Source organism: Bidens hawaiensis, unplaced genomic scaffold (genome assembly GCF_021521415.1).
Source record: "Bidens hawaiensis isolate Kalapana, Puna unplaced genomic scaffold, B.hawaiensis_p1.1 tig00005061_1, whole genome shotgun sequence".
In the NCBI taxonomy this organism is placed as follows: domain Eukaryota; kingdom Viridiplantae; phylum Streptophyta; class Magnoliopsida; order Asterales; family Asteraceae; genus Bidens; species Bidens hawaiensis.
Genome location: NW_027491322.1, coordinates 1,539,901 through 1,595,234, shown reverse-complemented (window position 1 = coordinate 1,595,234; position 55,334 = coordinate 1,539,901). Strand labels below are relative to the sequence as shown.

At 33.7% G+C, this 55,334-nt stretch overlaps 4 protein-coding genes and 1 non-coding gene across 6 annotated transcripts; 3 read left to right on the top strand and 2 right to left on the bottom strand.

The window, feature by feature from the left end:
• Positions 1-12,827: 12,827 nt before the first annotated feature.
• On the top strand, positions 12,828-14,748 carry LOC143628782 (serine/threonine receptor-like kinase NFP). Its single transcript, XM_077098270.1, has one exon. It carries the CDS (start codon positions 12,863-12,865, stop codon positions 14,705-14,707), a length of 1,845 nt encoding a protein of 614 aa, XP_076954385.1. The 5' UTR covers positions 12,828-12,862; the 3' UTR covers positions 14,708-14,748.
• A 9,605-nt stretch (positions 14,749-24,353) lies between these two features.
• LOC143628781 (serine/threonine receptor-like kinase NFP) lies at positions 24,354-26,274 on the top strand. The gene has a single exon (XM_077098269.1). The coding sequence runs from the start codon at positions 24,389-24,391 to the stop codon at positions 26,231-26,233; it is 1,845 nt and encodes a 614-aa protein (XP_076954384.1). The 5' UTR covers positions 24,354-24,388; the 3' UTR covers positions 26,234-26,274.
• Positions 26,275-26,487: 213 nt separating this feature from the next.
• Positions 26,488-28,747, bottom strand: LOC143628780 (calcium uniporter protein 3, mitochondrial-like). 2 transcript variants are annotated; one of them, XM_077098268.1, is made up of 2 exons: positions 28,244-28,747; positions 26,488-27,065 (listed from the first exon to the last, which is right to left on the bottom strand). In XM_077098268.1, exons 1-2 carry the CDS (start codon positions 28,745-28,747, stop codon positions 26,604-26,606), a joined length of 966 nt encoding a protein of 321 aa, XP_076954383.1. In that variant the 3' UTR covers positions 26,488-26,603. The 2 variants fall into 2 exon arrangements, 1 of the variants encoding a protein (XP_076954383.1); XR_013152819.1 differs by lacking the exon at positions 26,488-27,065 and adding an exon at positions 27,950-28,034 and having other exon boundaries at positions 28,244-28,385.
• A 15,759-nt stretch (positions 28,748-44,506) lies between these two features.
• TRNAD-GUC (transfer RNA aspartic acid (anticodon GUC)) lies at positions 44,507-44,578 on the top strand. Its single transcript has one exon. It is a non-coding gene; the product is annotated as a tRNA-Asp (tRNA).
• Positions 44,579-45,148: 570 nt separating this feature from the next.
• On the bottom strand, positions 45,149-54,558 carry LOC143628779 (uncharacterized). Its single transcript, XM_077098267.1, has 8 exons — positions 54,460-54,558; positions 46,964-47,154; positions 46,785-46,865; positions 46,592-46,712; positions 46,218-46,496; positions 46,068-46,133; positions 45,404-45,516; positions 45,149-45,321 (listed from the first exon to the last, which is right to left on the bottom strand). Exons 2-7 carry the CDS (start codon positions 47,152-47,154, stop codon positions 45,424-45,426), a joined length of 831 nt encoding a protein of 276 aa, XP_076954382.1. The 5' UTR covers positions 54,460-54,558; the 3' UTR covers positions 45,149-45,321; positions 45,404-45,423.
• Positions 54,559-55,334: the final 776 nt, after the last annotated feature.

The window sequence follows — 55,334 nt, the reverse complement described above, 5'->3', positions numbered from 1 at the left end:
GCGGTCATTTACTAAATACTAAGATGGTCGTTTTTTTTATTAATAAAGAATATAAAACTTTGAAAATCCTGTTTGCCAAACACCTAAATGGCCGTGACTATAGACAATATATTAAACTTTAAAAAATGTTGGTTGAAATAGTTGTCCGACCTCAATCATGATAGCTGTCAATTGTTATATATACAATATGTTAGGTTTTTAATCATACTTAAGAAATCAGTCATATCTATGCATTTTTATGTTTATGTTTTTGTGTTTGAGAAGCAAAGTGAAATGAGAAAAATGAGTGTTGAATTCAATGAACTAGCACTCATTATAATATATTAGCTTTTTGGATTATATCAAAACATTATCATAACTCTTACTTTTACAACGATAAATTACTAATATTTACATGACCTGATTTAAATGTCGAGTTAGGAGACATCCAAACATAAAAAAACCTGACCTCTAAGTCATAAACACTATATTTTGATAGTTTGAATCGCATATATTATTTCTTAAGTATAAAATAACAATTCATACGACTTGATTTAGTCTTCAGTAAACCCCGTAAACAATAGGAAACTTCAAACATTGACGTTCGTTATTATGACACTCACCCACAAACAGTCATGTGAATTGAATCTTGGTTCATTTTCCATATCCTATAAGAACAAAGACCAAGACCAAAGACAAAGACCATGTTTTAATGTCATTTTCGCTTATATATATTTTAGTACAATGAGGGTGCATGCTCATAAATAAGGGTCAAAACACTATTGATGTTTTTTCCTTTCATTACAATGGAAAAAACAAAAGGAATCTATGAATGTAGTCAATAGTATTAGAGTTGAAATAAAGGATGATGACTTGGAAAAGGATGGTGGGAGGAAAGGGGAAATATATATGTAAAGAAAGTATATGTATAACTTTAAAGAAAGTATATGTATAACTTTATGTTATCCCTTAAAAAACTAATTTATATTAAAATATTTAATTAACAAAATATTGAGTAATTAATAAGATAATTAAACTATATATACAATAGTTCCAATACTAATAGCATACCCATGTCATAATTACAAAGTTTTTTTTCTCCTAAAAAGAAAATAATCACATAGTTATCCGGTTTGAGTTTGCTTGTCATCCCTACTTGTAGACCAAGGAATATGGACGTTCCACAACTTCGTTGAAGGTCTTTGAGGGGATTCACTACGCAAACATGAGGCCTCAAAGGGGGAGTTGTCGATGCCATCCATTAATCCTTTGAAACATGCGTCGAGCTAGACAAATAGAATTGTAGTGATACTATTAATTTGGGATATGATGCCACTCTTGCATAATGTCTTGAATAATTATTTAAAACAGGTAATGAAAATGTTTGATTAGAACTATTATGTTTGAAAGCAATGAAAAATATAAAATACCTTGAACAAGTTCTTAACAAAATATTTTGTTTTATTTGGGTAAAATTTCAATCTAAATTTACCTGAATTTCCAATAAAATAACTAACATATACATGCACAATTATTCTCTCTTTATGAAAAACAAAGCTCCCGGTTTTTATACACCCTAAAAGGAAATAACAAAAAAAAAATAACAATAATAACATGGTAAACTATAAATATTGTATATATTTGAATATCACTAAACACACGCAAAATATCTTTTTAAACGGAATGTAATATCATCCTTTTAGTTAGAAAAATCTAGTACATGAACAATATTTCACCTTTTTCCATATGTAATGAAATAGTTGGCATAATATTGAGGGGTCGTTGTTTGTATTTGTGTAACACGCATGGGTTAAATGAAACGTCCCAATCCAATACATCCGGTGGTCCATATGGTCTAGCTAGTGGATGCATGTCCATGTCTTTTAGGTGTATTTTCATGGTCAAGGGTTGGCTTCCTATGTGATATATGTTGTACAATTAGACCATCTAGCCTGTTCAGATCAACCTGTACATGTAACATTACAGTTGGTTGCCTGGTAGTTAACTCTTAGGATCAGTGTAGCATAAGTTGCTAGGCGCTTCCTAATTGGCCGTTTGAGAAGTTGTAACTATATAAAAAAATTAATTATTGAAAATTATATATATATGTTGGAAAATTTTTTGTGTAAATAAAATATTTTTAATTTTGAATTCTTTTATGTTATAGATTAGTTGAAACACCTTTGATTTAGTCAAAATCATTCAACATGCTATTAAGTTTTGGTCAAAACTTAAATGCATTGGTTAATGTTTATTGGAGTGTTTCAATTTTTTCATTAATGATGGTTGAATGGTTTCAGCTTTCTACTAGTATAAATACCAAAGGAGCTCCTTGGTTGTTGACACACAAACACAAACACACAAAATAACACATTCTCTTTTGTGTTTTCTCCAACTTTCTTCCTAAATAATTCCAACATTTTTGATCATCTTCATCATTTTCTTTAAGGTGCTATTCGGGTGCTAGAGCCCTCCCCGGCAATACATACTGCTTAGGCCGTTGTACCCTGGGAAACAAAACGGGGAGAGACCCGGAATTTGTTTTAAGGGCCCTTTGTAAAACACGATCCTTGGCCACAAATACCACGACATCATTCTTCTTCTACACCTTTCTTGCATTATTTTATTTCAATTGTATTGTAATTTTTATTTTTTCCGGTGTAATTCATATTGTAATTTACTTGTTTTCCTAGATAGGTTTGATTCCTTGTATTGTAATCATTTTATTAAAAGTGTTTTATTTTTACACGCAAACGGTTTCCTACAATCTTAAAACAAATTTTTTTAAAAATCACCGTTCGTGTATTCAAAACATTCTCGTGTGACTCAAACTAGTTTTGTTTCACGCGGTTATGTTTTTAAAAAAATATTTTTTTTCCTTTCTATTCAAAAGAGCGACTTTGTAGAAACGAAAATCGGTTACAATTCGGATTTTTTAACGCTAAACTCTTGGAAAAACCCATTGTTTAGTCCCTTCAAAGATGGACTTAGAACACCTTCGGTGGGTTAATTCAAGTGTTCGGATTAAAAAGTTTTGCGTAACTTTAATTTAGTGGGAGCGACCACTATTAATATTTCCGAAAAACTAACTTAGCATAGTTTATTTTTCAAGAAAATGACATCATCGTAATCGAGTAACATTATTTTAAGAATCTGAGGATCTTAAATTCTTAGAACAATCAATTATTTTCAAATAATAACAATATGAGGATCTTGGATTATCGTAATGGTTAAAAATATATGTCTATTTGAAAAACTTTCGTTAAAATTTTTCAAAGAAATTATGTATGCATAAAAATGAGTCGGATTAACTATTGGAGAACAATATAGAATCTGAAAATGAATGTTTTGATTAAACACATTCGAATTATTGGTTTTGGTTATGTTTCGTTAAGTCGAATCATATATAAATGTTTCAAAATGCATTTTTAATCACTTATTTTTTTTAATGAGTATGTTAGAAAAAGGTATTTTTTGAAAACCCCATATAATAAAACATTTGTCAACGTTTTATCTTTCTAACGAGCGTGCTAGAAATTATTATTTGCTAAATAATATTGGTTTCAAATGTTTTGGAACATGTATTTTCTAATGTGCATCTTAGAAAATATACTTTCTAAACCATAAAACGTTTGCGTACGTTTAGTTTTAACAAACATTTAGAAAATATCATTATTGTAAAATAATAAAAGCTTGTACACTTTTACTCTCTAATGAGCGTGTTAAAAATTGTGTATTTTCTTAACCCACATTGGTTAAAATGCTTTTTAAACGTTTGACAATGTTATAAAATAAATGAACGTTTTGTGTAAACGTCAACGGTTTTAACATGAGTGTTAAATACGTATTATTTTATAAATCGAAGCCTTAAAATATTTGTTTAAATATTTAACTTTTCTAACGAGCGTGTTAGAAACGGTTTATTATAAACTAAAGTTTTAAAACGTTGATATCTAAACGTTAATTTTCTAATGAGCATATTAGAAATGGTTAATTTATATTAACCAAAGTTTAGAAACGTTTTATCTAAGCGTTTAATTTTTCTAACGAGTGGGTTAGAAGTGGTGTATTTTATAAATCGAACGCCTAGAAATGGTTTTGTCTAAATATATTATATTTTCTAACTAGCGTGTTGGAAAGGATTATATTTGTATAAGACATCTTATTTTCTAACGAGCGTGTTAGAAACAGTTTATTTTATAAACCAAAGGCCTTGAAAATCGTTTTGTCTAAGCATTTAAATTCTCTAACGAGCGTGTTAAAAACAATTATATTTGTATAAGAAATCGGTTAATATTCTAACGAGCATGTTAGAAGGGTTTGATTTTGTAAAACCAAAATTATAAAAACGTTTTGTATAAACGTTTATTTTTATTTTTAATGAGCGTGTTAGAAACGATTTAAAGACTTCAATACGTGTTGTTTAAAGCATTTAATTTTCTAACGAGCGTGTTAGATATGGTTTATTGTATAAACCAAAGGGTCTTAAAAAATGGCTTTGTCAAATCGGTTAATATTTTAACGAGCAGGTTAGAAGTTGCATAAATATTATAACGAGCGCGTTACATAATAATTTTTGTTAACCCAAAGGCGTTAGAACGGTTTTAAACAACTTAATGTTGATGTGAACAAATTAAATTGTTCAAATGTAACTACGTGCGTGTAGTTAATAGTTGTTCAATGTGGGAGTACCACTGAGGGAGAACCTCAAATGAGTGATGTTGTGATTGCATAGAGCTTTTGTGCGGGGGAGCCTAATTGAATCACTTGAAGATATCATGGGAACGATTTCGGAGATGTACGAAATCATGTGGACATTGGGTGTTCGTGGATAGTTCTTATTGTTTGAAGCATATATTCTGTTATGAAAAATGATTCAAAATTAAGAACTATCTTCTTGCTAAAAGAAGCATGATATTGATGGTCGTTGGACATCAATAGGAAAATGTTGAACTGGGTTATCTACATTAAGTATCCTAATTTTGAGAGTTAATTTATATGTTCCCAACCGTCTCAAAAGGGTATAATATTTTCTAGTAAGCTTACTAGAGATGGATACTCGTTGAACTATAGCAGTTTATTGATTTACTTTCAAATATTGTTTGGGTTCAATATCTTCGGATAACCCATACATAGAAATTAATCAAATGTTTATAGTATAATGAATAGTGAAAGAAGATATTTGCACAAAGACAATTTGTGAGTTGTCACCATGATTAAATGTCAAGGATGAGACATCACACACCATGTGATGAGTGTATTAACATGGATACAACATATGTTGAGAGTATCAACATTGTGAAGATTCACATTTGTGAATTATAACATATGAAAGAATATATGTTATTATTGTAAATGACGTTAATAAACCGTGTGTGATTTATTATAGGAAACTTACAATAACGATGGATTTGTAGTTGCGTCTACCACCATCAATGTTGTTTGAACAATGTAGAGGATTTATCTTTCATTTTGGGAGAGTATCCCAATACATGGTTTCAACGAAACAAACAACGGAAATGTATACATCACTTTAGGCACATGCAATTGTCTTGTTTGATTGTCAATATACTTGACTATATTTCAAACTTTAGTGATCTTATACGGGTAACATTCATTATGTTGAATGCGTTCACCAAACTAACTCGTTTTAAGATTCATGTTTGAAGTTCTTATGAGTAAATGGTAAAGCTTTTGGAGAACAAAAGTATATATCTTAATTTAACTAATGAAGTTAAGTATGTGTGCGTAACTTACTTTAACTTTTGAGACTTTCCTAATACCAAGGTGTTGGGATGATGAATAGAGTCTCATTAATTTTTCTAAACCAAGATATGAATGTTGGCAAGAGATAGTGCGGTATCTCTTGAGGCTGTGAATAATCAGAATGATGCATCAGTTGTTCACATGCTAAAGTATTGTAGTATAAAGCATGCTAGACTAGTACTTGTTAATTTATATGCTCCGCGGAGATTAAATTAACTTAGAAAGCATTCATAATATAGATACACACAAGAAGGAATTCTTATATGGGCTAAACCATAAGTATAACTTCATTAAGTCAAAACTAGATCATGAGGAGAACTCATACGCTAGTAAATGTGGGAAGCTCACACTAAGGTGTATTTGCCTAAACTGGATCAAAGTGCAAGCAATGTGGGGGATAAGCCATTTAAGAAACAATCCATTATTGTATGTTAAAATGGTCTTTGAGAATGCTTTCTCAATCCTCGCGTGAAAGGGAGAACCTTTCATTACCCCTCTTAGTGATTGGATAAGTTTATCCAATAAGACTTAAATGTGGGGGTAACTTGCAATTTGATATGAATGTGGAATGTTTGGCAATTAGGATGTTGGTAATTCAATTAAAGATTGCAAACATGTGACCAAGTGGAGTACACAAGGTCATAACAAGTCCATCTAGAATATTAGACTTGGATGCCAATTGGTAACATTCAGAATCTTCGTAGATTTCTGCTATAGTTTACCAAAGGCATGATGGAAACGTGTTGAGCCTTGAAGAGCGTTTCATGTAATTCTAAAGACTAAACGATGTAACTAGATCCACGTAGAGATTATGAGTTACAGTCTTAGGAATGACTTGTGAGTCAATAACACGTTAAAACAACTTGTCTCAATTACAAATTATCGTTGTTGACTTTACAAAGTCAAAGATAATGTCTATGGAACCAACAACCCGAGGGTTGATGAGAGATCAAGTTGTGGAATGAGACTAAAGCCCATGAAAAAATATATATGGAGGTAACCTAACCTAGTTGATTGGAGATCCCAAGATTTAGGTTCAATAGGACAACTAATTTATATATCTCAGGGTGGTCACTATGGGGACAAGCTGATATATATGTTTATATAGAAGCTAGTATATTTTATAACATATACCCCTTAAACTATTAGGGTGTTTAAATATGTCCTAGTCTATTCCTACAATAAGTAGTGACAATTTTTGAGGCTATGCATGACATGGTTAATGATTTGTGGAAATCAAGATAACCTATTGCTTTTAATGATTTGAGCGAGAATCGCCTATGTGAGAGATAACTAGGGTCGGTTCGAATGGATTTTAGGGCAAAAATCCTAGAGCTCTCGCAGAACCAGGCTAGTGTTCCAGAACCATAATAGGACACAACAGGGGTTAGCCAGACCAGGGAGAGTGTTGTGTGAAGTGTATTGTCGTTTACATAAATGAGGGTATGTTCAAAGACATCGTGTCTACACACCGCTAGGAGACTAAGTATGCTTCACAAAGGAAGGTTCAAAGGGTAACACCTACCTGTCCTGCAATGCTCAACCATTGAATTGAATCTAAGAAACTTGCATGTATGGACTGATCTCAATGTGAAAATGAATGGGTTTTGTTTTCACATGTGGGGGATTGCTGGAAATTTGTGTGGAAATGAATGAGTTTTATTTTCACATGTGGGGGATTGTGGAAAATTTTTTGTGTAAATAAAATGTTTTTAATTTTGAATTCTTTTATGTTATATGATTAGTTGAAACACCTTTGATTTAGTCAAGACCATTCAACATGCCATTAAGTTTTGGTCAAAACTTAAATGCATTGGTTAATGTTTATTAGAGTGTTTCAATTTTTTCATTAATGATGGTTGAATGGTTTCAACTTTCTACTAGTATAAATACCAAGGGAGCTCCTTGGTTGTAGACACACAAACACAAACACACAAAATAATACATTCTCTCTTGTGTTTTCTCCAACTTTCTCCCTAAAGAATTCCAACATTTTTTATCATCTTCATCATTTTCTTTAAGGTGCTAGAGCCCTCCCCGGCAATACATACTGCTTAGGCCGTTGTACCCTGGGAAACAAAACGGAGAGAGACCCGGAATTTGTTTTAAGGGCCCTGTGTAAAACAAGATCCTCGGCCACAAATACCACGACATCATTCTTCTTCTACACCTTTATTGCATTATTTTATTTCAATTGTATTGTAATTTTTATTTTTTTTCGGTGTAATTCATATTGTAATTTACTTGCTTTCCTAGATAGGTTTGATTCCTTGTATTGTAATCATTTTATTAAAAGTGTTTTATTTTTATATGCAAACGGTTTCCTACAAAATAAGCATAATTTATGTGAAAATAATTAGTTCAAAAAGATACATGTTTAGAGTTCCAACTTCAAATACTAACGTATTTCACTAGGAGCCAAATACATAATTCGAATACGTACTAGGCCAAAGTATGCCGACCTTTGACCAAGTAGTTCAACTGTTGACCGACGCAGATTATATTTGGCCGACCCGAACCAAGTCTGCTTGATAAGGGTCCGAGGACTGAGTAGTTGCCAAGTACTCAGGCTTGGAATCCGAATTTTACAACGCTGCATAGGATTGTAAATAAATCAAATGGAAAATAAAGCAGGTGATGAGTTCATGCTTTCTTGACTAAGTTGAACATACAAGTAACATATAAGAAAGCACCACTCCAGTTACATATGTCACTTGCGGTACACGGAATGAGTCTTCGAGTGCAAGTGGAGTTAATTAAAGAGTTATAGATAATTATCAAGTTTTGATTAATTATCTTAATTGTTTTTAAATTATTTTCTTAGAGAGATGGTTATAGTCTATACGGGTGCAAGTAGAATTTAAGCACTAGAAAAGCTCTAGAAGATCTCTTTTTTTTTTTTTTTTTTGAGTTAAGTGTCATTTTAGTACCTGTGGTTTGCTCAACTACGCAACTTTAGTACTTATTTTGACTTTTAGTTTCAAAAAACTTGCATTTTTAGTACTTTTTTAACCGCGTTAACTTTTATCCGTTAAGTCCGGGGTATTTGCGTAATTTCATTATTTAAATCAGGAGTATTTGAGTAATTTCATTATTATATTTTTGTTTTCCTTTTCCTTTCTCCTTTTCTCTCTCCCATTAACCTCTTTCCCCCAAATTCATTATCTGAACTTAACCCTAATAATACCTCAAACTAATCAAGACCGTAAATTCAAACTAATATAAAAAAGGAGAGAACTAATCAAATGGGTGATTCACCTGCATATCGTTTCCGTGGGTTGGGTCCTCAAACTAATCAAGCATCTATGAAAATGTGCAGGCAAGTGCGAAGGCGTTAACTCTCTACAACGGCTCGTACTGCGCCTCAATATTCTCGTCCATCAATTTCTCGGCATACGATTGAACAATCTCATGTTTTCTCGAACTCACCGGAATCTCGTTAACTATCGCGAGTATTTGATGAAGAGCACGTGCCACCTTGTAATCTACCGTAACCACCGGAATTGAAATATGAACCGGAATCAAAAGAAGAAGAGATGACGTTTACGAAGCACATGTAGGTTGTGATGATGATGTAATCTAGGATCTTAATTATTATTCTGGTTCAACAATATAAAATGGGAGAGAAAAAAAATAAAAGAATAAAACAAATAATAATGAAATTACGTAAATACCCTGGATTTAACGGATGAAAACTGACGAGGTTAAAAAAAAGTACTAAAAATGCAAGTTTTTTGAAACTGAGGTAGTCATTTGCACAAAATTCAAAATATGTACTAAAGTTGCGTAGTTAGGCAAACCACAGGTACTAAAATGACACTTAATTATTCTTTTTATAAAAAGGCAAAAGCTCTAGAAGAATTAGAAGATTGACGAAAGGCGTAGAATAACTTACGGGTTTCGAGTTTGAACCAAGTCCCTCTCGTCCAAGTGAGAGTCTTTGTGAACTTGACTAAAATGATATTGATATTGTAATTCTAAATATATTATAATCTTTTTTTGTTTTGAATTTCTTTTTTCTTTTTTTTTATCCTTTAACTTTCTTTTGAAAAAGAAAACAATATATTTTCTTTCATTTTAACAAATAACTAATAAAAACAAACTTATATATATTAAACTTTCAACGTAATGCAGCTGGTTAATTGAATCTGATCCATGTATAAAGATGTCCAATAGTCGGTTCTGTTCATAAAATTACTTTACTTTTTTTTATTATTATTATTATTATTATTATTATTATTATTATTATTATTATTATTATTATTATTATTATTATAGCAACCATCATATATATTATGAAAAATTGTATAAGAAAAGGTGTGAGAGAGAGGCTTCTTTTTACTTTGCTTATAAAGTAAAAGATATATAAGAACATTTCTTAAGTTTTAACTTATAAAAGTTTATATTTAAAATAAAGGGTAAAGTGATAAATATCAGCCTTTTAATTAAACAAATGATAAATATTTAAGAGCCTCTAAATCAAAAGTATACTAAAATTACTACATTTATTCTCTCATTTTTAATTAAATAATATTTTTTATATATTTATTATTTTTTTTCTTTTCTCTATTCGCAACTACTTTAAAAAATATTAAAAAACTATAAAAGATAAATAATAGATTTTCAAATATACAGAAAAATTACTAGATTTTCTCTTTCATTTATTCACAACATCTTAAACCACTTCTTACATAGCATATTATAAAAACCTCTCTCCCGTAAAACGAGGGATGAGATGCGAATGTTCTAATAATTCGTTAACCAAAAAAGAAAAAAAGAACAGTCACAAAGTCGCTAGACAATGAAGCTATATGGTAGCAGCTTCCTATGAGTTGCTCCATTGAATGTGCCTTACAAAAAGTGCATGTAAATATATCTTACTTTTCATCATGGTACTTTCAAGTTGAATAAATCATGCATACCATGATACATTATTATTATTATTATTATTATTATTAAAATTTTTCTGTACCTATTTCTATTGAATTCTATATAAAGTTCAGTATATAAAGAAAAAAAAACCTTTAAACCTGTTAACCTACAACTATAGATACATTAATATGTAAATGTGTGAATATAATCAATTGTTAAAATTAATTAAACGTCACATCACATGCATTTTGCATTTATAAGAGATGAGTATGAGAGTTATTTCTATAATATTTGGTCATATCGTATATCATCTTATTTGTAGTTTGATACTTGGCACATCATATACTATCTCTAAAAAAATAATAATAAAAAAAAACACTTTTCTTTTAAGTTCTATTTGTTTAAAACAATATTTATTTTTTCAAATTTAAAGTCCTAAAATACAATAAATAGTTAAAAAGGGAGGAAAGAAGTAGATAAGCAACATCATTGTGTTGTTTGATTTAGACATCGCGTAAGAAGCAAACGAGCAACAAAACAAAACTAAAGACAAAAATTAATAAGATAAAAAAAAGGGGGGGAAAGATTTTACTTATATATGTACTTGTTATATTATTTTCTAACAATTCATACAGAGAAATATTAAAATAATTTAAAAACTTGTTAAAATATCATGTTTAATTCATGTTACTTTTTAGATTTTGTCATCTATCTATATTCTATACGTCATATCATGTCATATAAAATCATATTATCTTATATCATATCGTATCATATATATATTATCATATATTGTACCAGAGTATACCTTGTCTTATCATGTTTAGACCATACCACCCCATGCATGTCCTACATACATGCTATGTTAACTAGAGATGAACTCGGTACTAGCACTAATACCAAAATTACCTATCCCAAAAATCATCAATAGGTACTAGTATAAAAAATATTCAGTACGGTACCATATCGAAAGTACTGATCTTGAAAAACATAAAAAGTTGGTATTTAGTGGGTACCTACAATATATCGCACGATACCGGTTCTGCATAGTTACCCAATAGCATTTGCTCATCACTAATAACAACCATACTCATACGACGTTATTTCATACCGCACCACACCATATCTTAGCATGCCACGCCATACCATGCCACTCCATGTCGTGCCATATCATAATAATATAGTAGTTACTATATAATAATAAGAAAATAACAATTATTAATATTATAATGTAATAATTTCGTAAATTACTTGCATAATTGCCTAATTAAGTAATTATGCCCCTTGTGCAAAATTTATTTTTATAATTAAGAAACATATCACTTTTGAGCCTGGTCAAACCCAACCCTAACATCGGTTTCAAACCCGAGTTTAAACTAGTCAAACCCGATCATTTCAATTTAAAACCGGGCTGGCATCCGAACTGGTTTCACCAAGAACCCGGGTTTGACTTTCTTTGACCCAACCTACTCGGTTTCAACCAAAACTGATTTATGCTAAAACCCGACTCGTGCACCTCTAAAAAAGTGTATTAAGCGGACAAGTGACACTTTTTCATACACTTCAAACGTGTAACAATTTTTATGTGAAAAAAAAACTCCCAACTTTATAGTTTATACAACTCCAAGTTAGTTGATTCTGCCGTTACAAAAAAAAAGTGATTTTGTTTCTAGGTTTCATTTTCTTGTTCTTTTACTCCGATTTTCAATTCAAGATCTTCTCTTAACGTTCTTGATATTGTACGTTTGTATGGTATCAGCCATCAGCAAGCAATGAGTATTCACCTATTTCGAGAATTTGGAAACTCATAAATCTACTATACCATTTTCAATCTCATCTCGAATTTTGAGTTTTTTTTCTCTTTTCCATGTAAAAGCGCGTATATCTTTCATTTGAGTAATTTACGCGTTTATTTCATATATCATTTTCTTAATTATGCACATGAACTTTTCAAATTTATTTTTTTTAATAGGATTTAATGATGATTCACTAATTTGAAAGCTTCTAAGTTCTAACTAGACAACTTTTGGCTAATTTGTTGCAGCTAACATCATATCCTGCCGGCTAAACTTAGATTTATTATTAAATTACATAAATAAATAATACAATTATTGGATGCATCTTACTTAATCAATTAATATGTCAAACTTTATGAACAAATTTTATACGGATTGAAAGCTACATAATACTAGTAATCTTGTCACATAATATTGTAACACTTCACATGTGAAATAACCTCATTCACATGGCACTCTCATTTCTTCTGTTCCTAGTTCTTTCTGTAATATTAATCTTACCAAGTAACGTACATGCAACGCTTGCAGACACGAATTTCACGTGTTCTACTGACTCGCCGCCTTCATGTCAAGCCTACCTCACGTACCGCGCAAGGTCACCTTACATGGACCTTGGAAACATATCTGATCTGTTCGGTATCAACCGGTTAAGTATAGCACAAGCAACCAATCTCACTTCAGAAAACGAAAAAATAGTGCATAATCAGCTTTTGTTGATACCGGTTAAATGCAGCTGCAATAATAATAACCGGTATTTCACTAACGTCACGTATTCTATAAAAAAAGGCGACAGCTTCTATGTGGTCGCGACATCTGTGTTTCAGAATTTAACTAATTATCACGCGGCTGAAGATATGAACCCGTCTCTAAACCCGACGAATTTGACTGTTGGTGAGTCAGTGGTTTTCCCTTTACTATGCAAGTGTCCTAAACAGTTTCAGAATAATATTCACTATCTTATTACATATGTATGGCAGCCACAAGATGATATGTTACATGTAACCTCCATGTTTAACACAAGTTCGGATAATATTAATGACGAAAATAATTCTCGTAACTTCACCGAGGCTGTGTGTCTTCCGGTTATTATTCCTGTATCTAAATTACCCGTGTTCTCGCTTTCTACTTCGAGTAAAAGGTCTAAACATATTCAGATAATGTTTATTGTTTTAGGCACTTTCGGGTCGGTTTTACTAGTTGTGATATTATGGTTTTTGGTGCACAAATACCGGTCGGGCAAAACTAAAATAGTCTTGGCTCGAAAGGAGTCGGCTTTTGAGTTTACCGACTTTCTTTATACGAAAAAAGACACGAAAAATGAACCGACTGTGCCTGCGAAGACAAGTCAAGATAAACTGCTTGCAGGGGTGTCAGGTTACTTATGTAAACCAATTATGTATGACAGACAGGAGATAATGGAAGCAACCATGAATTTTAACGACCGGTACAGAATAGGCGGGTCGGTTTACAAAGCCGTGATCCATGGTCAGACACTGGCTGTGAAAAAAACCCATGATCCAACCGAAGAACTCAAGATTTTGCAAAGAGTAAACCACACAAATTTAGTGAAACTTATGGGGATATCATCTGATTTTGATGGGAGTTGTTTTTTGGTTTACGAGTATGCTGAAAACGGTTCGCTCGACAAATGGCTGTTTCCCAAACCTTTATTATTATCTTCTCCTACTTGTTCAGGTCCATCGGTCCATGTTAACCACCTCTCGTGGTCTCAACGGTTGAGTCTAGCGTTAGATATAGCTAATGGGCTTCAATACATGCATGAACACAGTCAACCAAGTATCGCGCATAGGGACCTTAGAACGAGTAATATACTTCTGGACTCCAAATTCAAGGCCAAAATCGGGAACTTTGCGGCTGCAAGGCCTGCAATAAGCTCCATCATGTTAAAAGTTGACGTTTTTGCGTTCGGGGTGATTTTGTTGGAACTACTTTCGGGTAAGAAAGGGATGGAAACTCGAGATGATGGAGAGGTTTGTATGTCATGGAAGGAAATAAGAAAGATAATAGAAGTTGATGATAAAAGGGAAGAGAGTTTAAGGCTATGGATGGATCCGAATCTCGGTAGCTGTTATAATATTGATGCTGCTATGAGTATGGCTGCATTGGCTAGAGCCTGCACATCAGAGAAGTCTGCAGATAGGCCCGGAATGACAGAAATTGTGTTTAATTTGTCGGTTCTTGTTCAATCGAGTTCTCGAATGTATGAAAGATCTTGGACTTCTGGTTTGGAAACCGAAGATGATCATATGATCACTCCGGTTATAGCCCGTTAGCAGCTGTAAATTTGATTACTTATGTAACTTGTTGTTGATATAGTTTTGGTTTATTTGTGTGTTTGTTGTAAATTTGTAATCCATACATATTTAATAAACGGGCCATGTTCTGGTTGACTTGTTTAATCCATTTAATTAAACGGGTTGTGTTTTCAGGTTTAAATTTTTAACCTGTTTAATTATATTTTTTAAGTTTATTTAAACCCAGTATAATTTTACGAAACCACAAGAAAAAGGGTGAAAAAACATGAACAAAACTCGCCTATCCATGTCAAGTTTACAAAATGCCTCTTTCCGATCTAAAGGGCTCAAGAGATAAATAGATATTTTTTCAGGGGCCTTAGAATAAATTTCTATTTCATCTATATGTTCAAGCGAATCGACTTTTTAGCACCAAAGTTTCACTCGGCCAAGCCTCGTGACGTGGGTAACAAGCTTTCCTCAACTCGTTATATTTCCCAAAATCAAACCCTTCACGTTTCATCAACTTTTTTTGTTTTGCACCAAACCTGCTTTGGAAAAACCCTTTAAAAGACGGCTCTTTTGCGGTCCTCAAGAAAAAAGCGTATCCACCATGAAATAGATTGACGTGACATAAAAGCAAATGGGCTCCATCACGTCCCATGAAAGCTCCCAAAATGTGAGCCTCATGAACCCTGCGGTCTGGACCATTAGGTATGCCAGACCGCCCCACAGCTCTCTCTGGACTATTTTTTTCGCCTTGGTGTCGATGGCGGCCTTCCACCGCTCCATCTCCACCAATTCTTTAACTAGCGAGTTGTGGGTCGCCGGTGAATTTGGGGGCAGCAAGCCATAGAAGTGGTGTATTTTATAAATCGAACGCCTATAAATGGTTTTGTCTAAATATATTATATTTTCTAACGAGCATGTTGGAAAGGATTATATTTGTATAAGACATCTTATTTTCTAACGAGCGTGTTAGAAACAGTTTATTTTATAAACCAAAGGCCTTGAAAATCGTTTTGTCTAAGCATTTAAATTCTCTAACGAGCGTGTTAAAAACAATTATATTTGTATAAGAAATCGGTTAATATTCTAACGAGCATGTTAGAAGGGTTTGATTTTGTAAAACCAAAATTATAAAAACGTTTTGTATAAACGTTTATTTTTATTTTTAATGAGCGTGTTAGAAACGATTTAAAGACTTCAATACGTTTTGTTTAAAGCATTTAATTTTCTAACGAGCGTGTTAGACACGGTTTATTGTATAAACCAAAGGGTCTTAAAAAATGGCTTTGTCAAATCGGTTAATATTCTAACGAGCAGGTTAGAAGTTGCATAAATTTTATAACGAGCGCGTTACATAATAATTTTTATTAACCCAAAGGCGTTAGAACGGTTTTAAACAACTTAATGTTGATGTGAACAAATTAAATTGTTCAAATGTAACTACGTGCGTGTAGTTAATAGTTGTTCAATGTGGGAGTACCACTGAGGGAGAACCTCAAATGAGTGATGTTGTGATTGCATAGAGCATTTGTGCGGGGGAGCCTAATTGAATCACTTGAAGATATCATGGGAACGATTTCGGAGATGTACGAAATCATGTGGACATTGGGTGTTCGTGGATAGTTCTTATTGTTTGAAGCATATATTCTGTTATGAAAAATGATTCAAAATTAAGAACTATCTTCTTGCTAAAAGAAGCATGATATTGATGGTCGTTGGACATCAATAGGAAAATGTTGAACTGGGTTATCTACATTAAGTATCCTAATTTTGAGAGTTAATTTATATGTTCCCAAACGTCTCAAAAGGGTATAATATTTTCTAGTAAGCTTACTAGAGATGGATACTCGTTGAACTATAGCAGTTTATTGATTTACTTTCAAATATTGTTTGGGTTCAATATCTTCGGATAACCCATACATAGAAATTAATCAAATGTTTATAGTATAATGAATAGTGAAAGAAGATATTTGCACAAAGACAATTTGTGAGTTGTCACCATGATTAAATGTCAAGGATGAGACATCACACACCATGTGATGAGTGTATTAACATGGATACAACATATGTTGAGAGTATCAACATTGTGAAGATTCACATTTGTGAATTATAACATATGAAAGAATATATGTTATTATTGTAAATGACGTTAATAAACCGTGTGTGATTTATTATAGGAAACTTACAATAACGATGGATTTGTAGTTGCGTCTACCACCATCAATGTTGTTTGAACAATGTAGAGGATTTATCTTTCATTTTGGGAGAGTATCCCAATACATGGTTTCAACGAAACAAACAACGGAAATGTATACATCACTTTAGGCACATGCAATTGTCTTGTTTGATTGTCAATATACTAGACTATATTTCAAACTTTAGTGATCTTATACGGGTAACATTCATTATGTTGAATGCGTTCACCAAACTAACTCGTTTTAAGATTCATGTTTGAAGTTCTTATGAGTAAATGGTAAAGCTTTTAGAGAACAAAAGTATATATCTTAATTTAACTAATGAAGTTAAGTATGTGTGCGTAACTTACTTTAACTTTTGAGACTTTCCTAATACCAAGGTGTTGGGATGATGAATAGAGTCTCATTAATTTTTCTAAACCAAGATATGAATGTTGGCAAGAGATAGTGCGGTATCTCTTGAGGCTGTGAATAATCAGAATGATGCATCAGTTGTTCACATGCTAAAGTATTGTAGTATAAAGCATGCTAGACTAGTACTTGTTAATTTATATGCTCCGCGGAGATTAAATTAACTTAGAAAGCATTCATAATATAGATACACACAAGAAGGAATTCTTATATGGGCTAAACCATAAGTATAACTTCATTAAGTCAAAACTAGATCATGAGGAGAACTCATACGCTAGTAAATGTGGGAAGCTCACACTAAGGTGTATTTGCCTAAACTGGATCAAAGTGCAAGCAATGTGGGGGATAAGCCATTTAAGAAACAATCCATTATTGTATGTTAAAATGGTCTTTGAGAATGCTTTCTCAATCCTCGCGTGAAAGGGAGAACCTTTCATTACCCCTCTTAGTGATTGGATAAGTTTATCCAATAAGACTTAAATGTGGGGGTAACTTGCAATTTGATATGAATGTGGAATGTTTGGCAATTAGGATGTTGGTAATTCAATTAAAGATTGCAAACATGTGACCAAGTGGAGTACACAAGGTCATAACAAGTCCATCTAGAATATTAGACTTGGATGCCAATTGGTAACATTCAGAATCTTCGTAGATTTCTGCTATAGTTTACCAAAGGCATGATGGAAACGTGTTGAGCCTTGAAGAGCGTTTCATGTAATTCTAAAGACTAAACGATGTAACTAGATCCACGTAGAGATTATGAGTTACAGTCTTAGGAATGACTTGTGAGTCAATAACACGTTAAAACAACTTGTCTCAATTACAAATTATCGTTGTTGACTTTACAAAGTCAAAGATAATGTCTATGGAACCAACAACCCGAGGGTTGATGAGAGATCAAGTTGTGGAATGAGACTAAAGCCCATGAAAAAATATATATGGAGGTAACCTAACCTAGTTGATTGGAGATCCCAAGATTTAGGTTCAATAGGACAACTAATTTATATATCTCAGGGTGGTCACTATGGGGACAAGCTGATATATATGTTTATATAGAAGCTAGTATATTTTATAACATATACCCCTTAAACTATTAGGGTGTTTAAATATGTCCTAGTCTATTCCTACAATAAGTAGTGACAATTTTTGAGGCTATGCATGACATGGTTAATGATTTGTGGAAATCAAGATAACCTATTGCTTTTAATGATTTGAGCGAGAATCGCCTATGTGAGAGATAACTAGGGTCGGTTCGAATGGATTTTAGGGCAAAAATCCTAGAGCTCTCGCAGAACCAGGCTAGTGTTCCAGAACCATAATAGGACACAACAGGGGTTAGCCAGACCAGGGAGAGTGTTGTGTGAAGTGTATTGTCGTTTACATAAATGAGGGTATGTTCAAAGACATCGTGTCTACACACCGCTAGGAGACTAAGTATGCTTCACAAAGGAAGGTTCAAAGGGTAACACCTACCTGTCCTGCAATGCTCAACCATTGAATTGAATCTAAGAAACTTGCATGTATGGACTGATCTCAATGTGAAAATGAATGGGTTTTGTTTTCACATGTGAGGGATTGCTGGAAATTTGTGTGGAAATGAATGAGTTTTATTTTCACATGTGGGGGATTGTTGGAAAATTTTTTGTGTAAATAAAATGTTTTTAATTTTGAATTCTTTTATGTTATATGATTAGTTGAAACACCTTTGATTTAGTCAAGACCATTCAACATGCCATTAAGTTTTGGTCAAAACTTAAATGCATTGGTTAATGTTTATTGGAGTGTTTCAATTTTTTCATTAATGATGGTTGAATGGTTTCAACTTTCTACTAGTATAAATACCAAGGGAGCTCCTTGGTTGTAGACACACAAACACAAACACACAAAATAATACATTCTCTCTTGTGTTTTCTCCAACTTTCTCCCTAAAGAATTCCAACATTTTTTATCATCTTCATCATTTTCTTTAAGGTGCTATTCGGGTGCTAGAGCCCTCCCCGGCAATACATACTGCTTAGGCCGTTGTACCCTGGGAAACAAAACGGGGAGAGACCCGGAATTTGTTTTAAGGGCCCTGTGTAAAACAAGATCCTCGGCCACAAATACCACGACATCATTCTTCTTCTACACCTTTATTGCATTATTTTATTTCAATTGTATTGTAATTTTTATTTTTTTTCGGTGTAATTCATATTGTAATTTACTTGCTTTCCTAGATAGGTTTGATTCCTTGTATTGTAATCATTTTATTAAAAGTGTTTTATTTTTATACGCAAACGGTTTCCTACAAAATAAGCATAATTTATGTGAAAATAATTAGTTCAAAAAGATACATGTTTAGAGTTCCAACTTCAAATACTAACGTATTTCACCAGGAGCCAAATACATAATTCGAATACGTACTAGGCCAAAGTATGCCGACCTTTGACCAAGTAATTCAACTGTTGACCGACGCAGATTATATTTGGCCGACCTGAACCAAGTCTGCTTGATAAGGGTCCGAGGACTGAGTGGTTGCCAAGTACTCAGGCTTGGAATCCGAATTTTACAACGCTGCATAGGATTGTAAATAAATCAAATGGAAAATAAAGCAGGTGATGAGTTCATGCTTTCTTGACTAAGTTGAACATACAAGTAACATATAAGAAAACACCACTCCAATTACGTATGTCACTTGCGGTACACGGAATGAGTCTTCGAGTGCAAGTGGAGTTAATTAAAGAGTTATAGATAATTATCAAGTTTTGATTAATTATCTTAATTGTTTTTAAATTATTTTCTTAGAGTGATGGTTATAGTCTATACGGGTGCAAGTAGAATTTAAGCACTAGAAAAGCTCAAGAAGATCTCTTTTTTTTTTTCTTTTTGGAGTTAAGTGTCATTTTAGTACCTGTGGTTTGCTCAACTACGCAACTTTAGTACTTATTTTGACTTTTGTGCAAATGGCTACGTCAGTTTCAAAAAACTTGCATTTTTAGTACTTTTTTAACCGCGTTAACTTTTATCCGTTAAGTCCGGGGTATTTGCGTAATTTCATTATTTAAATCAGGAGTATTTGAGTAATTTCATTATTATATTTTTGTTTTCCTTTTCCTTTCTCCTTTTCTCTCTCCCATTAACCTCTTTCCCCCAAATTCATTATCTGAACTTAACCCTAATAATACCTCAAACTAATCAAGACCGTAAATTCAAACTAATATAAAAAAGGAGAGAACTAATCAAATGGGTGATTCACCTGCATATCGTTTCCGTGGGTTGGGTCCTCAAACTAATCAAGCATCTATGAAAATGTGCAGGCAAGTGCGAAGGCGTTAACTCTCTACAACGGCTCGTACTGCGCCTCAATATTCTCGTCCATCAATTTCTCGGCATACGATTGAACAATCTCATGTTTTCTCGAACTCACCGGAATCTCGTTAACTATCGCGAGTATTTGATGAAGAGCACGTGCCACCTTGTAATCTACCGTAACCACCGGAATTGAAATATGAACCGGAATCAAAAGAAGAAGAGATGACGTTTACGAAGCACATGTAGGTTGTGATGATGATGTAATCTAGGATCTTAATTATTATTCTGGTTCAACAATATAAAATGGGAGAGAAAAAAAATAAAAGAATAAAACAAATAATAATGAAATTACGTAAATACCCTGGATTTAACGGATGAAAACTGACGAGGTTAAAAAAAAGTACTAAAAATGCAAGTTTTTTGAAACTGAGGTAGTCATTTGCACAAAATTCAAAATATGTACTAAAGTTGCGTAGTTAGGCAAACCACAGGTACTAAAATGACACTTAATTATTCTTTTTATAAAAAGGCAAAAGCTCTAGAAGAATTAGAAGATTGACGAAAGGCGTAGAATAACTTACGGGTTTCGAGTTTGAACCAAGTCCCTCTCGTCCAAGTGAGAGTCTTTGTGAACTTGACTAAAATGATATTGATATTGTAATTCTAAATATATTATAATCTTTTTTTGTTTTGAATTTCTTTTTTCTTTTTTTTTATCCTTTAACTTTCTTTTGAAAAAGAAAACAATATATTTTCTTTCATTTTAACAAATAACTAATAAAAACAAACTTATATATATTAAACTTTCAACGTAATGCATCTGGTTAATTGAATCTGATCCATGTATAAAGATGTCCAATAGTCGGTTCTGTTCATAAAATTACTTTACTTTTTTTTATTATTATTATTATTATTATTATTATTATTATTATTATTATTATTATTATTATTATTATTATTATAGCAACCATCATATATATTATGAAAAATTGTATAAGAAAAGGTGTGAGAGAGAGGCTTCTTTTTACTTTGCTTATAAAGTAAAAGATATATAAGAACATTTCTTAAGTTTTAACTTATAAAAGTTTATATTTAAAATAAAGGGTAAAGTGATAAATATCAGCCTTTTAATTAAACAAATGATAAATATTTAAGAGCCTCTAAATCAAAAGTATACTAAAATTACTACATTTATTCTCTCATTTTTAATTAAATAATATTTTTTATATATTTATTATTTTTTTTCTTTTCTCTATTCGCAACTACTTTAAAAAATATTAAAAAACTATAAAAGATAAATAATAGATTTTCAAATATACAGAAAAATTACTAGATTTTCTCTTTCATTTATTCACAACATCTTAAACCACTTCTTACATAGCATATTATAAAAACCTCTCTCCCGTAAAACGAGGGATGAGATGCGAATGTTCTAATAATTCGTTAACCAAAAAAGAAAAAAAGAACAGTCACAAAGTCGCTAGACAATGAAGCTATATGGTAGCAGCTTCCTATGAGTTGCTCCATTGAATGTGCCTTACAAAAAGTGCATGTAAATATATCTTACTTTTCATCATGGTACTTTCAAGTTGAATAAATCATGCATACCATGATACATTATTATTATTATTATTATTATTATTATTATTATTAAAATTTTTCTGTACCTATTTCTATTGAATTCTATATAAAGTTCAGTATATAAAGAAAAAAAAAACCTTTAAACCTGTTAACCTACAACTATAGATACATTAATATGTAAATGTGTGAATATAATCAATTGTTAAAATTAATTAAACGTCACATCACATGCATTTTGCATTTATAAGAGATGAGTATGAGAGTTATTTCTATAATATTTGGTCATATCGTATATCATCTTATTTGTAGGTTGATACTTGGCACATCATATACTATCTCTAAAAAAATAATAATAAAAAAAAACACTTTTCTTTTAAGTTCTATTTGTTTAAAAAAATATTTATTTTTTCAAATTTAAAGTCCTAAAATACAATAAATAGTTAAAAAGGGAGGAAAGAAGTAGATAAGCAACATCATTGTGTTGTTTGATTTAGACATCGCGTAAGAAGCAAACGAGCAACAAAACAAAACTAAAGACAAAAATTAATAAGATAAAAAAAAGGGGGGGAAAGATTTTACTTATATATGTACTTGTTATATTATTTTCTAACAATTCATACAGAGAAATATTAAAATAATTTAAAAACTTGTTAAAATATCATGTTTAATTCATGTTACTTTTTAGATTTTGTCATCTATCTATATTCTATACGTCATATCATGTCATATAAAATCATATTATCTTATATCATATCGTATCATATATATATTATCATATATTGTACCAGAGTATACCTTGTCTTATCATGTTTAGACCATACCACCGCATGCATGTCCTACATACATGCCATGTTAACTAGAGATGAACTCGGTACTAGCACTAATACCAAAATTACTGATCACAAAAATCATCAATAGGTACTAGTATAAAAAATATTCAGTACGGTACCATATCGAAAGTACTGATCTTGAAAAACATAAAAAGTTGGTATTTAGTGGGTACCTACAATATATCGCACGATACCGGTTCTGCATAGTTACCCAATAGCATTTGCTCATCACTAATAACAACCATACTCATACGACGTTATTTCATACCGCACCACACCATATCTTAGCATGCCACGCCATACCATGCCACTCCATGTCGTGCCATATCATAATAATATAGTAGTTACTATATAATAATAAGAAAATAACAATTATTAATATTATAATGTAATAATTTCGTAAATTACTTGCATAATTGCCTAATTAAGTAATTATGCCCCTTGTGCAAAATTTATTTTTATAATTAAGAAACATATCACTTTTGAGACTGGTCAAACCCAACCCTAACATCGGTTTCAAACCCGAGTTTAAACTAGTCAAACCCGATCATTTCAATTTAAAACTGGGCTGGCATCCGAACTGGTTTCACCAAGAACCCGGGTTTGACTTTCTTTGACCCAACCTGACTCGGTTTCAACCAAAACTGATTTATGCTAAAACCCGACTCGTGCACCTCTAAAAAAGTGTATTAAGCGGACAAGTGACACTTTTTCATACACTTCTAACGTGTAACAATTTTTATGTGAAATAAAAACTCCCGACTTTATAGTTTATACAACTCCAAGTTAGTTGATTCTGCCGTTACAAAAAAAAAGTGATTTTGTTTCTAGGTTTCATTTTCTTGTTCTTTTACTCTGATTTTCAATTCAAGATCTTCTCTTAACGTTCTTGATATTGTACGTTTGTATGGTATCAGCCATCAGCAAGCAATGAGTATTCACCTATTCGGAGAATTTGGAAACTCATAAATCTACTATACCATTTTCAATCTCATCTCGAATTTTGAGTTTTTTTTCTCTTTTCCATGTAAAAGCGCGTATATCTTTCATTTGAGTAATTTACGCGTTTATTTCATATATCATTTTCTTAATTATGCACATGAACTTTTCAAATTTATTTTTTTTAATAGGATTTAATGATGATTCACTAATTTGAAAGCTTCTAAGTTCTAACTAGACAACTTTTGGCTAATTTGTTGCAGCTAACATCATATCCTGCCGGCTAAACTTAGATTTATTATTAAATTACATAAATAAATAATACAATTATTGGATGCATCTTACTTAATCAATTAATATGTCAAACTTTATGAACAAATTTTATACGGATTGAAAGCTACATAATACTAGTAATCTTGTCACATAATATTGTAACCCTTCACATGTGAAATAACCTCATTCACATGGCACTCTCATTTCTTCTGTTCCTAGTTCTTTCTGTAATATTAATCTTACCAAGTAACGTACATGCAACGCTTGCAGACACGAATTTCACATGTTCTACTGACTCGCCGCCTTCATGTCAAGCCTACCTCACGTACCGCGCAAGGTCACCTTACATGGACCTTGGAAACATATCTGATCTGTTCGGTATCAACCGGTTAAGTATAGCACAAGCAACCAATCTCACTTCAGAAAACGAAAAAATAGTGCATAATCAGCTTTTGTTGATACCGGTTAAATGCAGCTGCAATAATAATAACCGGTATTTCACTAACGTCACGTATTCTATAAAAAAAGGCGATAGCTTCTATGTGGTCGCGACATCTGTGTTTCAGAATTTAACTAATTATCACGCGGCTGAAGATATGAACCCGTCTCTAAACCCGACGAATTTGACTGTTGGTGAGTCAGTGGTTTTCCCTTTACTATGCAAGTGTCCTAAACAGTTTCAGAATAATATTCACTATCTTATTACATATGTATGGCAGCCACAAGATGATATGTTACATGTAACCTCCATGTTTAACACAAGTTCGGATAATATTAATGACGAAAATAATTCTCGTAACTTCACCGAGGCTGTGTGTCTTCCGGTTATTATTCCTGTATCTAAATTACCCGTGTTCTCGCTTTCTACTTCGAGTAAAAGGTCTAAACATATTCAGATAATGTTTATTGTTTTAGGCACTTTCGGGTCGGTTTTACTAGTTGTGATATTATTGTTTTTGGTGCACAAATACCGGTCGGGCAAAACTAAAATAGTCTTGGCTCGAAAGGAGTCGGCTTTTGAGTTTACCGACTTTCTTTATACGAAAAAAGCCACGAAAAATGAACCGACTGTGCCTGCGAAGACAAGTCAAGATAAACTGCTTGCAGGGGTGTCAGGTTACTTATGTAAACCAATTATGTATGACAGACAGGAGATAATGGAAGCAACCATGAATTTTAACGACCGGTACAGAATAGGCGGGTCGGTTTACAAAGCCGTGATCCATGGTCAGACACTGGCTGTGAAAAAAACCCATGATCCAACCGAAGAACTCAAGATTTTGCAAAGAGTAAACCACACAAATTTAGTGAAACTTATGGGGATATCATCTGATTTTGATGGGAGTTGTTTTTTGGTTTACGAGTATGCTGAAAACGGTTCGCTCGACAAATGGCTGTTTCCCAAACCTTTATTATTATCTTCTCCTACTTGTTCAGGTCCATCGGTCCATGTTAACCACCTCTCGTGGTCTCAACGGTTGAGTCTAGCGTTAGATATAGCTAACGGGCTTCAATACATGCATGAACACAGTCAACCAAGTATCACGCATAGGGACCTTAGAACGAGTAATATACTTCTGGACTCCAAATTCAAGGCCAAGATCGGGAACTTTGCGGCTGCAAGACCTGCAATAAGCTCCATCATGTTAAAAGTTGACGTTTTTGCGTTCGGGGTGATTTTGTTGGAACTACTTTCGGGTAAGAAAGCGATGGAAACTCGAGATGATGGAGAGGTTTGTATGTCATGGAAGGAAATAAGAAAGATAATAGAAGTTGATGATAAAAGGGAAGAGAGTTTAAGGCTATGGATGGATCCGAATCTCGGTAGCTGTTATAATATTGATGCTGCTATGAGTATGGCTGCATTGGCTAGAGCCTGCACATCAGAGAAGTCTGCAGATAGGCCCGGAATGACAGAAATTGTGTTTAATTTGTCGGTTCTTGTTCAATCGAGTTCTCGAATGTATGAAAGATCTTGGACTTCTGGTTTGGAAACCGAAGATGATCATATGATCACTCCGGTTATAGCCCGTTAGCAGCTGTAAATTTGATTACTTATGTAACTTGTTGTTGATATAGTTTTGGTTTATTTGTGTGTTTGTTGTAAATTTGTAATCCATACATATTTAATAAACGGGCCATGTTCTGGTTGACTTGTTTAATCCATTTAATTAAACGGGTTGTGTTTTCAGGTTTAAATTTTTAACCTGTTTAATTATATTTTTTAAGTTTATTTAAACCCAGTATAATTTTACGAAACCACAAGAAAAAGGGTGAAAAAACATGAACAAAACTCGCCTATCCATGTCAAGTTTACAAAATGCCTCTTTCCGATCTAAAGGGCTCAAGAGATAAATAGATATTTTTTCAGGGGCCTTAGAATAAATTTCTATTTCATCTATATGTTCAAGCGAATCGACTTTTTAGCACCAAAGTTTCACTCGGCCAAGCCTCGTGACGTGGATAACAAGCTTTCCTCAACTCGTTATATTTCCCAAAATCAAACCCTTCACGTTTCATCAACTTTTTTTGTTTTGCACCAAACCTGCTTTGGAAAAACCCTTCAAAAGACGGCTCTTTTGCGGTCCTCAAGAAAAAAGCGTATCCACCCATGAAATAGATTGACGTGACATAAAAGCAAATGGGCTCCATCACGTCCCATGAAAGCTCCCAAAATGTGAGCCTCATGAACCCTGCAGTCTGGACCATTAGGTATGCCAGACCGCCCCACAGCTCTCTCTGGACCATTTTTTTCGCCTTGGTGTCGATGGCGGCCTTCCACCGCTCCATCTCCTCCAATTCTTTAACTAGCGAGTTGTGGGTCGCCGGTGAATTTGGGGGCAGCAAGCCATATATGGCTTTCACCACCTGTAATACAAAATTGTTGGTGAAACTAGACTCACCTAATTTCACATTTGACCATTTTTCTTCAAATTCTTTTTACCCTAATCAAAACTAACAAGTAACAACCCAAAATTTGAAAAAAACAATAATAATAATAATAGTAGTAGTAGTAACAATATGTAACCTTGCCAACCAAAAACAAAAAGACTCAAGGCGCCTAAATTGGGTTTTTTTTTTTTTTCAAAAGCAGGTCCGGGTTTGATCAACAAAGTCAAAAACTCAGCCAGGTCGCTTGTTTTTTTAACTGGAACCCAATTTTGACCCCACACAATTATTAAGTCTTCACAAATCCAGCACATATTTGGTATGCCAAGCTGCAATACATGCATTACAGGCTGTATTTTATCCAAGTTCTTTTTTGTTTTCTTTTATGACCTTGAGTATCCGTTACCTGAAAAAACTCACTTAACCCACCAATACCATGTGAAACAAATTTTCATTTAACCCACCAATACCCTGTAAAACAAATTTTCCTTTGGAAGTTGAATTTTAACGTTAAGCTCTTCTAATGCAAAAAAAAAAAAGAAAAAAAGAAACATATTATTAAGATCCCATTAGGGATGAGCAAATTCGGTATTGGTACTAATTGGTACAAGTACCTGTACGGATTTGGTATTGTCGGTACCGAATCAGTACCAAGGTTTCGAGTTTTCGGGACCGGTACCGGTATTTCCCAAATTTTACCTTAAATACCGGTACCAAACCGAACATTTCGGTACCGGTGTAAAAAATTTGCGATTTTCGAAATTGGGATTTTTGATATTGGTACGGTACTAAGCTAATCCCTAGATGCCTTTCATTGGTGATTGGAGTTTGATTTTCATAAAAGATAATTTATTTTTATTTGAATTTATTTATTTATTTTTTTAGATTCCTGGGAGGAAGATGAATGAAAGTAGTCTCTAGGTCAATCTGTCTGCACCTCAAACAACCCTGTGATAAAAACATAACACAATAATACAAAAGAACCCATCAGATTTCACTCAATTCGAATCGAATTAAATCAAAACATGCAAACCCTAAACCCGCAAATGCTTAGCATTCATTTCTGTAGAACAATATCAAGGTGCTGGATAAAGCTTTGTTTTCCGTATTCAAATACTAAATAAATAAAAGTAATGAAATTAGAGGCCAATGCCAACCTGATGAGGCTTGAGGAACACAACATTCCCCAACACGATAACCGAACCCGAATCGTCTAACGCTTTGGCTAGATCCAATCCTTGATCTCTACTCGAACACCCGTCCACACAGATCTCCACAAACTTGTCATACGTTACATGGTCTTGACGGCCATTACTTAATTTGCATTTCAGTTTTTCAATCTGCGAGACCCTAAGAATCTTCTTAGCATCCGCAAGTGTGATCTCCGCTGGAGAAGAACGCCTCTCTGAGGTGTTCTTCTCCATCGGAGATCTTAGAGCGGCCGGATACGTGTTGATGTCCTGGGGAGGTGACAGGACATCGAGACGTATCCAGCCTCTCGTAATGTCCATCTCCTTCAGCCTCTCCAACACCGGCCGGAATGGGGTGGCGGTGGTGGTGGAGGCTGAAGAGATGCGGCAGTTACGGAGGGTTTGGTTGGAGAAATTGGTGTTGCGGATGTTGTTGAATATACGGTTAATTAGGGTTTGCTTGATCGCCATTGATACGATTATAATGAATGATACTATAATTATGATGATAATGACACAAATGTTGTTATGATGATGATATGCCTTTTATCATGGATTTGATTAGCCGGAGAACGATTGCTCTTTATAGTGAAAATATTAAGGTGTGAATTGCTTGATAATTGATAGCCGTCAATTCGTCCATGGTTATTGGTGGGTTAATCTTGATCGTTAAAAGGTTAAATCCATTATTATTATTATTATTATTATTATTATTATTATTGTAATCTAGTTCGGATCCTGAGCCATTATGGATTTCTTCTTTTGTGGCGACATAACGAACAACTGTTAAGTGGTAGCGGCGGTAAGGTTTTCTAGAAAACACCCAAACCAAACTTTGAAGTCGGCGTGGGCCCAGTTAAAGGTTAAGACAACATAGTCAGGCGAGAGTAAGGCAACGGAGCTCTCCAAATTAAAAAGAAAGTCGTTGTAAAAAAATAATAATTACTTAACTAGGTAACATATGTAACAAAATCCGTCACGTTGCAGCGACGGGAATAAAATTGGTATTGCTTAAGTGTGTTTGGAGCACCAACTAAATTAAATAAATGAAATTGTAAGTATCCAAAATAGTGTCGGTATACGTATAGTTTATGATGGAAGCGTCACAAATTCGGCCGGAATCGGTTAGGTTCGTTACGGTACTGACATGAAACCTAAAAATAAGTTGGTAAACGCCCATAATAGTGATGAGACCTACATATATTGTGATAAAAAAATAACGTATTTATAAAGATGTGTATTTATTTTGTATCGGTTAGGTTTGCTACAATAAGGAAGTTGAAAAAAAAAGACAAAACATCAAAACTAGTCCTTTATGTTTGTACGTTTTTTCAGTAGGCGTCATTTCGTAAACTTAATGGCATAAAACATCCTTTGTATTCAAAAACTCTATCAAGCTTTGTCCTTTGACCCTAACCCAGTTAAGTTTTGTCATTAAATCTGGTCATGTGCATTGCATATGAGGGTAATTTTGTAAATTTATCTTAATAATTAAAATAAAACATAAAGAAATTTAATAATAATAATAAGTGTGAGACCCACTAATCATCTTCTCAAAACAAAAACCCTATATCTTCATTCTATAACCACCACCGCCATCACTAACCCAACAACCACCAGTACCGGTTGCCAACTACCGCACTCTAGACCACTACTGCCGCACATCTAAACCACAACTACCATCACCACCACCCGCTGTCGACTGCCACCGCCACCCACAACCTGTCAACACCTCCAGTTTATGGGTCACCCTACACTAGACAGACCCACAGCACCAGCAGCCGCTGCAGATCCATCAAGATCAGGCGCCGCACATGCCGGACCAATATCCATCTCTCACCGTCCTAGCCACCAGTACCACCGACCACCGCAACCACCACATATGAGACTTATTACCTACCGCCGCCACCCCTCTAATTGGAGCAATTCTACCCCCAAAACCCTATCTGCCGCCACCCCTATATCTGCCGATTATGTCTCATTCAATTCTACCCCCACCCCTCTATCTCCGCCGCAGATCCGCCACCTGCAACTCTACCCCCAAAACCCTATGAATTGTTTTCCAATGGTATGGTTAATACACAAAAGAAAAAATCCAACTCAGATCCGGCTTCACCTTGATTTCGGGCTGTCGATTTGAATGAAGTCAAACTCAGATCTCTCTCTAAGGCTCGAAACCCTAGTCAGCGGTGAACAAGATTGCCATAATTTGGGTTGAGAGAAGGCTATTGTTCCGATCGGTGGTGGTTTATGGGTGTTTATCTAAGACGGTGGTGGTGGTTTTCCTCCATTTCTTTAGATCTACTTATCTGTATATATCTAACAAAAAATATAACATTATAATATATAACAACGGCTAGGGTTACGGCTTTGGGTGAGGCGTCTGTGGTGGCCGGCCACATTGCAGGTGGTGGTCTCGGGGTGGGTGGTGGAGGTGGTGGCCGGAGAGTGGTGGTTCAAAGGTGGAAGAAGAAAGGATTGTATCAAGTGGTGGTGGAGGTTGAGGAGAGAGAGAGTTTTTTAATTCTTTAATTTATAATATGTAATTTTTTAATTTTATTTATATTAAAATATTTTTATATAAATGATGAAATGACTGATATACCCTTATGTGCGATGCACATGATCAGATTTAACGAAAAAATTTAATTGGGTTAGTGTTAAAGGACGTAACGTGATAGAGTTTTCAAGTATAAAGGATGTTTTCTGCCATTTCTTTCGCGAAAGGACGTCTACTGAAAAAACGTGCAAACATAAAGGACTAGTTTTGATGTTTTATCAAAAAAAATAATTTCGTCAAATTGAAATATTAAAAAAAAACATATCTTAAAAAGAAAAATATTAAAATAACCAAAAAATTGACTGTGGCACACTGGCACCCACCACACTTTTTAAACTAAAGTAACAGAAAAATATTTATTGGAACGTAAATTAGGCATTTGGTTGAATTAGTTAATTGAATTGTACGTTAAACCAAATATTAAACGTGTGATGAAAATATTGACTAAAACCAAATATTGATTAATGCATCATAAATGGGTGAAAAATTAATAAAGTTATTACTTATTACACCTAAATGTTTACATGTACTCATAAGGCTGAGGGGTGTGGGGGGCGCGAGAGGGGGCGTGAGTGGGGGCGCCATCCAATAATATTGTGACGTGTGGCAGAGAGAGAAACTTGATAAGATGGGTATTGGTAGTGGTGATAGCGCCCCGGGGCATGGTGTGGAGGGGCGCGAGAGGGGGCGCGAGCGGTTTATTTTTTTATTTTTTTATAAATGTATTAAAAAAACGTATTATTAAAAAAACAAGTAATTATTTAAACAAACACACATTAATTAAAAAAAACACATTAATATATAAAAAAAATTAAAGTACTAAAAAATTAAAAAAACACATTAATTAAAAAAAATTAAAAAAACACATTAACATTATTCTTATTCTTCGGCTTCGTCTTCTTCGATCAACCTCTTCCGGATACGTTCCTTTTGTTTTTCCATCAGCATTTGGTCGACCGGATTTAGGTGGCTGAAGTCTCTTGCAAGGAAGTCCAAATCTCTCATTCTTTTTTTTTCCTTTTTGTCAACAGAGACCACCTCCAGGGTTTTGTTGAATTTATTGAGGGATTCAACAAGATCGTTGATGTTTACGGCTTCCCCCTCAGCCGGTTTTTTTCCCCCTGGCGTCCCTTCCCAATGGCCGCCTCCTCGGCGGTGAAGACGTTTCCTCCCCCGCAACGTTTAGGTCGAATCCAACCCGGCAATCCGACCCGTCCGTTGTGCTGTACGCTCCAGACGAACTAGTTTTAGTCCGTTTCGGCCCTACTTCCGCATCAAGGTCCGGCGCCACCAGCTCAACCCACTTGGCACACCTTCTCAACCTCTCCCACAACTTTACACCGTCCCACGTCTTCACCGCCCCATACCTCCGCAGGCACTCCTGCTTCCACTCTTCGACAGTGAAATTATAGACCGCCAAATCGTCACTGCCACTTGGTCTCATACGACCGGCGTTCCTGTTGAACAGATTAGTAAACAAGCGACAAATTTTCTAATTTCGGTCCACCGACCCGAAATCATATCGGGATTCCGCTCTGTACTCCCAACGAGCGAATAGAACGTCTCCCTAACCTTTGTCCAAAAGACCTTGCTCTTTTGGTAGTCGGCTGCAAAATTATGTAAATAAATTTGTAAGCCATTTAACTTTTTTATTTAACTTTTTATTTACAATCATTTTTAAAAACGTTAAAACAATTACCGCAACGCCGATCCTCAGAAATGGCTATCCAAGCCCGACACAGGGCTTCCTTCTCATCCGATGACCACGGAGTGATTTTCCGTTTCGCCCTTCCGGTCGAAGCCGAACCCGACCCGTCCGTTGCAAGTTGTTTTTTCCGGTGGACGCGTCTTCTTTGTCCCGCAGCTTCACCTTCTGGTTCCGGTTCTTGTGTCTCCGGAACTACAAAGTTAGGAGACGGTTGCATGTTGGATGGTTGAAAGCCGGATGATTGTTGCGACCCCGAATAAAACATCGGTTGTTCCGGTGCCGACCATAAATCGTCGTAAGGGTAATCTGAATCTAGGTTTGGGTACCAATTTCCAGACATGTTTTTAAAAAAAGGTTTCGAAGATAGGGTGATTTTGGGTTTTGGGTGTGGTGTGTGATATTCGTTTTGGTTGTAGTATGTGAGAATGGTTGTGTTTGATATGTATTGTGATATATGTATTGTGATATATATAGATGATTTTGTTAAAAAAAAAAAAATATTTTTATTCATTATTAAAGCCTTCCAACGGCTCTTTCCCATTTCCCACAGCCACTCACGCGCGCGAGCCTCCTGGCGCCTGCCTCGTTTTCCGCTCTCGCGCCCCTCTCGCGCCCCTCTCGCGCCCCGGTGGTGTGGCTCTCGCGCCCCGGGGCGCTATCGAAGTCCCTCACGCGCCCTGACTAGCGCTCTGCACCCCTCAGCCTAATGTAATTTGTTACCGTAGGGGCTAGAAATAGCATGGCCCGAAAAGCAAGTGTTGATATGTGTGCTGGTTGTTTAAAAAACTTGTGGCTCAAAACTCTTTGAAGCTTGAAAGAATTTAAAACGAATAAACTTTGCTTGATACGACACGGTTTGGCTCAAATAAGATATTATTTTAAATATATTTTTATTTTTATATGCATATAACATATCATTAAAAATGTTGAGAGAGAGAGAGAGAGAGTGTGTGTGTATCTCACCAAAATCATAAATTCTGCTCAAATCACAATTAATAATATAGAGGTGTTACAAAACAACATCCTCATTCTTATTTCTTAAGACACTTACATTGTTGTTGCGGGTTGGTTCGAATGCTAATGAACTTATTTTGTAATCGGTTTTATACGATTATGTATTGTTTTTAACTTATTTTATATTTTGTTGAACTCATTATGTATTTTCTTATTCGGTTGAACTTGTTATGAACTTATTTGTGTTTGGTTGAAGTTTATTATTTTTTTATGCAAAAAACCGAACCGAAGCAACTCGGTTTTAAAACCAAGCCGAACTCAAGCTCAAATTTTGTCACACCCCGTTAAGCGAATTGCGGAAGCGTAAAACGGAAATGCAACAGATACAACTGGTATCAAATACATTGTTCATAAAGAAACATTACTAACTAATTTACAATATATTATATCGTTCTAACATCTTTTACAAACTAGGTGATACAATCAAACCGGTTCTTCAATTACTTTACTTCTAACTCAAATGCACATGACATCAATCACCAATCAGACACGTAACGCACAGGAAATTACTTCTCATATCTGATTACCTGAAAAGCATGTTAAAACAGGTCAACTACGAATAGTTGGTGAGTTTCATAAGTTTAACGAAATCAGTTCTGCGTACCACACAGTCATAGTTTGTATGTACGCGCGTATGTAAAAATATGTATTTACGTTTGTATAAATATGTACAGTCATATCCTTATGTGTGCATATGCACACATGTAAGTTTATAATATAAATTCGAAATTTCTGTAAAATCGTGATTATTTGTTCGTACTACCTGTTTCCAATTTCCGTGTTTAACCAGTCACTGTGGACCCCCTTCCTCCCACAACGGTTCCACATAAACTCAACCACTGTGGCCCCCCTTCCGCCCACAACGGTTCCGCGTTAACATCAACCACTGTGGTCCCCCTTCCACCCACAATGATTCAACGTAAACTCAAACATTATATAGTGTACACGCAAATAATTAGTATATTCTACACATAGTATTTCTTACGGCTAATCACATAGCATGTATATAGACACATATACACATATAGTATTTATCACTTATCACCAGATACTGTGGCTCCCCATTCGCCCACAATACGCATAATCACATTATTTTCTTAACATTCATGTCATAATCAAGTTAGTTCGTTTAATAAGTTGCAGCAGAACTTGGCTCATAGGCCATACTCAAGTTTAGTTTATAAGTTGCAGCAGAACTTGGCTCATAGGCCATACTCAACTTTAGTTTAGTAAGTTGCAGCAGAACTTGGCTCATAGGCCATACTCAACTTTATTTTGTTACTATTGTGGTCCCACTTCCGCCCACAATAGCCCCATAATCATCACAGACCGCGTTATCACCATGGCCATTACAGACCACGTTGTCTCCCAAATTAGTTATGTTTAACATTACATAACGTGTTTGTATAAACATGCTGTCACATGTAATTTCATTATGTTTTGCAATTCGTATTATCTCCACTCAATATATCAATCAACGATAATAATCATCTTTCATCAGCACGTGGTCAATCATTATGTTTGTAGGGACTTTTCATATATAAATGTTCAGGTATTTTATATCCTGATCCGTTTTCAGATAGATAACGTGTATAAACATGCTTTCCACCCCAAAAGTTCGTAAAATAGTTTAAAGAGTGGGGTCATGAAACTCACAGTTTTGTAGGCACTCAGTGCGAGGTCAGCTCGGGGTTCGTTTCCCTTGCTATCACTTAGTCCCTATAGTCCATATTATAATAATATTAATATTTTAATATTATTATAATCTCAGTACTAAACTGGGCTGTATAACTAGTCTGGGTATAGCTGGAACGCCCAGAAAGTGGCAAGAGGCTTAAGTTGTGATGTTGTTCAATGTCTAATACTTAAAACCGAACTTGGCTCAGATTCTCGTTTTCCCAGCTGGGCCAAGTTGTTCGTTTACACGTTTAGAAAACAGTTATGGTAAAATAAGCTTGGGTAAATGTATTGGTTAATAAAATGATTAAGTTATAAAGAAGGATCACATACTGGGGTCCCGGATTAGCCATGGGGCCCGTTTCCGTTTATTCAGTTTGATTTGAGAAGAAACGCGTACAATCCACCCGGATTGTCCAGGTTTCTCATAGAAATGTTCGTTTTTACTTAATTAATCCGAAAATATGATTTTTTATCACTCTTGGTGTTTTGATATTCCCGCAGGTTCGCTAGTCGCGAACTTGCCGGTTTTTATAAAAACTGAACTTGTTTAATCTTTAAATTAGCATAATTAATTAACCGTTAATCATTAAATTATGAAAATTTAACCACTTATCAATTAAAATATGTAGATTTTTATAAAAATATTTCTGGAATTATTTACTGATTTATTAATTTATAAAAATTCATTTTGTCAGCTATATTTCGCCTGAAAATCGTCCGTTTACCCCAAACAATTTCCAAAAATTCCAAAAAAATTCCTGAATAGTCAAATAATGTCCCAAATCAACCTGTATCAATTCCAGAATGTAAAAAGCTCGTGCGATATTCTTTTCGACCCAAATTCGGCTATAAAAATTCACACGAATACATATACACAAAACACCTTTAGACTTCTCCAAATGATCCCAAAATTCATATGTGATAAAAATACATCAAATCTGAGTTCCCAGAAAAATTTCATAATTTTTGAAGTATTTTAGCTATTTTTCCCAAATAAATGTCCCAATTCGGTAATAAATTCGCCAAATATTCTCGGATGGTCGAAAAATTACCAAATTTAAACATGGACTTATTGACATGGTCCCTGATGTTCCTGCAAAGTTTCAAGGCCTAAAAATACGCACATCATAACCTTAACCTAAACAGCCCGTAAGCGAGTGTTTCGGCATTACCTTAGCGGGTTTGGCTCGTTTCTGACTTTCTAACCAAGTTTTCAGGTTCCTGTGCTTCTATGCAAGATAGATACAAGTCCTATATCACAAACCAAGCAATTTTTCATCAACATAACAGCCCTTAACTTAGGGTTTCGGCTAGTGCACAAAAACGAACTTTTGAACCGTAAAAACGCCGTTTCAACCCTTTAATCCGTGTTTATGGCCAAAAAAACTATTATACCAGGTCCCTCACCATGTGTATGATCAAAACATATTTATGGACCATTTTTAGGGTTTTTACATGGTTATAAATGATTTTTGGCAATCAAGCTAAGTTTATATGATATTAATCGAGTTTAAACGAGCCGAAAATCGATTATTTATGACATTTTACCTAGTTTCTTGCTGGTTTTTGATGGAGAGCTGCTTGTGTATAGAATTCTCATGAAAATGATTTCACAAAATATCTTAAACTTGTTTAATATTTAAAGGAAAACCAAGGGTAAAAAAGTCTTTTTTGGCGGGCTGGGCTTGTTGGGCCCCCTTTTGGGCCCATTTGGCCCACTTTTCTCGATTTACGTGCTCCGAACGTGAAATGCCGAGTCCAAATTTATTTCGGGTTCGGTTTTTGGCAACAAAAATATATCGGGTGCGACAAACGGAGCGAAAATGAGCGTTTTTCGGCTATATTTTTGTGTAAATTTATAAAAACATACTATATGTTTGTAAAAATCAAAAATATTTTCACGGATCGCTTAAAACATTTCCAATAAGTGTTTGGTAAGTATTTTCGGCTTAACAGATGATACAATGCTTGGTTTGTAACTATCTTTCGCGTTTAAATCTATAGCTGGTAGTTAAACGAGCATGTTTTCGTTTAACTTGTTTGCTATCGAACTAAGGCGATATTACTAATATTTTAGCTTGCATAGATCGTATATCACTTATAGATGGCACCCCGGGATATCCGGACCATAACCAGACCCGTTTGGTTATTCGTTTGTTCGTTACGCAATAAGCGGTTAAACGCTTATTCGAGTTTGTAAGTACTAAGGTGTACTCGGTTTTGACACGGATGTCACAAATTTTCAGCTCGGTTTTTAAACCGAGTCAAGCTTTCCCTGGCTCGTCTGGCGAACAACTAATTGCTCGAGCTCAAATTTTCATCATTGTGTTTTACCAAAGCTATAACTTCTTTATCAAATTTTTCAAGTAAAATTAATATTGCATATATTGAACCAACTAGATATTTATTTCTACATTGTTTAATTCTAGATATTTACTAGATATTTATTAATTATTCGTGCCCCATGGATTTATATGCACAACTTTAATTTAGTTTTTAAAGGTTTTTATGAGATCATGTTTGCCTATTTTGATGTATATGGACAAATTTTTTTATGTATTTTGTAGTTGGTTTAGTATGCATTTAGGCAGGTTTATGGTATGTTAGGATAGATGATTCATTTGGACAGCTTCTTTATTGTGCTACTTTTTATGGATATATACAACTGGCTTGTGATGTATCTAGACAACTTATTTAAGTATTTGACCATAAACTGTTCCATTTGGACAACTATTTTTTAGTGTACTTTTTTACTGTATTTAAACAAGTGTCAAAATCATATTTGGTTAGTTTGTTTATGATGTATTTGTTGGCTTTTTAACAAGCTTTTATCAATTATATAAGTAACGGAAGCATAATTTAAGTATGTTGATAATAAAACTTTTTAAGATTGAAACTCAAAAACTAGCATCCATTTGCATGTAATCTTGAAATTAAAACTATAAAGCTTATGATGTATTTATTTATATAATAATGTATCTAGCTTTTATATGTTTAAGAAAATGTTTTTATACTAAACTAAACTTGCTCTCTGATGAGCTTATTCAAACACTAATCAAGCTCAAGTACTAAACTAGAGATAAACAAAATCGAAGACTCTAATATTTTTAACTCGCTAACCCAATCAATCCTAAAACTTGGAAGTCGCCTTTTACCCTTGATTTAGTGTTGACTCTTCACATTCCCTCTCAAAACCAACTTCATTTGTTCCCATGCACTTGCACAACCTTCGCATCTTCACACTCGACTATGTGTCAATTATTACATATATGAAGTCAATTTCTCCCTCTAACACCATCTCTCATATGAAATAATAATGAACCTCAATATGCTTAGTTCGAACATGCCTCATGCCGATTATAACGCTTTCGAAAATTATTTTAATATAGGTCTTTAATACACACACAAAAGAAAAAAAAAACATGTGACTAAACCCACATGTTATTCTAGTTGATCTAGTAGGTTGTTTGGGATAATTTAGATATCAATTTATTTATATTGTTCTAAGTTCTAACTTATGTTCACATGTCAATGTCTATACACATCAACCCTGAATAGATGTGGATGATCTCTGGTATATCATATATGTATGTTGTAGAAAAACTAAAAAGAAGCTGATATGAGCAAAAGAAGAGTTTATACTTTAGCATTATCTAATAACTAGTTTTTCTACCCGGCTTAGCATTATCTAATAACTAGTTTTTCTACCTGGCGTGTTCAGCTGGCAAAACCCCAACGTTGAAACATATAGGCGTTGGTAAAACCTGAGCGTTACACGATGAGTCGATACGAATTTGACCAGTATTGGCCGCGTTAAAACCCAAAAAATTAATTCGTCAAATTAACATATAAAAAAACAAAATATTTAAGACGATGTTTATTTGGTTGGAAAACCGGGCGGTGGTAAAAACCCAAACGTTATGGTCTCGAGCATTGAGGCGGTAACTTGACACGAATTCGGTCTGTTTTGATTACGTACGGTACCAAAACTAAAAAATGAAACAAAAATATAAAAATCGACTTGGACCAACGACCAATTTTATTTATTTATTTATTTATTTATTTATTTATTGAGGGGGGGGGGGGTCGGTTGGTAAACTTAAGCATTGGTAAAACCCTAGTGTTGTCGGTCATGGGCTTTAAATAAGGCTGCGAGTCTGCGTGAACTCGGTCGGTTTCTTTCAGGTTTGTTATGGTACCATAACTAAAAAAAATTGAAGTTTGGTCGGTTCCCATTACATTTTTTATGAACTAAAAAATAAAATTCGTCATACGGTGCCGCCAAGTGGCTTAATAAGCCACTAGCAGCACCTTTATATAGTATATAATAATATGTTATTTATACAACTAAAGTAAGATAATCCATAATTTACTTAATATGCATCCTTGTCGTTATAATTATAATTAGTGGTATTCAACCGCGTGCTACGGCGGAGATGTAACAGGAATTTAGTCGCTATACATTGTGGTGATCAGTAATAACTATTACATTATTATTACTCCAGTTCATTTTGTTGTAGGACAGTGATACTTACCCTGTAAAATTATTATTATTAATATTTTTTACACTTGTTTGTACTGGATCATGCTCATGTATAATTAAATGATTCAATCAAAGTAAATTTGACATGTGTTATATGTATTTTATTAAATTTGACAATATTATTGATATTATAGAAAATGTTTCATCATATTTAATACATAGGTTATAGGAATTAGATAATTTTATAAATTATCTGTGTTTGTTCTTTCTATTCTTCTTCCACATGTTTCATGCTTCAAAAGACGAAATTTGATTTTAAGGGAGTGTTTTTAAGGGGAATGCATTATTACTTGACAAACTTGGGAGAAATGGTAACAGGCATGAACATGTTAATATAAACATTTATCTTTAGCAATAGGCTATATGTTTTGATGATAAAATACTATTTATAGATGGTATGATATATACTATCATCGGTTTATATTGTAAGTGTGATTATAATGGGTACGTATGTTTGTATGTTATAAAGTTTGTATCTTATAAATGGTCATATGGGATGGAGGTGATATGGCCCGACAAAGAGTTATCCAGGTTTGGAGAATCAAATTTTAACCTAAAACGGGTTGAAAACCTAAGGTGTTGACACGCCAACAATGAATGAATATGATGGTGCCATGTCAGCATAAAAGGGTTAGGGAGGGGAGCAACCAGCGGGCGCCACATATAATTTTTTGTTATTCTTTCACATATAGTATGCATCTTATCGGGTATCGAGAGTACATGTTCAAAAAGGAGGTTGTGGGGTCCAAAAGGGAAACAGGTTGATTGGGATAAAAAAGTTGTTTAGAAATGGTCATTGAAAGTTGATATTGTTTTGTCGTAAATAAAGTCGGTAGTGACATTGAACTTCATTGGTGAAACTTTTCAATAGTGAAACCAAAAGTCGGTAGTGGCTTTGAAAATCCGGTAACTGTTGGGTCTGCAATCGAAGTACAGTTCCCCATGTTGAATTGTGAACACTTGCGATGTTTCACCCTAAACTTTGCGTCGATTCAATACCTGTATATGGATATCACTTGATTTATTTTCAAATATTGAATTTCACACATCATACTTCTCGTTGTTTTTTAAAGATATTTTCTATCTTCCAGTTATTAATTTCATGATACACCCATCACCTATTGATTAGTGGTACGTAGGTGCTTGAACTCTACATGGCTACAAGTATACAAGTGAGTTCAAATCGTTGCATTTGTAAGATAAGATAGAATTTTAGATGTTAAAAATTGTTATTTAAAGAAAATAATTTCTTGATACGTGAAATAGTTTTATTTGAATATGATCACAAGATATAAAATATTATTTAGTCATTGATAACGCTTTTTATTTTACGGCTGGTTGGGCCAGCTAACGGTAGTCTTTTGTCATTGGGTCACCCCGTACGAAATACTTTCACAAATCTTTGTCTGTTAACCATTAAAAAATTTAGTCATTGATTAAATTTACAAACTCCTAGACCTGTACTAAATAATTTATTATATATCTTTCGAGAAAATATCAAACGATTCAAAATTATTTATATGATCAGATGCTTAAAAAAATTCAAGTCCTGACGAAATTTACAAACTCCTACATCTGTATTAAATAATTTATTATATCTGTTTCAAGAAAATGATCACATAATATAAATCATATATATTTGAATGATCACATGAAGTCATAGACTAAATTTACAAACTTCTACATTTGTATCAAAAATAATAAAATACACTATATATAATGAATTTATTTCATTATTAATAGAATCATGTTTCACGTTATAATTACAAGTCATAAACGAAACACTACAATAATAAATCATAAATGAATAAAGACTTCTTTGTATACTACACTTGTATATATAATAATAATAATAATAATAATAATAATAATAATAATAATAATAATAATAATAATAAATTATTTTGATTGTCTCAAAATCTTTAAAAAACTTAAAAATCCCAACTCATAGACTTTAAATTTTGCATTATATACTTTTATAAGACTCTTGAAAATTTTGATCAAGCGATGAAATACTTTTTAATTAAATAATTTTCACAATTAACAAGGTGTAAGAACAATATAACTATTAAATGTATAGACCATAGATAGGTTCTAGGTTTTGTTTGAGCAAAATAATAAATAAAATTAAAAATGCTACAATTCAACAATGACTCACTTCAAAAATTTATATAACGTTGAAACTAGTCATTGCCTCGTCAGGTTATCCTGAGAAGCATTTTCTGCCTATTTATTCTATAATCATTCAATTAGCAAAAGAAAACAAATTGCATTTCATACCACGTACACCTTAAAATATTAGTTTAAAAAATACTAAACAATAAAGAATTATCATAAATTATATAAGCTTAAATAATTATCAAGTCCCTAATTTTGTTCATAACATATTATCATTAAGGAACTGAAAGTGAAATTGTATGAATAATCAAGTAAACAATAACCTATATAGAAATCATTCAACTGTTCAAGAATTGGTGTAGCGATATATGTTTTAATACATGTAGCAAGATCACACTCTCGAATTCAACTTCTACTAGCTTTTTTATGTCTAACCCTCTCAAACGTCACATGTATAAGTATAACGTAAGTTGTATTGTATTTTATCTCGTTGGTTAGGAACTTAGGAAGGTCTTGATGAGTCACGTGAATTTTGGTAGCAGGTTCTTGTAAATTTGTAATTACAAAATGAACTATTGATAAATACAAAAGGTTACATAAATAATAATACTAATTGTTAGTTTATATAGAGTTTATAAATTGTACTTTAAAATTAAACATAATATTATTTTACATAAAATACATTGTTTAAATAGAAATTAGCTCACAAAAGAGGATGAGATAGTCGATAGATATTTAATATTCATTTCAGTATTTCAACAAAATAAAGGTAAAAGAAACATATCATCTCTCATTACTATAATACTATTTGCATTTAAATTTTCTTAAATCTTATATTGAATTCAGTCACTAAAAAAACTCTTTTAAAATAATAAAAATATAATATAAATGATAATAAAATGAAAGATCAAAGGGATATTCTCACGCAAAGAAATATTCTTTATTATCATGATTCATGACTAATTATTCCATTTTTAGCCGGTATGATCATTTAGCACAATGTTCAAATTAAAAATTCATAAATAAAATGTCTAAAATAGTGTAGAAGATATTGGCGAGTACAAATGAGAGTTCAGGTTTTGAATAGGGATAAGCATTTTCGGTACTGGTACAGGTATCGAACCGTCAGTACCGAATCAGTACCAAGTTTTAAGTTAGCGGTAAAGTACGGTTCGTCATGGTACCGGTATTTCACGAATTTTGCACGAAATATCGCTAACGAACCGCTACCGGTATTAAATATTTCTGAATTTCAGGATCGGTACCGTTACCATCCCGAGCTCATTCCTAGTTTTGAGTGATTGGATGAGATGAGAAAAATAAATATGTAGAGTTCACACAAAATGACAGTTACACTCACGTGTTTGGCATGTGATTAAACGTAATAAAAAAAATAACGAGGTTAGTCTATAAGGACGGAGCCTATTTATTTAGAAAATAAAACATAAAGGGCATCCACTATAAATACGTTAGTTAAATGATGTAGCTTGAAAATTGACTAATACATAGAAGACTAAAAGTACAATTCACTTTAAAAAAAACCATATAAAACAACTACTATTGCTCCATGATTGTCCCTAGCCTACGCAAAAACTAAATAAAAGAACCGCTCTCGCTTTCTTTGATCATTGTGTTCTTGTCTCAGCCTACAAAGTATATAATCGCTCTACAGTCGCTCCAAATTCTTGGCGTACACATGATATGGTTTGTTCGATAGTTGAAAAACTATACGCTAATCAGAAGTTACTTTCGTACCTATCTAGTAGTTATCATCACATCGTTGTTGCCTCCAACTTCGTTTGAAACCACCATCAACACCTTTATAGCCACTTTCATTTATTTTTTAAACTATAATTCACGTTTAGTGACATCCTATGTAATAATTTCACAAATTATATTCAAATCCACGTAGATAATTATCCCAACAAATTAAATGAATAAACCCCCATTATTAAAGTTGGACGTCATCACCAATTAATTATGTTGGGGGCAAAAATGGATATAAGCAAAAGAAACCTTTAGCCATATTCATTTTGAAGAAAGCCTTACGCAACTCCAATATTTTTCATGAGGGGACCATTTCATTTCTGTGCACGGGTGAAGCATGGACAAAAACGTAAGAAATGGTTGAACTTAATATGCAAAAAAATGTTCATAAAGTGTTGGTGGGCTCAAAATTTTTGATAAAAACAGATAAATTTACACTATTTAGCAGAAAACAAAGGGGCCGTTAGCAGAAAAACAGAGGGTCCGGGGCCACCCGAGAGGGATGGATATGTATAATTATAAACATTAATTTATATTGACATTTGCCATACCTATACGCAATAAAGTTGGATCCATCTTTTCATACAAACATCTATTAAAATATTGTAATAGTGGACATTATTATACATATCTTTGGAACTTGGAAGTATTATTCATTTCAAATAATAGTTGTCACAGCTATCTCTAGTGATATATTACAAATATATTATTATTTCAATCAAATAATTATACTTGTAACGTTATGTTCGAGTTGAACGTGTTTAAATGCAAGTTTAAAGTTAACGTGTTTGAAAGTATGTCCATTATAAAGTAAGTCATGTGTAGCCATATAACGTATAAGTCGTTGTAGTATAGTGGTAAGTATTCCCGCCTGTCACGCGGGTGACCCGGGTTCGATCACCGGCAACGGCGATTTTTATATATATTTTTTGCTGTTTTTAAGCCTAAAATGCAAACGCTAACTAAAGCAATAATAGTTTTTTCAACCATTTTTGTTAGTATAACACATCCTTAAATTATGAATAACAATTTTTTTAAACATGAAAATTAAATAATTAATACCATAATGTATTTTTGGTTGCCTATCACTATTACATACCAAATTTGGTGGATGACTTATTTTATAAGAAAATGGTATATTTGGGACAAATGCTAAAAAGTTTATGAAAATGGAAACTTTAAAGATGAGCGGTCTATCGAATCGTTGCAGCTGATGTTCGATCCCAAAGAGAAGGAAGAGATCTTCGGAAAGTGGGTTTTTAAGTTTTGAGTGCCGTCAATGCATTTTCGTGTCATACCACAAGTTTCCAGATAAAAGATTGTCCAAATTGAACAAAACCAAATTGATACCTAGATTACATGAACCACCTTAATTCTTACAAAAACCATAAATTACTTGGTCGCCTAGAAAAGCCTGCGCTTATGTTTTTTTTTCCTAAGAACTATAAATTCAACCGCAGCAAAGAAGAAAGACGAGAAAAGCTGAAAATGGTGTTATAGAAGCTTCAATAACAAAATAATCACAATCTCCGTGTCTAAAAAACTAACAACGCATATCAAAAGCTATAAATTATAATTACCACAAAATTTTCGTTTAAAAAAATTCCATCTCTTTAAGGTTACAATTAATCTTCAAGACTCCAACATGCCAAAACCTGAAAGTAGAGACAAGCATTAAGAACATTGTTCAACCATTATTTTACAGTAACTATATTAAGTCATTAAGCAAGTACTTACAGTTGTTGATCATATATTGTTTACTCGGTTGCAGTAGCAACACTTTTTGGTTTACGAGACCTTTTCCTTTTCTTGCCCCTGCTCCTTACGGTTTCAACATCCTCGTTAACTTCCTGCAGTTGTATAAATGGGACACACATTAAACACCAAAAAATTAACAGTTAACTCTTACAAATAGAAATGCAAACGCAAACGAGCCAAGATGCTCGCGAACTACTCAAGCTCGGATCGATAAAAAGCTCGACACGAGCTGAGCATTTTTTAGCTCGGGCTCAAATAAAGCTGGTTTAGTTATTGAGCGCGATCTTGGGCCTTGTATGGGAAGCTCGTTTAGGCTCGTCAAGCCTTATGTATTTTTAACTTTTATCTCTTTCGGAATTTTATGTATTAACTTAACACTTCACAGCTGAGCTTAGTCTTGTTTAAGATTTTTCTCAAAAAATATAAAAATAATTAAAAATGTATATGAATTAATTATTCATTAATTAAATAAGAAATAACAAATTTAATTATTAATTAATAAATAAGGAACAAGACGAGCGCAAGCTTGAAAAAGCAACTCTTGAGCAGAGCTCTAGCCCGAGCTTTAAAAAACCTTGTAAGTCAAAATGGGGCTGAGCTCGTTTACACCCCTACTTACAAAAAGAAATATATATTAACTTACTTTTTTGGCAACAGGTTGTTGATTCTCCTTTTTCTTCTTCTTCTTACAAGAAAGTGGATTCGGACCCTGAAAAAGGCCCATAAAAATGAGTGATTCTATCACCAAAAAACATGAAAAAAAAAAGGCAAAACCTTAAGAAAGAGTCAAAACCTTAGCTTTTTTTCTCTTAAATTGTACTCTATCCTTTACATCAGTTTTGCTTCCGGAAGCATTTTTCTTTAAATCTTCAACGGTTTCATTTAAAGCTTCGTTTGCTTGCTGGTCTGTTTCTAAACTTCCCTTTTTCGTATTCCTCAACATTCTAATCTCATAGTCGGTCGCGCGTGAGCGTTCTTCTTCAGCCAATTTGGCAGAGTGTTGTTGAGAATGGGATGGAGGCTCAAGAAATAAAGCATTTCTAATTGCAAATATTGCAGGCACAGCAGGTATCTGTAATCATAAAGAATACAAGTTAATTGTTAAACACTTAAAACAGTTATAAATTATAATAAGTAAATAACTAAACAAATGAAGGAGGTATGAACCTCTTTAAATTTCTTGCGCAAGTTGACATCTTGAGTAGCAACAAAGAAATGCTCTGAATTGCTTTCACCGATAACGTCTGATAGACAATTAACGGCACTCTTCCTCTTCTCGTGATCACACCTAAAAGCATCAATTCAATGTCAATTGTCGAAAATAAAAATCATAATCAAAAGGTGAAAAGACAATACTGACCTGGCAGGCGCAAGTTCATGAGCCACATTAAGAGATTCAGAGTAGTTTTTACCAAGACTTTTTAACTCAGCAAGAACACATCTAATGGATGAAATTAAATTACCAATTTAGTGAAAGAACATATAAGACTAAAAGATATTGACTTTTTGGATGTAATTCAAGTTGAAAAATATAAAAACCTGGTGGTGAATAATTTTACTGGGGCACCTAAAATATTTGAAATGGCGGTATCGGCTGGAGTGATGCGATTAACAAGAAGATGGTGTATAAACGTCCCGTCACATAATATCTTGAAAGGTGATCTGAAACCATAGCATGCTGTAAAGAATCTAACACTTCTTCTATGACGTTTTTGCTTCTTCAACCTCATCTGCAAGACAAATAACGAAAACGTTTACTATGACACGTATCACAGTCTTAGTAAGTTTAACCCTAAATAATAATGAGATCACTTAACAATGATTTCTCAAGGTCAATCAGCAGCAAACTTTGATACTGATACTGAAAGTTATTTCCTAATAATGACAAATGAGCATTGATGCACCATGACAGATTGCCCTAATTTGTCCCTATTTTAGTTGAATGTCGAATATCTATCTAGATAAATTTTTCATGATTAATTTCATGACAAGCTCATAAACAGTTAGAACCTTCAAAGTTTACATCATTATATCCATAATAAATAGAGCTAGTGGTCGAGTGCTTGGTTTTAAAAAGCAAGAGGCTTACAAAAGTGACAGCGTCTAAAACCTAGGCGCAAAAGTGCACAATTTTCTACGCAAGGCAAAAGGTACTTACACACACACACATATATATATACAGGGTTGGTTTCCTTTAAGAACTCCAAAACATTTAGGGGGTGTTTGGTACAGAGAATGGAATTGTAGAGAAATGGAATAGAGAAATGGAATTGCAGAGAAAGGGAATTGGTCTGGAGAATGAGAATTGACTGTTCTGTTTGGTAGTACAGAGATTTCAGTAGAGAAATATAGCTGAGAATCATTTCTCTTGTTTGTAGTACAGAGATTTCAAGGAAGGCCATGTCATAAAGAAAAGTTGACGTGCATTTGTGTGTCATCTGTTTTTGACACTCATTTATGACACGTCTTTTACATGCATTTTTTACGCCCATTTGCATGTCATGTTTTTAGGTGTTTTATAATAATAATTTTTTGGATGAATTACTAATTTTCACATTAAATGACAATTAATGTCTCAAAATATATAATAAAATAAATACATTGAACATTACAATACATTTCATACAATATTTCATAAAATACAAATTACAAACATCTCAAAATTAATATCAATGTCAATACAAAATTTCACCGGAATATGAAGTTTGCCACAAAAGTCGATCATTCTTCACAAATTCCATCAATAGGTAATAATTTGTTTCCATTAAGTAACTAACAGGACCAGGTAACAAAATATATTTCACTAGCTAGCACAAAGATAATCTGGTAACAAGTTGTTTGCATGTAAAATTTATTAAAAATGATGATTGATAACTCACCAGCATGCTGAAACATACTCGCTGTAAGGTGGTTGTGAACGAATGCTCGTGCAGATCCAAAATCATATATTTTTATTACATCCTTGGTAACAGAAAGTTAACTGCAATATGATACAGAATGTGCCAACATTCATCCATAAGAAAGTAGAAATATACTAATACTACCAAACATTAACAGTTTATCCACATTGATAGTTAAAACGGCATACTAATTACCTGTAAAAGAAGAGATCAGATGTGTTTCCCATTTATTTTTCTTGAACCAGCAATAACTAGTTTTATACCCGTCCGGTGGACGGCTCCGGTGGACGGGTTGTTTAATGTAATAATGTCATACTATCTTTCTTTGTGTTGTCCTCTTTCTTCACCATTTTAGTCTTTTCCATCTTCATCTTCATGGCCATCGGCTATCACTGACCGGTCATTAAGACGTAATTAAGGTAATCTTCAAACTTGATCTCACCTGAGTCATCAAGAAAAGAAGAATTTTTTTTATTAGCTCAAGACAGATCTAAGATCCAAATAGACAACTTTCTACATTCTTCAAATCTGTAAAACAACAAGTACTCATCACCTATTTATCCAAGAGATTTCAAATCCTTTTCTTGCCTTTTTCTACAAAAGATTAACCAAAATAAAATAACTATTAGCATAATATAAACCAGTTGAAGACATGATATAAATGAAAACAATTTTATTATATAAAAAAGTGACTTACTATTCTTGCAACTTAACAATTGATCTCGGCATCATCTAAATCATTATTCTTCTCTTGACATTGGGCTTCCAACTCAACTCAGCAATATCAATCAATCGCCATCGCCTCCGCCTCCTCCTCCACTTTCTTATGACATGTCCAGTTTCTTGTCTGTCATTACAGCAGCAATTAAGGGGGTTGGCTGCCATTTGTAAAAGTTCAGCAAACATGTAAGCTTAATAAACAGAGTGAAACAAAGATACGCTTGTTACCCATCTTTAGTAAGTGAAAGATTTTTAGTTTTAGTCTGCAATCAGTCTCTCTCTTTCTGCATCTATAATCAAAGTTGAAAACAATAATATCAATAACTGTAAAAAAAACAAATAACAAAACTGATTGTGTGCTTATATATATATTTACCTTTACTTTCAGTTTTTTGTTCTCTCAAGTTTCATTATTTTCATCCCAAAATGTTGCTTAAGAGTCATAATATCATATCTGACAAAATGTGTATATTAATAACATTTATAAAAGTAGAAATTTAAAAAAAATGTCACACTTCTTTCTGCAAAAATTTATTCAGTTTGTGTAGTTCTTTATCTGTGGAGTCTTGTAGAAGAGTGTGCCCCCACCCTTATGCTGCTTCATCTATAACCCTGCAGGATCCCCTGTATATATTTAAGTTACCTCCATGAGACAAAAGAAAACTAAATATAACAATTTATGTATATAATATATTTTCATGAGACAAAACTAAAACTAAATATAAGAATGTGCCATATGCTTCAACACATAGATCAAAATGCAGGTTTAGAGTGTCCTTACATGAAAAATAACATAAAAAAATGATCATCTCATGGTCATTTTTCAACTGGTAAAACAACGGAACTGTGGTGTGCAGTGTGCTAAGTCGGTTGTAGGGGGCTGAAGTCTAGGCCTAGAAGCCCTATTCTTATGGTCCCTATACGCTTTAAGATCCTAACAGTATAAAATTTAGAATAAATAAAAAGAATAAACTGGCAATACTTCATTAGTATGAAAAATTCAAGTACTCACAGTGTTTTAAAAGATGTGTTACCAAGAGGTGGACAAACTGAATCTGCTTCTCCCAAGTCACTAATTATCAATTACCACAACTAATCATAATTTCAACCAAATTAACTAATGTGATATTTAAGATATTACTCACAAGTCTGGTAAAGTCAAAAGTGTATTGGCCTGTTCAATCCCACTAGCTTAGATCCACCTGTTATCCAGAAATTCTAATTAAATATGACGGTAAGCAAATATCTCACAAGCTTTTGAAACTTTGCCATCACCATATGTAATCAAGGATCTTCACATGCTACTACCAGACGTCTACATGAATATTCATTTGTCAACATAATAAATCATCACAAAACTATATATAACAGATCATAGCAAAATAAGGGATGACACATCACACAACTATGTATAACAGATTGTTTTCAGATCATTAGTGACCTTGAAGCAACATAATGGTAGCTATTACTAAAATTATAGATTTATAGAAGCAAATTAGCTGAAAAGATAATTATAGAACCAAACAAAATTATTGTTGAACATGGCCGCTAGCCACCATGAGGGTTTAACAAACAGCAAACAAGACCCACAGCCGTCAGTCACGGGGCTTTACATCAGAAACCCTAACCAGGCCACCACACCACCGTCACCTAGGGTTCAGAAATTGAACCCGACAACAGTAGGCAAACAGGGGCGACAAACGACCATCACATCGCACATAGAGGGAGAGAAAAAGAGCATTTCTGATTATGATTAAGGTTTTGTGGGAAAGCGGTGGGTACACACAGATGGAAGAAAAACCAACTTGATACAGCAAGCACAGACAAACTACACAGAACTCAACATCTCAAAACCCAGTTCGTACGATTAATAATAATAAAGTGAAAAGGAAGCTGATATATATGGATTGAATGCTTATGGATCTGTTAATCGGAAATTTGAACCATACCTTGTTTTGGGTTGCGGTGCTCTGAAGGAGGAAGCTGGTGATAGAAGTGAAAAGGAAGAGAATGGAAGTGAGAAATGAAATCTAGAGAAATGATTTCTCCGCTTTTTTTAGAGAAAAGAAATCAGGGAAATGGAAATGGTTTATTTCCATTTCTCACCTCTTTCTTTCGTAAACAAACAAGAGAATTGTTTTCATTTCCATTTCTCACCCCCCAATTCTCTGTACCAAACACCCCCTTAATACTTTAAGAACTCTTAACAACCAACCATTTAAAAAAAAATTATGAATCACAAGTTTACATATGTGAAAATAAACAAATTATATATATATATGCAATAACCAGTGTAAAAACTTTACATATGTGCAAAAACTTATTTTCATGATTTTAATTGTAAATACTAATATATAAAGTGATAAAACTACACTTAAATAATATTAATATATATTTAAAAAAAATAGTTGGTTGTTTAGAGTTCTTAAATAATTTAGAAGTTCTATAATGACACTCATCCTGTGTGTGTGTGTGTGTGTGTGTGTGTGTGTGTAGGTTTTTAGCAATATACACTTAAAATCTAGCTATAAATAAGCTTTATTTATGATAATACAAACAGTCTATATGTAATATCCGAATTTTTCAGATAATAATTATAATAGCTAAATTTTATGATAATCTAATTAAATAAATAAATTAAAACAAGAAATAAGATTGAAATAAACGGATTTATAAGAATGACAAGAATTTTAATTTCTCAATCAATAACAATATCTAAAACCTCATTATCACAAAATAAATTTAAATTTTGAATTAACTTATTCGTTATATATAATATATAATCCATTCTTCAAACCCAAAAATCTTATTCTATCTCTCTGCCATACACACCACGGCCGCCCTACAAATCGTCAGGAAAAGCGTCACTTTTGCCGGAAACTTTCTGACAGAAACCACATCGACCGCTAACGATCGCTTTCGGAGACAACCGCCACAGCCTTGGACGCGCCAGTGGCTGCAAGGAATCACCGAACCGCGAACCTGCTCTTTCAAGTTACGCCACCTACACCGGAATCACGAGTGCCGTAGTCATTGCCACCGGAACGAACCAACGCCGCGTCCACGCTTCTACCTCCATCGAAGGTAACCCATATTGAGTCATACTCCATGTTTTGTTTCCACCAATTTGAACAACTGATTAATGAAACAACATTAATAAATTGTATATTTGTTGGGTTAAACACGAACCGTGATGTTGGCGTTTTGTTTTTGGAATGAAATAGAACAATTAAAAAAAGGAAGTTTTAGTTAGTTGAAGTTATTGTTCTATATATATATTCGTTTCTACAGAAGCTTCCATATTCAAATGGTAACTAAATATTTAATAAATATAGTAATCTATATGGAGTTCATATATTTATATATGCAGTTTTATAAATACCAATAAATGTTAAAAAGCTTGTAGTATGAATGCATAAATGGAGTTTTAAAGCTATCAGTCTCATAGCTAAACTTTGTAACTTAGTAAACTGATGAAAGATATATTATTAAAATATCTATATACAATACAATGAACATCACCAATTGAATAACTAAATAAATAGTGCATGACTACATAAACGAAACGAACTCTAAAGATAATTGATTTAATATTAATACAATGATACTGTAGGTTCACGCAAGAGATAAGGGGTGTTAATATTTAGTGTGTTTTTGCTCATTGAATAAGGTACGGATTCCGTGTTTCTCTTCTTTTAGCTTTATATTGTTTTCACCGTTCTCGTAGTGTACGGTTTCTGGTTTCTGTCACTCATAGTATAAATTATATTCTGTTACTTCGTAGTACGGTTTCCGTCTTTGTTTCCTTTTAGTATTATTAATATTTCGTTACTTCGTAGTACGGTTTCTGTTTTTGTTACTCATAGTATTATATTTTGTTCCTTCGTAGTTCGGATTCCGTGTTTTTCTTCTTTTAGCTTTATATTGTTTTCACCGTTCTCGTAGTGGTACGGATTCTGTTTCTTGTTACTTCGTAGTACGGTTTCTGGTTTCTTTCTCTAATAGTATTAATTATATTCCGTTACTTCGTAGTGCGGCTTTTGTTCTCGTTTACTAATAGTATTGAATCTATTCCGTTACTTTGTAGCACGGATTTTCGTTACGCGTCGGTCATATTTTGAGTTCAGTTATTTTATATAATATATTTTAGTTATATGTTACTAGTTTCAGTACTCTGTTACCCGAGCATTTTCTGACTTGTCGTTGGGGCGTCAACGACATGGCACTTATCGTGACAGTGCGTAATCAAAGTTCACGGCGTCTCTAGCTTGTGCTTGTATAAGCACTCTGGCCCCTAGAGGCGTATAGATCGATCTTAGCTCTGACTCCTGACTCCTGACTCCTGACATGGCACTTATCGTGACAGTGCGTAATCAAAGTTCACGGCGTCTCTGAAAGTACTCATGTAGTACCTTGGCCACTTAGAGGCGTATAGATCGATCTTAGCTCCGACTCCTGACTCCTGACTTCTGTTTGAGATGGAACAATGTGTGCACGCCACCCACACCGTCTCCTTGGTGCATGGACTAGCTAGCTGTGTACCCCTCTGTTTAGGCTCTGGGTGCTTCCGTATTACACGACCTATTTATTTTAACATCATCGTCGTGTATTTTAGTAATTATATTTTGTTTCGCTATATTTCTGGTCCGTTTTGATATGTGTATATGCATTTGATTAAATTTGAGTATATTCAGATTACGTCCCGATCGTGTATCGGATTATGTTTCGCATTTAATTATAGTTCAGTTAAATGTTACACGTTATATGTTACACGTCACACATTATATGTTACAAGTTATATGTTTCTGGCTCTGGGTGTTTTTGTTATAGTTCTGATATATTTCCGCATGCGTTTGACCATGTTCTGGCCAAGTGTCGGATCATACATCCGAATTTTATTAAGTATATGTTTAGGTAAAAAGGGTTGGTTTCGAGTTTGAATTGAAGTTCGTATATTTATTCTCTTACGTCTGTCCTTACCTATACTATTGTTCTTTCCGTTACTGGGCAATTTTTGGCTCAGCCGTGTTTTCTTGTTTTGTTTTTCTTATTTTGTTTTCAGGTAATCCGGGATTCTGGGAATTTAGTGATGAGAGATAAAAAATGAAGTTCAAGCTTCTAAAAGTTAATTCATTTTGTTTAATAATATGACGTAGGTTGCATTAATTTTTGTTGTATTTTGGATTGTGGCGTTGATTTGATATCTGTAATAGTAACACGTCAGCCTGTTCCGGGTTGGGGTGTTACACTATATGTACAACCTAAAATGCTACATGTACATCATCTTAATGCACTAACATGTAAGAGTCCAGGTTAAATTGGCAATAAGAAGTTAAACTACTGCACAGGTATGATAGATTCAAACAACTGAAAAATTGAATAGCAATAACACAAGTTTAAAGTTCAAATTGAAACCTTCTATGTACGGTGGCGGACTGGCGCGGCGGTGCGGTGGCTTCCGGTGATTATCGGAGCTTCTGAGTTCACCGTCCGGTGGAAATTACGGTTTTGAAATTGGGGACTGACTGGGAGTGCAAATATTAATGAAAGTGAAGATTTAATTTGCCAAGGTTTTATCAAATTGTGCTGCAAGTATAATGAAACTGGGAAGTGGGCTTATTAACTTGTATATGGGCCTAGGGGTAAAGTATATGCAACAAAATGTGGGACCGGTTTTAAACCGGAAAGAACGGACGTGGACCAAACCGGCCTATCTTGCTTTTAAATCGGTTTATAAACCGAACCGGTTTGAGTCAAATCGGTTTTGACCAGCCGTTGACCAAACCGGTTCGGTTTGGGTTTAAAACTGGTTTTGTACACCTCTAGTTGAGCTGAACCGAAAGTATTGGAACTGAAAAGTTGAAAACCGAATGTGTTGTTTGGTTTTGGTTATAAGCAGAACTAAAAGTCGAATATGTAATTTGGCTCGGTTTTAATCGGTTTGAAATGGGTGTGTTTGGGACCGATGAACGGGTTCTAACATGACCCGATAGCAGCTCCAATCGGTTTGGCCCAAATCGGTTCGGTTTAATATACGACCCGTCGGTTTATGAACCCACTTTTGACCGCGCTTTAACCAACCCGGATTCGTTATTAACCCGAACCAGTTTAAATGTAACCTGTTTTGAACATGTCTAGTTTGAAACCAAATATTACACCTCTAAGTAGTGGTGCACAAACCGGTTAGTTGAAAACCGATTGTTTTCAAAACCGGTTAGTGGTCAACGGTCAATTAACCGGTTAGACCGGTTAATTGGTCGAGTACTACTCTGCTTTTAGACAAGAAACCC

Excerpts from the sequence above, each read along its gene's own strand:
- LOC143628779 (XM_077098267.1), bottom strand. The coding sequence starts at position 47,154 with ATGAGGTTGAAGAAGCAAAAACGTCATAGAAGAAGTGTTAGATTCTTT. Across the intron at positions 46,497-46,591 it reads TGCGCAAGAAATTTAAAGAG|ATACCTGCTGTGCCTGCAAT; the intron begins GTTCATACCTCC and ends TTATGATTACAG. Across the intron at positions 46,134-46,217 it reads TTAAGAGAAAAAAAGCTAAG|GGTCCGAATCCACTTTCTTG; the intron begins GTTTTGACTCTT and ends GGCCTTTTTCAG.
- LOC143628782 (XM_077098270.1), top strand. The coding sequence starts at position 12,863 with ATGGCACTCTCATTTCTTCTGTTCCTAGTTCTTTCTGTAATATTAATC.
- LOC143628781 (XM_077098269.1), top strand. The coding sequence starts at position 24,389 with ATGGCACTCTCATTTCTTCTGTTCCTAGTTCTTTCTGTAATATTAATC.
- LOC143628780 (XM_077098268.1), bottom strand. The coding sequence starts at position 28,747 with ATGGCGATCAAGCAAACCCTAATTAACCGTATATTCAACAACATCCGC. Across the intron at positions 27,066-28,243 it reads TGTTCCTCAAGCCTCATCAG|GTGGTGAAAGCCATATATGG; the intron begins GTTGGCATTGGC and ends TTTGTATTACAG.